Here is a 72,089-nt window from a genome sequence, read left to right on the forward strand (position 1 = left end):
CGCGGGCCTCTCACTGTTGTGGCCTCTCCTGTTGCGGAGCACAGGCTCCAGATGCGCAGGCCCAGCGGCCATGGCTCACGGGCCCAGCTGCTCCACGGCATGTGGGATCCTCCCGGACCAGGGCACAGATCCGTGTCCCCTGCACCGGCAGGCGGACTCTCAACCACTGCGCCACCAGGGAAGCCCCCTATCATTGCTTTTATTCAACATTGTAATGGAGGTCCAAGTCAATGCAACAGTGCAATAAAAGTAAGTAAGAAATACAAATATGAGAAAGGAAGAGAGAAAAATATATAACTGTTTACCTTGAAAAAGTCAAATAAATCAATGAAAGCTCACTAAAACTAAAAAAAAAAAAAAGTGTTTTTTTTCCTTTTTAATCCCTAGTGCCTTTTAGCACATTGTAGGCACTCAAGTAATATTTGTTAAGTGAATAAAGTCAACGAAGCAACCAATTAGAAAATGTCATAGGAAAACAAATCTCATTTGCAATAGGAAAAAAATGGAGTACTTAGGAAGAAGTCTATTAAAATATTCAAACCTGAATAAATCTAATAAGACATATCTAAAACCTATATATAGAAAATTCTAACACTATGAGATGAATCACTATTATAGAAATGTCATTTCTATTCAGATTGTTCTATAAATTAAATGCAATTACAATAAAATTCCATGTAGGAATATTTATAGAATTTGAAGCTGATTCTAAAACTCACCCAGAAAGGAAACTACACAAAAATAACCAAGACAATTTTGGAAAAGAAAACCAAAAAAAGAGGATTTATTATATCAGATATCAAAATATGTTAATAAAAACTACAGTTATTCAGATAGAGTAGTACTGATACAGGAATAATCAAAGAGATCAGTGTAGTATAACACAGGGTTCTAAACCAGATCTATGTAAATAAATGGAAATTCAGTTTATGATTAATAAGGAAGCAAATCACTGGGGAGAGGAGGAACTCTTTGATAAATGTTGTTAGGACACTTGGTGATTGGGAAAAAATATATGTAGACACAGATGCACAAAAAGAAAATGACATTAGAGATAGAGACAAAGACAGAAATTTCTACCTCACAATATAAACACAAATAAATTCCAGATGAATTAAAAAGCTATATAAAAAGACAACACTATTAATATATTAGAAGAAAATATAGTAGAAATAATTTAAAAAGACTTTTTAAGCAAGACTTAAAATCCAGAAATTATAAAGAAAAGAACTGGATAAATTTGACAGGGTCAAGAATTTTTAACTTCTGAATAATGATATTCACCATAAGCAAAGTTAAGAAATGAGATCGTAATCTACAATTACATAATTACAATATGATTATGATTTTAAAGTTATAAACATACACATTTACATGAATATAAAGTCATCCTCCACATCAATACCACCAAAAATGTAACTAATCCATTAGAATAAATGGGAAAGGGATATGAATGAGCAACTTACCAAAAAAAAAAAAAAAAAGGAAATTCAAATCCACAATAAGCATAGAAAAACTGTTCAAACTTACAAGTAACCAGATATGCCATTTTCACCCATAAGACTGGCGAATGAAATAGTGTTGATAAAGTTGCAATGAAACTGCTAGCATGTGTGTAACTCAGTTTCAGAGCAATTTGACAGTATTTAATAAAACTGAAATATTCAGACCCAGCAATTCCATGTCAGAGAATATACCCTAAGGAAACACTTGCACATCTGTACAAGGAGATGTCTAAGATTGTCCATTGTAGAATTGTAACTGTGATCATTTGTAAACAACCCATATATTCATTAGTGGGAAAATAGCTAAACAAATGATGGTATCTGCATACTATGTATCAGTTATAAAAAATGAGGTAGGTTTATATGTAATGACTTGAAAATATCCCCAAGACATGCTGTTGAATAAAAAAAAAAATCCAGTTGCAGAACAACACAGTTTGATAGTATTTATTTTAAAAATAACCCCCACAAAACTATGTACATATATCTATATGTCTATAGATACATAATAATCATCTGGAAGATTACACTACAAATATAATTTCTATCTTGGAAGAGATATGAAGTAGAAGGTTGAAGGGAGACTTTGGTATTGTTTAACATTTTTACAATGAGAAAAGATCTGCATATTACTAGTGAAATTTAAATAAACATTAAAAAAATAAATACACTTGCAAAAAAGTAGCAAAGAAGGCAGTCAGGAACTTTACTGCAACTCCCATATTTTATAAGTGAGAAAACTGAGCTTGAGAGAAACTGGGTGACTGTCTTCAGGTCACACAAGTAGTTAGTGGTAGAACTGGAATTGGAATCCAGGCCCCTGGTCTTCCAGGCCAGGGAGCATCACACAGGGAGTCATCTCCATTATTACCTAGAATCTCTCTTGTTCCATCCAACAATAGACGTCATTTTGTGAAGTTACCAGGATTGTCATTTTAGGATTATTAGACTAGTACCTTCTTTGTAAATGCTACATAGGCCAAACAGAACCTTTGGGCCCCTGTAGAATGGAACACAACAAAACATCATTATTTTTTCTTATCACCTATTAATCTGAAGACAGATTACCTTGGTAATCACAATACTGGATGTTTTCTCTGTGATGTGCAAAGGGAAAACAATTCACAATAGACTTTGTCTAATGCTTCGTGGTGCTGAATGATTACTTTTATTAAATATGTTTCTGTCCTGGCTTTAGTGTTTATCTATAAAGTCCTCTGTACAATTCTAAAAATATTTTCATTTATACTTTCTGAAAACTTCTTTAGCTCCTGAAACTTGGTCTTCAGTAATTGAAGTACTGGGCTTCCCTGGTGGCGCAGTGGTTGAGAGTCCGCCTGCCAATGCAGGGGACACGGGTTCGTGCCCCGGTCCGGGAAGATCCCACATGCCGTGGAGTGGCTAGGCCCGTGAGCCATGGCCGCTGAGCCTGCGCGTCCGGAGCCTGTGCTCCACAACGGGAGAGGCCACAACAGTGAGAGGCCCGCGTACCACAAAACAAACAAATAAATAAATAAATAATTGAAGTACTAGATAAAGGATAAAGGATACATTCTTTGGATCAACATTCTGGACCCTCCACAATGTAGCCCTAGACAACCATTGCAGGAATTCTTTTCACTACTACCCTGCAAGAATTCTTGCCTCTAAGTCACACTGGACTGGCATACTTTGTGCCCATGGGGCACATCTTGTCCATTATTACCCCCAGGACATAGTTCAAAGTTGTATCTCCTTCCAGTTTGGAATACTCAAACTTATCCATCTACTCACTCCAATGGAAAAGCAGTATTATATAGTGGTTTTAAAAGTACAGGCTCTGGGGGCTTCCCTGGTGGCGCAGTGGTTGAGAGTCCGCCTGCCGATGCGGGGGACGCGGGTTCGTGCCCCGGTCTGGGAGGATCCCACATGCCGCAGAGCGGCTGGGCTCGTGAGCCATGGCCGCTGGGCCTGTGCGTCCAGAGCCTGTGCTCCGCAACGGGAGAGGCCACAACAGTTAGAGGCCCGCGTACCGCAAAAAAAAAAAAAAAAAAAAAAAAAAAAAAAGTACAGGCTCTGGATCAAGACTGAATTTCAAATACTACCTCTTACACTTACTGTGTGATCTGAAGAAATTTATTTAACACATCTGAATTTCAGCTTCATCTTTAAAATGGCAATAATAATACCTACCTCATATGGAGGGTCTGAGGATATATAACTCCCTTAGCACAGTGTCTAAAGCATTTATAATCATTACCTGTCTTTCAGCAATTCCCCCACAACCCTTTTGTCTTCAAATATGTTCAAGAGTGTGTGTGGTCACATGCACATGTGAGCTGAGATATGAGCTTACCTATCCACAGAACTCATGTGTGAGGAAAGGCTGATTTTCAACCAAACAACCAACCAGAATCAGGTCAATTGTCCAATAGCACTGTAATAATATCTTCCCCATTCATACCTCAGAGATGATGGAAGCCTACCTTCAGTTCTCAGCTCCACTCTGCATGGACTAGAAGTATTCAATGGCTGACTGCAAAGAAATAGAGATGGGCTGAGCCAAAAGTACTTCCAGAAGTGAGGAGAAATTACAGATGTCACCCCAAGCAGCATTACAGAGTTAGGACTTGACAGGAGAAAGAAAGATCCACTTCTACCCCCAAATATTTCCCCTGGGTCAAATTTACTGGTGTCTGAAAATTTCCCATGAGAATTCTAAGTCTGAAAGATCTGGAATTTGGGAACTTGTGCATGAGTTTCTAAAAAATAAATTGATCGTGGGCATGAAAATTTAAAAGAAGGACTTATGTCTCCAAATTGAGTGATTGGTCTTCATTAAAATGCAAATACCTTATGAAAGGTACAGCATTAAGTTGTTTTCATCCATTTACCCCACAGTGTGAATTTCTATGTCACGTCTGTTCCAAGAGAAACAACAAGAGAAAGCAAGCTTTCAATGAGGTAGATTAGAGAGAAGAAAAGGTAACTGCTGTGCACATGTGCATCTACCCCTAGGGAGAAAGACACAGGAAGAGTGTTGTATGGAGGACAGCACTTAAAGATTATGTTCTAATGCAGGGACATTTATTTACAAAGCAGGTTAATAATAAAAATGCATCCCACTTACTTCTTTATGTACCCAGGCAATCTAAGCTCTCTAGATTGATCAGATATATTAGTACGGGACTATTTCTGTTAGAGGGGATCGCATTAGTCAGTTGTGGGCTAATTTCCTACTATAGTTCCCAGAATTTCAATGGGAAAGAGTATTTGGGCATTATATTTTTCTTTAAAGACACTGATTGATGGTTCATATGATGAACTACCTCCCCCAACCAAAAAAGAAAAATCCTATTTAGAAAATAAAGTAGTGACTTTGAGTATTTGCTACACATAGGAACCTGGGCAAAGAAGGGGGAGGTGGATATCTGGGAGCCAGAAAATGTTGATTCCTACAAAGATAAACCTTCACAACTGGCCTCATCCCCCCACTCAGGTCAAAGTTTCCATGCTGTAAATCAATCCATAGTGGTATCACTATTCTCCCCCTATCACATTGCCATTATCTACAGGTCTCTGAATACTCCAGAAAACCATAAGCTACAGAAAAGCAGAGACTATGGCTTCATCATCAATGGATCCTCAACTCCTCACTTAGTGTCTGGTACCTGAGATATACACAACAGAGTTGAACAAATGAATGAATGAGTGAAGGAATGAATGTGCAAGTGAAAGAATGAATGACTGAATGGAAATCAAGAAAGCAGAGTGGAGAGAACTCCTGACTCAGGTCATCCAAGGCCTATGGTGGGAACAGGATATTCTCCTGTGGGAGACTGAGAATGAATTACTTTCCATCACCGTGAGTGAAAACAGTTTAGAGGCCTCAAGTTCAAGAACTGCTGCAAAGCTCCTGGAGTTGTAACAGTCGAACAGAATAAGTCTTTAAAGATCTACCCCCCACACACACTCCAGCTGCCTTCAGGAGACTGCAATAACATCTTCTCCTGGGAACACATGGTCCTTGATCCCCCATACTCTCCTAAGGAGTAGGAAAAGAACCAGATTTGGAGCCAGAAGAGAAGGATGCAAATAGAAGACCCTGTATACTTTATTTATGAGAGGAGGGAAGAGGAAGGCAGCAGAAAGAGGTTGATATGGCAGAAGCGGTAGTTTAAAGTCCTTAGAATAAGAAAAGCAGTGCCACTTGGCTCTGATTTGTACCCTTATCCATGGTAGCTTCTATGAAACAGGACTTTAATCTACTAAAAGGGAATCAACAGGAAGCTGTCAGCCATACCCCTTCACAAAAGGAGGTGTGATATCCTGCCACACCTCCCTCAACACAAGGACTGCCACCCCAGAGATTCTCCCAATCCCATGCTGGGCTAGAATTGTTGGTTATGAGTTCAAGGAGGAGAGGGCAGATCTATGTGGAGAAAGGGAGGGTCTGGGCATGGTGGATTCACCTGACACCCACACCCACCATGACCCCAAGCAGGTTTGCAGTAATGTCCATAGATACCCTGTTTCCTTTCAGTTATGGCCCCCCTCAAAGGGGGCTGGAGTGAGAAGAGTAAGCAAATGGAGGAATGATCCTCACACATCAAGAAACTGGAACAGTATTCAAGGTCTTTCCCCAGCACGCACAGAACAACTCTAGAGGTACTTCCACATCACCTTAATTCCCTAAGCGCTCCAGCATGTTCCTAAAAGACAAAGGTCTACTATCTCTTCCCTCTAAAAATGCATATTCCTTCTCAAAGCTTCCCCTTCAGAGGCCTCCTTCGGGTCTCAGATAGCCACATGGTTGCCATGGGAACCTGCCCCTCATTTGCCTCTAATCACCTGTTCTAGAGGGATAAAACTTCGACTCTCATTTCTATTAGATGAGATCACATTAATCAGTTATACTAATTTCCTATAGTGTTTCTGAGAATTTCAGCTGGAAATAGCTTTTATGTTTTGTTAAAAGAAGCCAGTTGTTGATCCATGTATTGCACACTGCCACCACCCTTGCCTGCCCCTGTGAAAACCTCTCTGTTTCAGACACTTGAATCCAGTCAGATAGTGACTATAAAATTTCAGCCCCTCTACATTAGGTTTAATCCATCAAATTTCAAAGTTGAAACTTTTATATTGTCAAACCTCCAGTGGCCTTTAAAAATAGAAGCTAGAGAAATAAACACCTTCAATTAGGATTACAGGTGAACTATTAGTACACAAAGTTGTCAGAGAGTCCCATTCATGTGGAACTGGCCTCAGGTCCCTGTGTGTAACATCACACAGCATTGTGTCTGAGGAAAACTACATTTTCTGGATTCTCGGATTTGACCCGAAAGGAAGATGAGAAACCCACAACCTTTCTCTCTTGCCTTCCTCTTCTGCACTGTTCTCTTATTACTGGGAGCTGATGCCCTTATGACAGTAGAATTGTGAACAGTTTTTTATCCAGAGACTTGGGGTGAGATTGAAATCGCAGCTTCCTCACCCTGAGATGGCTTTCAATTCTCCAGCTCAATTCCCTCTGGCTTCATGATGGAGCCCATAGTACTTCTTCCTCCTTCTGTCCCCCACCTACCCCCTCTGCTCTTCTCACCCCTATCACAGGCCTGAATAGCATAAAGCACTCCAGCTGATGACCCATGACAGTTCAAAGGCCATTCTGCTTCCCCACCCCCACCTTCCTGTCCTGCCCCATACAGAGCATTGTGCTTAGCACAAAGTCTCTTGTAGAAGCTTAATACATACAGACAATAAAGCAGGCGCATTTGCATTTTCAGTTCGGGGAGAGATTGGGTTAAGGGAAACTTCAATGTCTGAATATTAGATGGGGAGTAGGAAAAGAGTAAAGGACAGGGTCTTCAGGGAAACACCAGAATCAGTGGCCCAAGGAGGCTGGACTCTGGAGACAGGGAGAAGCAAACAAGGAAGCCAGCACCAGGAGAGGGAACTATAAAAAGGGGGTGCAGCTTGCATTAAGCTGGCTGTTACTCCTGACTTACTTGTGATTCAGAAAGAGTCCAATGCCCCAGCACTAAAAGAGCTGTGCTGCCTCCCCATCTTACAAGGACACAAGATAGAGAAGAGTAGCAAACCCACAAGGGCAATGGAACACTTCGTGGGGAAGAAACTTAGAGCTACCCTCAGTGTGGTGAATTTTATTAGTGAGCATTATCTCTCTTGCTTTCAGAAAATAACAAATGGCCTTAATAGCTTAAGGCATCGTTACAAGCAAAATATATACTGCAACTTCTTTATAACATTTTTCACTGTAGAACAAAACAAGGCAGGTTCATCATGGACCCCATTAAAGGAGCTTTAGTTACCGAAGTATCAAAAGTGTCTTGCCACTAGGTGTTCCCAAGGCAAGAAACTTGAGGAAAGTGTTATTGTGATGCCATGGGTAATAAAAGCATCTAACAAAGTGAGATACTTTCTTTCCTTTGCAGCAATGACTCTACTAGCAGGACATCCACTGGCCCAGGCCCCCTCATGGTCAATGGCAACAAATCTGTAGAACAAAGGTGAGCATAGCTTGAGTCAAGGTCAATAGCCCTACCACATAAATCCAAGCAAGGGCATATGAAGAATTTGACAAGCCCACAAATAAAATATCATATATCTGTATGCTTATTTATTCCGTTTTTACTTTCAAAAATAATTGAAGTGGCTTACAATTGGTAAATTCTTGCTACAATTAGACTAAAATCTGTTAACAAAGAATAAAATAAGTGCAAAGGGAAGGAGATGGGAAAAAACAAAATGTAGTGACCCCCCCTTATTTTTAGTATACTAAAACAATCAAGCAAAATTTAGAACCAAGTTTCCTGGCAACCAAGGTGAAAATCAAAACATAATGTTAATACTGGATTATAATAGTACCATCCATGGATTTCTGCAAGATGTGACCCATTTGTCTCATAGTCAACTAAAAAGTTTAGCAGGAAAGTATAATTGAACTGGTCTAAGGACTTAGTGGGATTTAGAAAGTCAAGTATCTCCTAGACCCTTATCACAGCAGACTCAGGACATGCAGCTATCAGATCAGTAGATCTCCCTGGACTTCCCATGGCCAATTAGGCCGTTTTTTCTGCCTGAGTACTACCAGTTCCCAGAGCTTCTTGGTCCTTCACAAATCAGCGATACTTGAGAAGAAGACCCGTCTGAGGCCTGTTCCTAAATATTCCCAGCTCTTCCTAACCCTGGGGACCAGGCTCAGCTCATAAATTTTCTGCTAGAGAAGGTCCTAACATGGTTCATCTTAGAACTTGATGGTGTCATCATTGTTGCCTGGAAGTTCTCCCTATTAGGTCTTTGGTATATGGTTGGTCAGTCCTTCTCTTCAGAAGTTGAAGCTTGCCCTGCATCCTCAGTCTTGAGTGAGCTCTGTGAGCTGCCTGTGGCTTCTCCCTTACCTCTGACACTCCATCTCTCAGTAGACTCAAAACTCATTCAGATGGAGAATTTTTGTGAACCTTCTGGCTAGAGTGTGGAAGTGCGGGTACTTCTGTATGATGGGTTTCATTGATTTCATTGTCTGGCAGAAGAAAGCAGACAAGTTCACTAGGAGAAACAAACTTTCTCCTGGCTCCAACTTTGCAGAAGAATTTGTCATGAGGTTTTATGTAAGGAGGAGCATTGAGCAATATAATAGATGATGTCTTGGAACAAGAACAAAATATGGGAAGCCAGCTGCTAACTCCACAAAAAAACATCAGTGCACAACTGTGCATCTGGTGCTCATAAATCAAAACCTCACTGAGTTTATGATGCTGTTGCTGACACTCCAAGACCATGACAATTTAGTAAGGGGCCAGGCACACTCCCATGCTTCCATCCCAACCAGTATTTCCATGATTTTAAGAATCTGAGCCCCCAAAATTCTTATTCTCCACTCTCTTCACTGGGCTTTATCTCAGACCTGCCAGAAGTGAGTAAAGCTATTCCTTGTGATAAGCATCAGGCAGAGAACCTTGTGGTAAGATGTTTATGGGGGTCCCTAATTCCTAGATAGGTAGCAATATTCAGTGCCAAGGAAAAGAAGATAATTGTTATCAAGGAATGACCCTGTAACTCTTGGTCACTGCTTGGCAGCCATCCCCAATTCCTCACGTCCCTCAGACTGCTTGATGGAGAAGGCTTTTCTCTGTCCTGAAGTGAGCTGACATGGGGGATTCTCCTAAGGAAAGTGTCTCCTTTTCTCCACTCTCTATTTATTACCCTGAGCTTCACTTTATTGTAGCTTCACTTCCCAAAAAACAGGAGGTGCCTGCTTGGCAACAAGGATAGGGAAGAGGAGATTTAATATGGAGATGAAGAGGGAGAGAGGAGTTCACCCAGAGAGGGGTTCTAGCCACCTCCGTTTGTCTCTGGAGCCAAAGTCTCAGCCTTTCCTCAACTTTCCTCTGCCAGAGAAACCACCCAGGCAAGACAGAAGAACAGTAAGTTTGGAAAAGAGAAGGGGAGAAGTCTTCACCTCTAAGTCCTACCTTCCTTTATACCTCTCTCTGTCAGGGTAGTATGCAAGTAAAGAGACATTTCCTCAGAAAGCAGAAATCACCTGCTCCATACTTGACTTCATTTCAACAAAATTCAAGTTTACATAAGTCTTCTAACTTCATCCATGCTTATGCCTTCTACTCTAACTCTTGAGGTCCTGGTTCATCTACTCCAGAGATGAAGGACAACTAGTTCCTGCTATAAGGCTACAGTTGAGTGTCTTGTATGCTGTGGTCAGTTGAGTAATGGCCTCCAAAAATATCCAAGTCCTAATCCCTGGAAACTCCTAATGTTATGTTATATAACAAAAGAGATTTTTCAGATATGATTAAGTTAACAATCTTGAGATGAGGTTACCTTGGATAATTTGGGTGGACCGTAAATGTAATCACAAGGGTCCTTAAAAGAGGGAGGCAGAGGGAAATTTGGCTACAGAGGAGAAGACACTATGACAGAAACAAAGAGAGATTTGAAGATGATAACACTGCTGTCTTTGAAGATGGAAGGAGTGGCCATGAGCCAAGGAATACAAGGAATGCATCTTGAAGTTGGTGAAAACAAGGAAACATTCTCCTCTAGAGCCTCTGGAAGGAGCACAGCTCTACTGACACCTTGATTTTAGCTCAGTGAAACTGATTTCAGACTTCTGTCTTCCAGAACTGGAAGAGGATAAATCTGTATTGTTTTAAGCCACTAAATTTTGTGGTAATTTATTATAGCAATAGGAAACTAATACAGGAGTACTCTGTTCTGCTTATGTCAGGAAAATTATCCTATCCCACTCTCCTTCCCATCCCATGAGAGATACCCCATAGGATTGAAAAGTCAGGGATCTACCTGAGAATATGGGAAAAGTGGGGACTTAGCCAAAGAGAAATTGTGGAGAGCCTCAGAATGGTGGAAAGAGGTTATCGTAGAGGGAGAAAGGAGTCTATGAAGGAGAAGGTGATGTCTGAGGAGGGGCTACATTTGAAGGAGGGGGCCAATTTGTGGGGAAAGGCTGTGAGGGATTCATAGGCATGGGGACTGGGGAAAGATTTCTCTGCAGTTCTCACTTTCCTTCCGTAAATCAGTGTAATCCAATGAGGTGTGTTTTGAAAACTCAGATAAAGCCTGAGTTGAAATCACAGTTCTGCAATGTTAGGCAAGTCACTTTGCCTCTCTGTGTTTCCATTTCTCTCATCCCTACAGCATATCAGAATAATTATACTTATTTCATAACGTTGTATGAAGGAGTTAAATGAAATAAGGGACAGGACATCACTGTGGCTGGCAGATAGTAAGCTCTTAATTAAATTAGTAGTCCTGGCCTCCTTGTCCCAGAGAACTCCTTTTAAGCATTCTGCTTTCCTGTTACTCCATTTCCTCTTTCTTGTTTCTTTTGCCTTGGATGCAGGTGAGGGCCTCTGCACCACCTACACACAGATACTGTGTAACTTGGCATATGGTCCTGGGCTTAGATTTGGGAACATTAGAAGAGGTGAACTGAGAACAGATGTCCAGGGCCTAGAACTGGCTGAGAGAAGAGGCTATCAGGCACACTCATAGGTAACCATGGCAACTAATTCACATCTTCTGAGTCCGAGACACCTGACTCGGGAGAGGGAGGGTGAGAAAAGGACAGACAGAGCAATAGGGCTTGTGCTGCAAGGTTCTGGTTTGAGAGTAAGGGAAAACCTGGCAAAGGTCCGAGCCTCTACATTCAACTTGGTGTCCTCAAAACTTGTCTTGCCCTCTGTGGCTCAGTCTACCTTGGTTAGAATCTCTCCACCCAGAGTTGCTTCCACTTAAAGCAATGACTTGAGGTTGGGGAGGGGCCTCTTTGGGGAAAAGATATTAAAGGGGATTGAGGTCATATTAGGGGTGTTCTAATACTCTTAACATGGGGAAGAAGAGTCAGAGACACTTTTCACAAACCCCTGAACACCCCCTATAGGAAGGGAATTAGAACTGGAACCAGGTGAGTAGGGATAGTTCTTAATCTGTATCCCTGAACTGGATGGTTAAAGCCACTAAGTCACCTTCGGTATGAACACTTCTTTGAGTATTTAATAAGTCCTCTGCAATGAAAAGTTAGATTGTTAAGGAAATAGTTTTAGAGATCTGTGCATGCATGCGTGTGTGTGTACATGTGTGTGTGTGCATGTGTATGTGTGTGTATGTGTGTTAAATATGAGTTAGAGTGTTGTCTACAATAGCTGAGAGGATTGAAAAATGAGGTGAGTAGTTACTGCTAAAGCAATAGTTGTCCACTTCACCAGTACACCTAGAGCCATCCTTAGATCACAGGCTCTTACAATAAAGTGAGTAGGTCACAGATAGAAAGATGGGGAAGGACATTTCTTGGCTGTGGCTTTAATCTTTGCCTTTTGGGCAATGCAGACCAGGCTAGCAAGGATTCTTTCACTGAACCCTTCCTACAGTCCACTGTATTTCCTTTTTTTTGGGTATTTGTGTGTGTATGCGTACTTCCTTCTTAAAGCTTCTCAAAACTTGAGAAAATCCTCCACCCCTTGATGGAAGAGAAAGATCATGAATTTTGGAACCAGGGAAACCTGAGTTCACACTTTAGCTCTTGGGTGAGAAAAATATGTCCATCATTTGCTAGTTGTGTGAATTTGTGCAAGTAAATACTGACCCTCAGTTTATTAATCTGTAAAATGTAGGTAATATTACACATATTGCAAGATTGTGAGGATTACCAACAATACATGTAAAGTGTATCATATCACCCCCATATTTGCCAAAGCAAACATTCCACCTAGCTCTTAGACCTACCCTTTCTTACATTCATCAGGATCTCGTTCTAGTCACTATTAACCCTTGACACCAAATCTTTACATCTGCACTAGCAATTGTTAGTTAATAAACATTTTCCTTCAGCTAACAAATATGCTAGGATCATGCATACCCTAAGAAGCCCTTTCAGTAGTCCTAGCACCACTTAAGTATCTATTTTGCTCCTTTAATTTCACCACAAAAACTCTTCTGGGCATTTTCTACACCCACTGTGTCCAGTGTGTGACCCCTACTCTCTCTCTTCTTCATCCCCTTGAAATCTGGCTCTATTATGGAACTGTTGCTTGTCAATCACTAAAGATCTTCTAATCACTCAAATTAATAGTATTTTCCCATCTTTCTTTTTCTCTGACTCCTCTACCATATTGACAATGTCAATCACTTAACCTTCTCAAGATCCCTTTCTCACCATTCCCTGTTTCTCTCCCCTCCCCAGTGACATCCCTCATCTACCTCCATTATAACTGTCCCTCCTTGCCACATCAACTCAATGGTGGCATTCTCCTAAGCTTTTACCTTTGGCTATTGTCTCTCACCAAGTTCATCTCATTCATTTCCATAGTTACAAAAATCACTTTTTAGAAATTTCTCCCTGTTTCAGTCTCAAGTCCAAACTTCTCTCCAGGGTAGCTGTCCAACAACTCTGTGACTGGCATCACCATTCTTCTAGTTAGAAAGCTTCTAAACCTCAGTGTCCCTTATTTATTTTCTACCCCTCCCTCTTCCTCAACACCCACATCCAGTTAGTCATGAACTGCTTTTTCTTTTCCCTTCACAATGTCTCTCCTCTGTCCATTGCCCTCTTTGGCTCTCTTAGTTCAAGTGCTTAATACACAACCTTACTCCCGGACTATTGTATTGAAATAGCCTCTTAACTGCCTCCAGTTTCTCTCATTTCCCATCCATCCTCTGCACTGCTGACAGATTAATCTTCTTAAAGCACCACTTTCACTGTCACTTCACTACTTTAAAATTTCCCATGGTTTCCCATTGTTTACAGAATCCAGACCCCGCATCTTATGCTGCCAATAAGATGCTCCACAGTTTGGCTGCAGCTGTCATTCCTCCTTTCCATATGCTCTGTGCTCAAGCCACACTATGCTGTCATGCCTTTCCATGACCTGACTTGCGAATAGTCTATTGGTTAGTTGCATGCATGGGCTCTGGACTCAGATAGGTTCAGGTTCGAAATGTGGCTCTGCCACTTCATATTTGTGTAACATTGGACAATTTATATAGCCTCTCTGGTCTCAGTTTCCTCATCTATAGAATAGGGATAATAGTGGAATCCTGCCTCATAAGCTTATTATAAGGGTTAAATGAGGTAATGCATCTAGACTGCTTAGCGTAGTGCCTGGTGCATAGGAAACAGCAAAAAGTGGGGGCAAGAGTTTGCTATCATTTTATCCATATTAGACCCTCCTCCTCGGTCTCTTGGCTCAATCCATTTCTTCTGCATTGTATGCCCTCTCCTAATCTCACATACTGAAGTCCTTTGCACCCTTTAAGGAACACCTCAAATGCTACATCTTTTAGGAAGTCTTCTCCACTTCCTCTAATTCGAGCACTTTGCTTGAATCTCTCTCTTGGCATTTTTCATTCCACCTTGGAAAAAAGTTGTCAGCCTTCTGTGCCAGACTGAAAGCTCTTTTCTACACTAACTGTGTTCTAATCCTGTCTGCATCGCCCACTGCACCTAGCACAGTAGGTGGCACAGAACAGGGACTTAATAAACCTCTCTTACCTGACTGTGGCTGGAAATCACATGATTAAATGGAGAGGGCTCAGAGACTGGTAACCCATGACTATGGAGTGATTAAAGTTGCTAGTGGTGGCATTAGCACCGTCTTTCTTTTCCTTCTTTCTTCCCCTATCTCTTACTCCCAGTTATTTTCTTTCCCATCTTGTTCATCTCCTGTCTGTAGTCTTGCTAATGTGCACCATGGCCATTATTTAATCCTACTGATGGCCCTTGAGGGGAAAGAGGTTCCTATGACAACCTCAGATCTTGTCCCTTTGTCCTTACCACTTCAGCTTTGATGAAAACCATCCTCCTATCTACTACAAATTCTTACAAGAGGGGTTCATTAAACTTATGATCCAATTCTCCATCTGGAACCTCTGATAAAAATACAGAGCAGGAAATTAGACTCCTTTATGTAATGGCACTTACTAGCCTGCCCAGACACCAATCACCACTCTATATCAATAACATTCTTCAGCTCTTGAAGATTGACTAGCGGAAACTTTGTTTTTAGTCTATAACTAAACTTTGAGAACTAGTCATCCAATTTTCAAACTTTCTTTTCCTGGCATCTCCGATGTAAGTCCTTTTAAGTACAAAATTGTGTCTATGTTGAATCACCTGTAAGCTTGATTGGTGCCCTCTGAATTTTTAACCGTTCACGAAGCCATGTAATTACAGAGAGAAATAAGATATGGTCAGGTCTTTGCCCCCAAGAGATGTACAGTCTTCTAAATAAAGCTTTTATGAACTTTAAATTTTACACGCCACTTGGTGAGAAATATTGGTTCTCCCAGCTCCTGACTCCCAATCACAGCATCAGCATCACTATGGCATTTGGGCTGCTTTTCTCTGCAGTAATGAAGCTGCTCATCTTTTTCTCTCTCTCTCTCTCTCTTTTTTTCACCAAAGAAACAAAAGGGGAGAGGACAGAAGGAAGTAATATTTGCTGAACACTTATTTTAGCAGAAGTTTTTCATAAAAGGCATTTGCATTTAAAACACACAAAAACCTAATGAGGTTGTTGTCCCCATTTTACAGATGAGGTAGCTGAAGTGCACTGAACTTAAACAATTGTCCAAGGTCACCCAACTAGCAAGAGGCCACGTTGGGATTTGATGGGTTATTTCTGTCTTCAAAGCACATACTCCCTCTACTTTACTACACTACTACCCCTGCGTAAATCAATACCTGTACTCCACAGTAAATCCCCCTTTTTTTTTTGGCACTTGCACAGTGGATATGGGTCTTTTTCTATAGGCTCTGGTATCACATTTCCTCGCTGCCACCACCTTTCTGTGATCCTCCACTACCAATGGAAGTCAGAATGCTTTCTCCAACCTCCTTGTCTACTCTGCAAGTGAGTCCTCTGTGTGGACTTCATCTCTGAGAACCTGACAAATCTATCTTCTCTATAATGTGATCACCCCCCAAAATGAGTCCCCTCATTTTTACCCTAAGAAGCAAAGGCCCTAAAAATGCATCTAGAGAATTTCCCAAGGTTGCAGTCTAGAAAAAATGAGGCCATCTTTTGCTCCTAATGGGCTTCTTTAGAGAAAGAGGTAACACTGTTCTGGAAAAAAAAGATGGAGGAGAAGAAGAGGAAGAGGAAGAGGAAGAGGAAGAAGAAGAAGAAGAAGAAGAAGGAGGAGGAGGAGGAGGAGGAGGAGGGGGGAGGGGGAGGAGAAGAGGAAGACTTCTTGAATTTGTCTTACCAAAGAATTTTTAGGGATGTAGTGGTAGATGTTTCCCTGCTGCTATCTGAAACCCAGAGAAATCTAGGGTCGCATGCTAACAGATGATAATAATTGGGAATAAAGGCCACTTTAAATTACAGGAATAACTCTATTTAAGAAAATCTACTGCTTAAAATTCTATACTTATAAAACAGAGATATAACAATCAGACAAATAGTCATATTACAAAATATTGCTCACTCTTCCAAAATTTGCCACAGGACTTCTTTTCTTAGAAAGCCCCCTAAATGAATTTGAAATTACAATAGTTTTCAAAAAGTTAAAAGATATATACTTTTTAAAGGAGCACACTTACTATATAATTCAAGATATACCCATAGTGGGACTATGCATAGCAGGTATTCAGTAAATGTTTTCTGACTGAGTAATAGAATGGAAATCTAAAATGCAACTATTTTCCTCTTGAATATATTCAATAACTTGAATTAACAGCTTTAAATGTTGTCAAATGTCCGAGGCATTTGCTATAATATATAGACACAAATTATCTGTAATCAGCAATATTGATTTATACTATGTGTGCTTGATTCTCCTGAGGAGGTTCAGCACGACCCCTGAAACTTTGTTTACAATATTAATTTTCTCAATAAATTTTTCCTTCATAGCTAGTGCAGTAGTGAGGTTCTATACCTCATTATTCAGAGGATTCCAAATTCATAATGAATTCAAGAAATTTAACCACAAATCAAGGCCTGAAAAGAAGGACTGATATTTTGAAGGGGGTCTCCTAGTAGTATTGAACCAAAAGGAAGGCTGGAAGTTTGAAAACACTTTTTATTAGTTGTTGATTCATTACCGAAAATACTCAAGAGGAAATAGTTGTATTTTGGGATCTTTATTTTATTAACTCAGCAAATAATTTGTGCCTACTATGTGCAAAGATTTCCATCACAGATCTATATTCAGTTTTATATTAAATAAGGGCCTCAAAAATAAAACCCAAAGATAAACCCACGCAAACATGGTCACCTTATCTTTGATAAAGGAGGCAAGAATATACAGTGGAGAAAAGACAGCCTCTTCAATAAGTGGTGCTGGGAAAACTGGACAGGTACATGTAAAAGTATGAAATTAGAACACTCCCTAACACCATACACAAAAATAAACTCAAAATGGATTAAAGACCTAAACGTAAGGCCAGAAATTATCAAACTCTTAGAGGAAAACATAACCAGAACACTCTATGACATAAATCACAGCAAGATCCTTTTTGACCCACCTCCTAGAGAAATGGAAATAAAAACAAAAATAAACAAATGGGACCTAATAAAACTTCAAAGCTTTTGCACAGCAAAGGAAACCATAAACAAGACCAAAAGACAACCCTCAGAATGGGAGAAAATATTTGCAAATGAAGCAACTGACAAAGGATTAATTTCCAAACTTTACAAGCAGCTCATGCAGCTCAATATCAAAAAGCAAACAACCCAATCCAAAAATGGACAGAAGACCTAAATAGACATTTCTCCAGAGAAGATATACAGATTGCCAACAAACACATGAAAGGATGCTCAACATCACTAATCATTAGAGAAATGCAAATCAATGAGGTATCACTTGACACTGGCCAGAATGGCCATCATCAAAAAATCTACAAACAATAAAAGCTGGAGGGCTTCCCTGGTGGCGCAGTGGTTGGGAGGCCGCCTGCCGATGCAGGGGACACGGGTTCGTGCCCTGGTCCGGGAGGATCCCACATGCCGCGGAGCGGCTGGGCCCGTGAGCCATGGCCGCTGGGCCTGCATGTCCGGAGCCTGCGCTCCGCAACGGGAGAGGCCACAGCAGTGAGAGGCCTGCGTACCGCAAAAAGCAAAAAACAAAAATAAATAAATAAATAAATGCTGGAGAGGGCGTGGAGAAAAGGGAACCCTCTTGCACTGCTGGTGGGAATGTAAATTGATACAGCCACTATGGAGAACAGTATGGAGGTTCCTTACAAAACTAAAAATAGAACTACCATACAACTCAGCAATCCCACTACTGGGCATATACCCTGAGAAAACCATAATTCAAAGAGTCATGTACCACAATATTCATTGCAGCTCTATTTACAATAGCCAGGACATGGGAGCAACCTAAGTGTCCATCAACAGATGAATGGATAAAGAAGATGTGACACATATATACAGTGGAATCTTACTCAACCATAAAAAGAAACGAAATTGAGTTATTTGTAGTGAGGTGGATGGACCTAGAGTCTGTCATATAGAGTGAAGTAAATCAGAAAGAGAAAAACAAATACCATATGCTAACACATATATATGGAATCTAAGAAAAAAAAAGGATCATGAAGAACCTAGGGGCAAAATGGGAATAAAGACACAGACCTACTAGAGAATCGACTTGAGGATATGGGGAGGGGGAACGGTAAGCTGTGACAAAGTGAGAGAGTGGCATGGACATATATACACTACAAAACGTAAAATAGATAGCTAGTGGGAAGCAGCCACATAGCACAGGGAGATCAGCTCGGTGCTATGTGACCATCTAGAGGGGTGGGCTAGGGAGGGTGGGAGGGAGGAAGATGCAAGAGGGAAGAGATATGGGAACATATGTATATGTATAACTGATTCACTTTGTTATAAAGCAGAAACTAACACACCATTGTAAAGCAATTATACTCCAATAAAGATGTTTAAAAAAAATAGATGTGCTTCACTCTGTGTGACAGTCTCTAGGTCTATCCACCTGTCTGCAAATTGCACAATTTTGTTACTTTTTATTCCTGAGTATTATTCCATTGTATATATGTACCTCATCTTCTTTATCCATTCTTCTGTTGATGGACATTTAGGTTGCTCCCATGTAAGTCAGAAAGAGAGAAACAAATACTGTATAATATCGCTTATATGTGGAATCTGGAAAAACGATAGAAGTGAACTTATTTGCAGAGCAGAAATAGAGACACAGAAGTAGAGAACTGACGTATGGATACTGGGGGGAATGGGGGGTGGGATGAATTGAGAGAGTGGGATTGACACTACTATGTATAAAATAGATAACTAATGAGAACCTACTGTATAGCACAGGGAACTGTACTCAGTGCTCTGTGGTGACCTAAATGGGAAGGAAATCCATAAAAGAGGGGATATATGTATAGGTATGGCTGATTCACTTTGCTGTACAGCAGAAACTAACACAACATTGTAAAACAACTATACTCCAATAAAAATTAATTTAAAAAATAGATGTGCATTTACTACAAATTAAAGAGAAAATATTTTGAAAGGAACTCTTAGAAGTACTGAACTAGAGGTGGAGAGAAAGGAAAAGGTTCAGAGACAATATGAAACTGGGATGGAATGTGCTAGAGAAAGAAAGAGGAAATGTAGCTTCAGATCAACCTTTCCCAATATCCCAGTGTTGCTGAGGGTTGGCCCTGTTCATCACAACAGGGAAGTCTGACTTCAGAGTAGTAATTGGCTCCTTTGAACCCACAAACTTCACAGTTCAGGATTTGGTAAGAATTTTGTTGGCACAAGATATTCTGGATACTCTTTGTATACTCCACAATTTTAACTTTTCCAGTGGAAGGAGAAAACATTATCCTTGGGAAACAGGCTTAAAGGAAATTGATTTTCATGAGAACAACGTATTGAGCAAACAGGCAGGACCTGACTCCCTAATGGAAGGAAGTTAAGGCAGGATATTAAGTTAGGCAGTTAGAGAAGCAGCTAGACTGAGAATGCTCTTGATGGAGGATTCTGATTCTCTGTCAAAGTGAGTGAAGCAACCAGATCATGGGGTCATGGGCAAGCCCCTCTGTAGAGGAAAAGGACAGTGAGAAGTAAGAAAAATCTCTCTGGACTTCTGTCAAGAATGACCATATTAAAGCTTGCAGATTTGGGCTGGGATGGGAAAAAAGTTATACCAATAAATATTTATTAAGATCCTACTGGGGGCTCATTTCTTACGTTAGATATGTGAAGGAGATCAGAGGAGAACAGTAGAAAAACTACAAGATTGCACCTACTTTTGAGGCACTTACAACTTTGTGAGGGAGGCAACACATAAAACATCTGAAGAGTAATTGTACACACAGGTACACATTGTCAAATGAAAATGAGATTGAGCACTTACAGAGTGCTGAGCACCTCACCAATACTTCATATAGATTTTCTCATTCAACTCTAATGAAAACACTGTGAGGTAGTTTTATTATTATAATTATTCTCTATTTTGCAGCTGAGAAAATTGAAGCACCAAGAGGTTAAGTTACTTGCCCAGAGTCACACAGAGAGTATGTGGTGGAGCCAGAACACAGACTCAGGTCTATCTGACACAAAAGACCATGCTTTTAACTACTACAATATACTACTTCCCTGTGACATGATAAAGCCTTTGGTACAGACCAAAGATACCTCGTCACTGTGACTATTGCAGCTTCCTAACCACTGTAAATCTGTCATGATCAGTGAAGAAGAGGAGTCTAGGAGCAGAAAGCTTCAAAAAGAAAAAGAAAATGTGAGTGGTGACAGATAGTGCTCTTGAATGCTACAAAATGGGGATTAGAAAGCAGTGAGTAGGAGGGGTACTGAGGTTTTCTCCGTTGTTCGAGTCAAACACCAGGACTGTGAGTGAAAGATGCAAGAAAAGAAATGTTACCACTATTCAAATGCATAACACCATGAGCATATGAGCAGGTAAGTATTAGAATGATGGATCTAGATGTTTCAGTTCTTCTGGATATAAGGAAATGGAGCAGGCATAGAAAGTCTAGCAAATGCTATTTCTTGACTCAGAGGACAAGATGAACATGAGAAGTCAATTAAAAATATATAACAGGGGGGCTTCCCTGGTGGCGCAGTGGTTGAGTGTCCGCCTGCCGATGCAGAGGACGCAGGTTTGTGCCCCGGTCCGGGAAGATCCCACATGCCGCAGAGCGGCTAGGCCCGTGAGCCATGGCCGCTGAGCCTGCGCATCCAGAGCCTGTGCTCCGCAACGGGAGAGGCCAAAACAGTGAGAGGCCCGCGTACCACAAAAAAAAAAAAAAAAAAAAAAAAAATATATATATATATATATATATATATATATATATATATCAGGTTAAAAAGTAAAGTCCTCATTCAAACTGGGTATTTGGCATTGTGGAGATCAATTTTTTTTCTAGAATGGTTTATTGACAGAATGTTTTCTGAATTCCACCAATTTCGGATTTTTGCTATAAAGTAACAACCATAATGAGAGTCTATGTTGAGGTAAAGGGAAACTTAGGTGTTTATACAGATTATTTAGATTCTCTCAAATTTTTATATGAAATATCTTGACAGTTTGGGACCAAAAATATGAGCCTGTTATTCTTTGCACAACTTACTAGGATAATTGTTGCCATTCTTCACATTTAGGCTAGGTATGTCACACAATGACACATCACATATCACTTGGCCCAAGATATTTCCTGGCCCATTTCATTGTCTGTCGTGTTGACAAATGGAACAGAACAGGGGGAGAGTATTTGGCGCCAAAGAGTATAGTTGAATTAGAAATATCTATCACCAGGTCTCAATAATTCCTATCTCCCAGTCTGTTTCTGGGTCTCAGTAATGTTTGTTTCAGGCATCTCAGCAATGCCTGTCTCCTGGTTTCAATAACGCCTATGTCTAGGTCTCAAGGTGCAAGAACCCAAATAACAAAATCATTCCCCTGGACACCAAGGGGTTTCTTGCATTAATGTACAATTTCTTTAAAAAGTGATCTGTCTATAATGTTCCACAAGTTGGGCCCAAAGGAAAATAAACTTATAATCAAATTTTCCTGCTGCATGGCACAAATTTGAATTATTCAAGAAAGGCACTACTTATACAGAGGGTTGATCCAAAAAAAACCCCAACTTCATCTATTGGTAGAAGAGCTAGTATAGTACTAGTTAAGGATTTCTTCTCTGCTCTGCTTTTTCAAAGACTGTCTCCGGGTAGTTTTCCTGCTCACCAGCCTAGTATCTCTCAGATACCACTTTCAGCAACAGGTTTATATGTACTTAGACAAAAGGATGACCTAAAGAGTGAGGACTAGGCTACCAAGATGATCTTCTGTACCTACCAATTATCCCTGACATCATTAAACAACTGCCCCTGATATCAGTATAACTTTGGGGGGAATAAAGAGCTAGGGGCACATTTGCATGTCATGTGTTTGTTGCTTACTTTTAGAAAAATGGATAGAGTTGGGGGTCTGAATTAAGGGAGAGCACCGGGTTTCTAACTGTTTTAGAATGTACGACATGATGAGTTAATATATGTATACATTATGAAATGATTACCACAATCAAGATAGTTAACACATCCATCACCTCATGTAGTTACCTTCTTTTTTTGTGATGAGAGCACCTAAAATCTACGCTCTTAGAGAATTCAAGTATACAATGCAGTATTATTAACTCTAGTCACCATGCTGTACATTATTCATCTTACAACTGAAAGTTTGTACCCTTTGACCAACATCTTCCCATTTTCCCCACCCCACACACCCAGCCCCTGGTAACCACGTCTCCAGTCTCTGGTCTATCAGCTCATCTTTTTTAGATTCCACATGTAAGTGAGATCATACAGCATCTATCTTTCTCTGTCTGACTTATTTCACTTAGCATAATGTCCTCTAGGTTCACCTATGTTGTTGCAAATGACAGGAGTTTCCTTCTTTTATAAGGCTGAAAAATATTCCATTGTATGTATATACCCCATTTTATTTATTTGTTTATCCACCAATGGACATTTAGGTTGTTTCTATATCTTGGCTGTAATGAACATTGCTGCAATTAACATGGGGATGCAGATATCTCTTTGAGATATTAGTTTAATTTCCTTTAGATATATACTCAGCAGTGGGATTGCTGGATCAGATGGTATATGATAGTTATAGCCAGATCATTGCTCTCCTTATCAAGCTGTATATTTCTCCCTTCCAGCAGTTAATCTTCAGCCATTCTTTGGATTCCTCCTCACCACCCTCTTTTCCAAGAGGTTTTCCTGGATTGACTCTAGAAGAGGTAATGAGTTTGAGCTCATTCCCTAGTCTCTCATTCCCTAGTTATGTTGCTACACTTTCAATTTTATTATTGTACTTTTGCAACTATTAGCATCTTGGAGATGGTGGGGGGAGGTAAATTTGGGGGATTTTATTTTACACCGGGCACCAATTTTTCATGTTAATGAATACTTTTTGGTAATTATAAGGATATAGAAGAATTAATGCCAAGACAAATCCTGATTAAGGGAACGTCAAGGGAAAGGGGGAAAGGGTATATGTTTAATTAGATTTTCTGGGTAACTGAAGGGTAAGAACAAAGCTGTTTTCCACTTTATTTGCTAAAAACAATATGCCACTAAGATATCTGAGTCCACTGTCGCGACTTAGTAAATCAAGTATAAGGATATACTTGAATCACTCTTTACTGATTGAGGATCTTTCAGAGCCTCTAGCCATTATTCTGAGCATTAATTCTCATTGGCCAGAACTACAAATGAAATGAAGAGAGAAAGAGTAGAACTGAATGTATTCCAACCCCGGGACATCTGAAAATTGTTTTCTTGACTAAGCTTGTTTCATTACCTGTCTCTTTCACGCAAAGGCAAAATGAGACAAAAGAATTTTTTTTTTTAATCTCAGATAATTGAAAGCTCTGGGTAGATGGGTTGCCATTAGTGAAGGTTTCTTGGAGACCCACACTGAAGCGAGTCTAACAGTCCTCCATGGAATTGTGCTTCCCTGTGCTTCGTATGCACAGGATGCTCCCGATATGCAGTTGCTAACCCTGTGCTTTGAGCAATTTCTACAGAGTGAGTAAAGGTTATACAGACACTTTCACTCTCTTCCCTGGTCCCTTTTGAGACCAAGGACAAGAGTTTGTCAGACTTTTACTTAAGCTTGTTGTGTGGCCACAGTGAGAGCCCTGTCTCTCAGGGCTGGGGCTCGGTCTGTTACCAGATAACTGACCCATATGAGGATTGAAACTGTCATCCTAGCAATGGATCATAACCCACTAGATCTAACAAAAAGGAAGGAAGGAAGGAAGGAAGGAAGGGAGGAAAACAAAAGAAAATTCCCCTCACACTAAATTACCTACTTGGTCCTCCCATCTCAGGAAAAGAGATGATCATCTATGCAGTTGCTTAAACCAAAAGCCTGGGATTCATCCTTAATTCCTTCCTGTTCTTCATGCCCTCTTCTAATGCAATTCATCTGCAATCTATGTCATTTCATTAAAGTAAACTTTTATTAAAGTATAATATGCATACAGAAAAGTACGAAAATATATATCAAGTCTACTATGTAAAAAGCCTTAAAATTAATCCACCTTATCCATTCCAACTTGATCCTACCATTTCTTACCTGTATTAATATATTAGCTTCCTCACCAGTTTTCTCACCTTCCCTTTTAGCCCTTTACCATCCATTCTCCACATAGAAGCTTGAGGGATCTTTTCAAATTGTAAATCAGATATGCATTCTACGAATTCACCTCTTATCACTCTTTCCTCACCTGCCTTACCTGTTGCCCTCCAGCCACAGTTGTTTTTTGTTGTTTGCTTGTATATTTTATTCTTCCAGTATTCAAGTGTTTATCTCACTCAGGGCCTTTGCACACGTTGCCTCTCTACCTGTAATACCTCCCCTCTGACTGTTCTCATAGCTGGCTACTCCATATTTATCAGATCTCAGCTTAAATATGACTTCTTCTTCAGAGAGATCTTCCCTGACCATTTTGCCAAAACAAGGTCACCTCTCCCCATATTGTTTTTTATATTAAGACCCTGTATTTTATATTAATACCCACATAGAATTGATCACAATACCAGTTTTACAGTTATTTTTGAGACCACTTCCACTAGTAGAATGTAAGCTCTGGAAACATTGAGACCATGACTTTCCTGTTCATAATTTTATCTTCAATGCCTACCTAGCCCAATATATGACACATAGTAGGTGTCCAAAACTATGTGGTGAGTGAATAGATGACTGAATGAAAGAATGAGTAGAATTCTGAGCTGAAACCTCTCTTCTGCGATATCATTACTCTGTCTTCACTGCAAGAAAAGAGAGCATGGGCAAAGATTTAGGGAAGCTGGTGTGCCTTTGAATTTGGAGGCACCAAGGAGCACACCTGTAAACCAAAAAGGGAAAATCAAGTTTATTCATTGTTAATTAATGAGACTTGGGACTGAATGATAAAAATCTGATGATGTTAATTTTGGTTCTGAGTGCTGGCTGCCGTCTCTGAAGACAAGGTAAAATGGTAAGTAATAGGACACTGTAGCTTAATCCCACAATTAGGAAGCAGCTATCACCCCCAGGGACAACTCTAGTTACTGACTGATTTTCCTTACACACTGTAATTACATTCAGTACCACCTTAGGCTCCCTAAATGTCCTAGATACCCCCATTATAGGTGGGCCTTCCTTTACACAAGCCCTGTGTATTAACAATCCATATCGGTACAAAGGATAAATTATGGAGAAATTCTTTCATGTCACAGAAGCATTCTTAACAAGAGTCCTTTGAATAGCCAGTTCTCCGAGTGGATTTAAAATAGGACTTCATTTACAAAACTATGACTTAACTGTAATCTTTTAGGGACACATTGTCATTACCCCAAGCAAAGCAGCAAAGATGGCTTTTATTCCCTGGCCTCAGATTGAGCCTTCAGCCTAGAATGCCAACTGAACCAAGCCGCTAACTGTGGCCTCACACTTACCCCTAATTTAGGCCACGGCACAGATTGATTGTTAATCCTATCACACAGCTCAGGCGCTAAAACCAGACAACCATGTCACAGATCTGGGTCTTTGAGCTGGGGGGTGGGGTGTGCTTGCGGGGATGGAGGAACTGCATCCATGACTCACTGCTAACCCATCCCTGCTGCTGGAAAAAATGATAACTCTAAATGCACATCCTACTGCTTGTGAGTCAGGAATGTCATTTTCATTTATGAAGGATGGAACATAATTTTCCTCTAACATTTCAAGTGAATAACTTTACATACATTTCCCCCCAATTTCCATAGGAATTTGATGCCATGGAAGCAATCAGCTCCATGTCCCCAGAGCCTGGCAGAAACTCTTATTTTTCTTACAGATACTTTAAGATCAGTAGTTCTGAATTCCCCTCCTCCCTCCAATTACGTTCCTGGGGAAACCCACCCTGACTTAGGGGTTTGGGGGGAGATAGGGTTGTGTGAATTCTAATGCTATTTTATCATTTTGGACTCACATTTCCATTGAGTCTTAAAAGCTGAGTTTCAGAAGTTCAGAGAAGCTTCCGCGCCATGTCCCCATTAAGAGGTGCTTGCCTCCCACTGTGAGCGGGCTTCCCTGGTGGTGCAGTGGTTGAGAGTCCGCCTGCAGATGCGGGGGACGCGGGTTCGTGCCCCGGTCTGGGAAGATCCCACGTGCCACGGAGCGTCTGGGCCCGTGAGCCATGGCCACTGAGCCTGTGCGTCCGGAGCCTGTGCTCCGCAATGGGAGAGGCCACAACAGTGAGAGGCCCGCGTACCGCAAAAAAAAAAAAAAAAAAAAGAGGTGTTTGCCTCCCACTGTGAGAATCCCAAAGGTAGATTCATCACAGGTTATGTCAAAAAAAAGAGTGGAAAACAGCAAAGGAGACACCCTCTCTGTTAACTCTCCAAGGCATAGCTTCTGATTTCACTATAACTATTAGGTAAATACACCTAGTAGAACAAAACAGAAAATTTATTCCAGAGGAGAAAAGACAGGGTCTTTGAGTTTTATAATATATGGCATATCTGGTACTGTTGCCCCCCTCCAGTAGCATGGATCTTTTTCTAACTGGCTATATTTCTCTCCTTTCCTCAGGTCTAATGCATGAATGTCACAGATATGGGTAATCTGACCATTCTCAATGAATTTCTCCTCCTGGGATTTGGGAGTCTCCATGGGTTACAGTTTTTTCTTTTGGGGATATTTCTGGGAATCTATGTAGTGACCTTGCTGGGGAACATTCTTATCCTTATAGTCATTTCCCTTGACTTCAGTATCCAAACCCCCATGTACTTCTTTCTGTCCAATTTCTCCTTTGAGATCTGGTACACTACCTCCATTGCCCCTAAGATGCTGCAGACCCTTCTCTCAGGTTCCCAGGTGATTTCTTTTGTAGGATGTGTGGTCCAGTTTTACTTCTTCGGTTCCATGGCAGTAGTTGAGCACTTTCTTCTGGCAGCCATGTCTTATGACTGCTACTTTGCTATCTGCAGCCCCCTCCAGTACCCATCCCTCATGAACCTCCACACATGTACCCTGCTTGCAGGTGGATCTTGGCTGGGTGAGTTCCTAATCCCTGTGGTCACTGTTACCATGACTTTCCAGCTGCCCTGCTGTCCAACCGATAAGTTTGACCATTTCTTCTGTGACCTGACCCCTGTGCTGTAGCTGGTCTGTTCTGATACTGAGACAGTGGAGGAAACCACTTTCCTACTGGCCTCCTTTGTCACTATGGTGCCCTTCCCGCTCACTGTAGCCTCCTATAACCACATTGTTGCTGCTGTCCTCAGGATTCCATCAGCTGCAGGAAAGCAATGGGCCTTCTCCACCTGCTCTTCCCACCTCACAGTGGTCACTCTGTACTATGGAACACTGGGAACAGTGTATGCCATTCCCACAGCCACCCAGGCTGTTGCCCTGAACAAGACCTTCTCCCCGTTCTATATGGTGGTCACTCCCATGGTCAACCCCATCGTGTATAGCTTGAGAAACAAGGATGTTAAAAAGGCAGTGAGGAGGCTTATGAGTCAGTGTATGTATGCTAAAAGGACCTAATGACCCTCGCCATCCATAGGGAGTCTTTTTTCTCAGAGCAGCCTGGGCTTCTGTGAACGAAGCCAGGCACTAGGCTTTGTACTTGGGGGCTCAGACCACTGCTGCTCCTTCCTTCCAGAGAAATAGCCAACAGAGCAGGGACCATCCCTGGGGTCCTATAGCCTAAAGCCCTTGAGAATACCAGGTGAATCCTTGCATGGTAAAATTAAGTTTGGCAGACAAGTGACTCCCTCGGGCTATTCTACCAGGCCTTTTAGGGGAAAATTCAAAAGACCCAAATTTGTTTGACACAAAAGTCTATCTCTCTGTCTTTGTCTCTTTCTCTGTCTCTCTCTTTCTGTATGTGTGTTATAGAAATACCTGTTGGTGTTAAGGTTTTTGGTTTCATTATGTGCACGTGCCCAATGTGCCCATGTGTACACACACACACACACACACCTACATACACACGTAGTCACCATACCCTTCCCATACAAACTTAGCAGCCCTTCCCTGTGCCTCTCCTCAGGGTTCATGCACATTCACCTCACCTTCTGTGGTTTCTTAGATCATCTGCCCCTCCACTGATCAGAACAATCTCTAAAATCCTAGAGAAGCTATTGACTGTTCTACTCACTTGAAAAGGTAGTTAATCAAGACCCTTGAAGACTGGAATAACATCATCCTTATTACTCTTTTTTTTTTTTTTTTTTTTGCGGTATACGGGCCTCTCACTGTTGTGGCCTCTCCCGTTGTGGAGCACAGGCTCCGGACGCGCAGGCTCAGCGGCCCTGGCTCACGGGCCCAGCCGCTCCGCGGCACGTGGGATCTTCCCGGACCGGGTCACGAACCCGTGTCCCCTGCATCGGCAGGCGGACTCTCAACCACTGCGCCACTAGGGAAGCCCCATCCTTATTACTCTTAATGTCCCCTAGCATGGTGCTCTGCACAGATGCAAAATAATTATTTGTTGATTGAATGAACCAATGACTTACCAAAGCAATGGAGGTTTGGTGGATGAAGAGAGTAAAATAAGTCACTTTTTTTCTGCCTACACTGGCCTCTCCTCCCAAGTTTCCTCCTCGTGGTCATAGACACCCCCATCTCCCTCCACAGGCAACTCTCACTGAGCGCCACAACCTTGCTCCTTGCCATGTCCCCTCATCCACCCTCCCCACAGTGGCAGATGTATCTTCCTGAAACCCAAAACTGACCCTACTATTTCCCTGTTTATCACTCTCCGTGGTTCTCCAGTGCCCCTGGGATGGAATCAGAGATCCTCAGCCTGACTTGTGGCCACCTCTTGACCTCACCCCTCACCAATCTCCTTCTCCCCCTTTGTGCTCTAGCCACACCAAACTTCTCAAATAGAGTTGGAAACTCCTTAAAGGGAAGATCATATGCTCACCATGTCTCTTCCACAGTATCTAGAGCCAGAGTGGGACAAAAAGTAGTTGCTCAAATAAGACGTCTTCAATCGAACTGTAATGGGACTCTCACCTTCCTTTCCTCTTTGTTTCCATTTATTGGCTTCTGGCCTATGAAGCAGCTTTGGCTTGAGGAAAAGGTAATCTTGAGTGACTGTCAGTGATGTGTGTGTGTGTGTGTGTGTGTGTGTGTGTGTTTTACCTCATTTCACCTGCCTACCCTCCAGCTGGGCACCACCAGGAGCACAGATAGACTCCCTCCCCCCAAGAAACCTCCTCCTACAATATGAGTCAAAGAATGCCAAGCAGTTTGGGAAACACTTTCCCAGCTGGTTCCTCCTACTCCCTTCCTGATCACCCACAGAGTTCCCTCTTGTATAGGGTCTAATTGTCTCTAATCTAGCTTTAACTTCTTGTAATTACCCTCAATTAGGAAATAGAGCCTGCAGAACACACTCCGTGTGGTTAAGACATGAATCCAGTGCAGAAGTGTAATTACTTTTCTGTCTCTCAGGGGTTCTGCGTAGCCTTCTGTGCAGGTGCACAGAGTAGAAATGCTTCATCTGCTCTATCCATACATGTTTTTCTCTTTTTCTTGAACCCAGGTTTTTGATATAGGTTGAGGGTTTTGTTTAGTGCATTGGCCATTGGGAATTTTTTTTAAATTTACTGGTGATAGGTCAACTGAGCTTAGAAACCTTCAACTACTTCCCATTGCCCTTAATAAAGTCCAAATGCCCCATGGAAGTAACCAACATTACCTGTCAAGATCAAAGGACACCTGTAGCCCATCTAGAGCCTGTTCATGGCCAAAAAATGATATACCACTTGTTTCAATCTCCAGTTTCATCTTTTGTTGCTTGTTTGCTCTCTGAACTCCTTTCCTTCCTGGATGTCTCTAAGTTCTTCAAACCTGTTTGCCTCCTCATAACTTTCACACGTGCTGTTCTTTCTCCCCTTGCTTACTTCACTTTTCACCTGGCTCACTCTTTGGGTTCCATCCAGTCTCTTTATCATATGCTCTTAGAGCACCCTAGCTTTTTCACTTTTTCATTATAAATTTCTCACAACTGCATTTGAATATTCTGCATGATATAATATAGGTACAGATATATATCCTCTACCTGGATTATAAACTTCACAAAGGCAGGATCTGTGTCTGTCTTGTTTGAACACTACATCCCTAGTACCCACAAAGCTTAACAAGGAATAATTGTTCAATAAATACTTGTTAATAAAAGAATACAAAAGAGCCATCTAAAGTTATTTCATTTATTTGATAAAGCATTATGTTGCTTTCACTCAATATACAGTTATTTAATCTTTTTGTGGCCCAGTTAGTTTCACTCTGTTCCCAAGACCACAATGTACCTCCCTATTCCCTGCCAGTCATCACACAAATGTGTATAATTCCCCCGAGGGAACTGGAGGAGAGTGTATGGCTCAGGACAGCTCATCCTTACTGGTGAGAAATATGTCAAAGTGCATGTCCTGCTCTCAGTGGTAGTATAGCTTCCCTACTGAACACAAAAGGCAACATTTTTTTTTTATTATGGTGCTTTGGTTGATACACTGCTTCCGCAGTGTGAATAGTCTTTCTCTATTCAGTGAAACATTATGTTAATGATTGGACAGAGTAATTAATAGCAGATCAGATTACATTTTCATGTCTCTGTACAAACCAAAGAGAAATTATCCTCATTAACCTGATCGGTACAAACTGTCATACTAGATTAGAAGAGATCCAGCTTCAGTTTATACCTTAACCCTCACTGTTTTGGCCAGATGGCTTGCTGGTACCTCAGTGGCTGCTCAGGAAAGAGGGAGAAGGAATCTGGAATGGGCAAGTCAGGGGCAAGAAGAAACAATATGGGCTTCAGTCTTGCCCTAAAGGAAGCTTGCCAACAGCACCTGCCTCAACACTAGGAACCCATCCACATTAGCTTTTCTATACAAGGGGGTTAGGCTAGGATGTGGGGAAGGCTGCATGACTCTCATGGCAATGGCACTAATTGCAAAAGGTTATAATTGTGTTCCAGAGCATTATATTTGGAAGTAGAACTCCAGAGAAAGGACCTAGAGGTGGATTTCAGTACCTTAAGAGTAGAGGACTGCCAAGAGATAGACAAGTATCAAGAACCCAGGCAAATGAACTGGGGTTCAGAGTGGGATTGAAAGTTTGAGAATAGAGGCAAACAATATTTAGGGCATTCCACTGTTTCTAAACTTTAACCCATTATCTGTTTCTTCAGTTTCTCAAGCTCTATAGATTCTTCAAGTTTAACTTCTATGTCCAACTTCATCTGTAGTGCAAGATCATTCGCAGCATAAACATGAATGAAGACACAAGCGAAATGTGGGGACATGATGTCTGGTATCACTACTCTTCTAGTTGGTCAAGATTAGGGTTTAATAGAAAATAAGAACAGACCAATCACAAGTAATGAAGTTGAAACTGTGATTAAAAATCTTCCAACAAACAAAAGTCCAGGACCAGATGGCTTCACAGACAAATTCTATCAAACGTTTAGAGAAGAGCTAACTCCTATCCTTCTCAAACTCTTCCAAAAAATTACAGAGGGAGGAACACTTCCAAACTCATTCTACAAGGCCACCATCACTCTGATACAAAAACCAGACAAAGATATCACACACAAAAAAGAAAATTACAGGCCAATATCACTGATGAACATAGATGCAAAAATCCTCAACAAAATACTAGTAAATTGAATCCAACAACACATGAAAAGGATCATACACCATGGCCAAGTAGGATTTATCCCAGGGATGCAAGGATTCTTCAATATATGCAAATCAATCAATGTGACACACCATATTAACAAATTGAAGAATAAAAACACCATATGATCATCTCAATAGATAAGTTGAATTCTTTAACTATTATTCTTAAAGTTATGAGCCATTAAATGTTGTCCAGGCTCATGGGTCAAATCAGAGATGGCCAGGACCTAAAGATCAGATAGGCCATCAGGGATTACATTAGCTCTAAAAATGGCCTAAGTATTATGAAACAAATTTAAGGAGGTGACCAAAATGTCAGGGAGACCTGGAAGTGGCAATAGTAGAGGTCAACACAAGAAATACGCAGAAGGGGGCTTCCCTGATGGCGCAGTGGTTGAGAGTCCGCCTGCCGATGCAGGGGACACGGGTTCGTGCCCCGGTCTGGGAAGATCCCACGTGCCGCAGAGCGGCTGGGCCCGTGAGCCATGGCTGCTGAGCCTGTGCTTCGCAATGGGAGAGGCCACAACAATGAGAGGCCCACATACCGCAAAAAAAAAAAAAAAAAAGAAAAGAAAAAAGAAATATGCAGAAGGAATCCAGGAGTCCCAAGAGCAGATAGAAGTGTAGTATTAAAGTAAGAATTAGAGGGCCTCCCTGGTGGCGCAGTGGTTGAGAGTCCGCCTGCCGATGCAGGGGATACGGGTTCGTGCCCCGGTCTGGGAGGATCCCATATGCCGCGGAGCGGCTGGGCCCGTGAGCCATGGCCGCTGGGCCTGCGCATCCGGAGCCTGTGCTCCGCAACGGGAGAGGCCACAAGAGTGAGAGGCCCGCATACCGCAAAAAGAAAAAAAAAAAAAAAACAATAAAGTAAGAATTAGAAAGGCCTGAAGAGAGGCAAATCAGTACCCTACTCTTAGGGGAAATGTATTATCAATTGGGGAACCAAATAAGAGATTTGGATTCTAGAGGAAGTTATAGGAAATTAAGCAAGACCCCAATAAATTTATAGGGTGAAAAAGTCAGAGTAAGACTGAATTTCTAATATTTCCCCTGTGCAAAACTAAAATTGTCCCAAGAGCCTAGGACAGAGCTAAACTCACAGGGATTTTCAAATGCTCTTAGGCACAACCAAAATTGTAAAACTTGTCAACCACAGCACTGTTGTGGTGAAGAAGCCAGTCACATAATTCTAGTAGTACTTTAGAATGACTATCCTATTAGCCTGACTGCCTGCCTTTGAGAATTGAATTCTACATGGACAGTATAATCATTCTGAGCAGAATAGCATCATCGTTGGCAGAATAGTTATCCTCATGTTTAGTTGGATCCTGTACCCTTTTGGGGTCTCTGGCATGCTGAATTTGCCTCTGAGGTTTCTAGCACTTTTACTCCTTGGATATACTAGAAAAGCCATCCTCCACCCCCGTTACTATTCTGCTTGAGAACACCTTGCTTTGTCCAACTTCCCTTGAAAGTTCAAAACAAATGTCAAGTCCTTCCTGTTTTCATTCATCACTCAAAATGCACTGATATCTTTTCAGAAACTTCCTTGTGTTTAGTGTTTCTTCCAGAACAAGTTAGCTTCTTCATCCAAATTGGATTCCCAGCCATCATTCTTATAATTGCAAGGCATTAAGACATTTAACAAAGCAAATCTTTGACCTTTTCAATATTTCCATTGGGGTCATTTCGATGACTAGATGATCAATTCGTACATCAGCATGGACATCTTTCCTGAACCAATTCTTGCTCTTGATTCTATTCATCCCTCATAAGTATCTCTTAACACATAAAGTATCTTACTTGCAAATTCATTTCACACAGTATCAATATTGATCCTTTGCTCTACACAATAGCCACTCATTTTTTTCAGTGACATGAAAATAGCATGCATTTCACCACCAGTGCTAGCTAGTGCAAGACTGATTGGCTGATGTTGACAACATTGAGTAACAACTTCCCGTTGGATTGTATAGAGGTAGACTCAAGGATGATTATTTTAGAAATTAGGACACTTATGTTGTCCTTTCTCTTTCATATATTTTGTAATCATCATCCCAGCCAGAACTAGCTGAAGGTCATTGCTCCATGGACTTGAAGGTAGGTAAGTAGGGCTTACTAGGGTCCCTGAGTTTCAGCTTAGTTACTGACATGTACCTTTTATAGCACCCTAGAATATTGGTCTTATCCTATCTCTTGAGGAACTACAGTATATGGTAGTGGTTAAGATAGCAGGCCGTGGAGTTAGAACTGGGTTTGAAACCTAATTTCACCATTCTCTACCTTGGTTAAGTGAATCCCTTTCAACGAATTGCAGTTTCCTCATTTATACAATGAAAATAATGTCTACCTGCAAAGTTCACAAGGCTTAAATGAAATAATATATGTAAAACACTTAGCTTGATACCTAGCACATACTGAGCTCTCTTGGTGGGAAGACCAGTCTGACCTAGTGAAAAGTCAGAATATCTTTCAAGGCTATAAAGCAATGCCTCCACTAATATTGACTCTTCTTGTTCAGAAACTTGCTTCACAGAGTAATGTCAGAAACATATTCCATTCCAGCCATGCTCCAAGGGGAGGCTGTGACTCTCTCAGGCTTGTGGGATATATTTCTGTTGCCTTGGGACATGACCCCTCACCAGTTATTCTTGAGCTAAAGACACTGCAGACCTTTAACTTCCCCACTAAAATGGTCTTGGCTCTCTCTTTTCTTCATCTGCCACTACCACTAGCTAAGGACTGAGAGCTTCCATTAATTCTCTCTGTCTCTGTATACCAGGCTGACTTTATTCAAATGAACTTCCTTCTCAATGGATTGATTAACTGAGGTCTTGTTGTTTGTTATTGTTACTTCCAAATATACACAGTGAATTGTATTACCAAGTAGATGGCTTAATGGGATCCATATTAATAAATAGATAAATATAGTCAGGTTTCATGTGAAAGTGAAACTTGCATTACCCATGTGGTTCTGTTTAAGGTATTAATTTACCACCAACCCTCTCCTTTCTTTTTGTAGCTGGTGAAATAGTAAACTCCGAACCTAGTTTGTAAATAAGACAGTCCCATATTATGAATTAGTGACATCCAAATTAATGAGATTTACTTTATCTATATTAACCCTAACTACAATGATATATCACTTATCTGAAGGTTCCCTTCCTAGAAACCATAATTGTCTAGTACTCTCAGAGCTAAAGTCTAAAAATTAACCTTTAAAAACTTTAGAGCAGCCAAAAGAGATAATATAAAATCTATACATCAAAAGTCATGCAGAGGGCCTCCCTGGTGGCGCAGTGGTTGAGAGTCCGCCTGCCGATGCAGGGGATACAGGTTCGTGCCCCGGTCTGGGAGGATCCCATATGCCGCGGAGCGGCTGGGCCCGTGAGCCATGGCCGCTGGGCCTGCGCATCCGGAGCCTGTGCTCCGCAACGGGAGAGGCCACAAGAGTGAGAGGCCCGCATACCGCAAAAAGAAAAAAAAAAAAAAAAAAAAAAAAAGTCATGCAGAAAAAAAAGTCATGCAAAGTACTTAAAGAAAAACTCATAAGGCTTTCAGTCTTACTTTATACACACTTATAACTCAGCATGGTTTCTGAGCCTAGGATAGAACAGAAGATGTCAAAGGGCTACTGGAGGCATAAACAATTTAATCAGCAAGCAAAAACTTTAGAAAGAAGACAGGATGCTTCTTAAAAAATAGACAGCCTGGGGCCATTTATTGGATGATTAAACAGTCTGACACACTAAGGACACACCTTACATCCCAGCCCAACTCAATGATTAGTGTCCATAAAATGACCTGGAATCAACCTGAAAAGGGCAAATTGTGTCAGGTTCACTTGGCATGAAAAAACAAGGATGGGCAAAATAGGTGAAGGGGATTAAGAGATACAAACTTCAGCTTTAAAATAAACATGTCTTGGGGATGTAATGTACACGTAGAGAAGAGTCAGTAATATATATATATATATATATATATATTTTTTTTTTTTTTTTTTTTTTTGCGGTACGCGGGCCTCTCACTGCTGTGGCCTCTCCCGTTGCGGAGCACAGGCTCCGGACGCGCAGGCTCAGCGGCCATGACTCACGGGCCCAACCGCTCCGCGGCATGTGGGATCTTCCCGGACCGGGGCACGAACCTGCATCCCCTGCTTCGGCAGGCAGACTCTCAACCACTGCACCACCAGGGAAGCTCAAGAGTCAGTAATATTATAACAACTTTGTATGGTGATGGATGGTAACTGGTCTCATTGAGGTGATCATTTCATAATGTATAAAAATATCAAATCACTATGCTGTACAGCTGAAACTAATATAATATTATATGTTAATTGTAAATCAATTTTAAAATAGAGACATCCATTTGAAACAATTATAATGAAAAGGACATGGCCACTGCAAGTACACTTCTATTATGTGAGACATGCACTTGCAAACATTTCCTTGCCAACCAATGCCAAATAGATCAGGTGTTAAGGTATCTGCCAACCAAGGCATGTCACGCTAGGTTCTGCCAGCCTGGCTTCAATGAACAGATAAGCATTTGTAATAAGCCCATTATTTATATGTAAATAAAGCAGATGCTGGTGAAATGTTCATGAAACCTTTTCTCTCCCCTCCCTAAGGTGTCACACATGTGAATATTACCAGAGTAGGTGGTGTCTCAGTTATTTACAACTTTGAGTTAATGAGGTGGCTGTTTTGCTGCATCTGTGTGTGGTGGCGGTGGGGGGTGGGGATTCTCCAGGGATAAGTCCTGGAGCTCCAGAGAGTTTATTAGACAAGAAGGATACTTGGGGCTGGCCATTTTGCCATACCACCTTCCAGAAGAAATATGTTCCAGCAAGAAAGGAAGATATTGGTAAGGAAAAGTTATTTTTCCAGGTTTCTAATGAAATCAGGGAATTTCCTCTCACCTTGTTACCAATAATAAGCATGCTTTCTTGGGGGAGAGAAGTGCAAAATAATGGCCTCCCAAGGAGCTGTTACGCACTTGCTTCTAATAACTCCCTGTGAGCCCATCTCCCAGTGAAGTTCTTTGTAGTTAAAATGCCTTTTTTAACTGAGTCATGTGCGACCAATTAAAACCACCAACTCTGCAGTGAATGCTGTACTAACTCCTTAATCCTAAAAATTAGTGTGCAAATGAAGGAAGGAAAATGACGAAAGAAGCAGGCTATTGGCTATAAGAAACGGAGCCACTTACAAACCTAGCTACAGGGAGTGCATATGTTGCTTATAAGTAAATGCACTGTGTGTGTATCTACACAGTATGATTTATGTGCATCTTGTATGGAGACACATATGAAAGATAGTGTGTGTGTATATATTCATACCCATATATATCTGTGCACATGTATGGGTGATATGAGTGTCTATGTAAACAGAATGTTTACACTGGGGCTGTTTAGTGGAGGGAAAAAGAGTTCAACACACTTTAACATAGCTCCTAACAACACCCTATGTTTTAGCCCAGCCCCCAATAACGAGTACCCATAAAGATGGCTTGGGATCATCCAGAAAATGTTGTATCAGGTTCATTTTGGTATAATAAGACAGAAAGCTATCTGTTTGAGACAAATTAAAAAGACTTTGTGGGCTTCCCTGGTGGTGCAGTGGTTGAGAGTCCACCTGCCGATTCAGGGGACACGGGTTCGTGCCCCGGTCCGGGAAGATCCCACGTGCCGCGGAGCGTCTGGGCCCGTGAGCCAAGGCTGCTGGGCCTGCGCGTTCGGAGCCTGTGCTCCGCAACAGGAGAGGCCACAACAGTGAGAGGCCCGCGTACCGCAAAAAAAAAAAAAAAAAAAAAAGACTTTGTTATTTCAAGTTATGCTTCTATTATTTGGGACCTGCATGTATAAAGAGCTTCCTTCCCAGCCAGTTGCAGACAGATCAGCTGTTACAGTATATGCCAACCAAAGCAGGTCACACTAGGTTCTGTCACTGGGGGTATGGGTCTGTGTGTCAACATTTTGTGTCTGTGGTGTGTGCATGTGTGTGTGTGTGCACTTGCTCAAGTTGGGGTGTGTTTATGCATGGAGAAATGGGCAGATGTGAGGGGATGTACATTTTTAAAATGAATTCAATCTGATGCGAACACTCGGTTTCTGCTCAGCATCTTGCCTTGACTATCATTGTTCCTAGTTTCCCTTTCTGGTACCCTATTTTGCCTTTTTCAATAGAGATCCCATGGATCAAATTTGGCTCAGTTAGAGACTGCTCGGATTATCTGACCCTGCCCAGCAACCCCATTGCCCCATCCTGTAGCCTCAACTGCATCTTCTTGCCAAAGCTGCACCTGTTCTTTGGTCCATTCTGGCCAGAGCTACTTCCTTGAAACTGACCTAATGACCCAGCTTAGGCTAAGTTAAGCACCAGTCCTGGCAGAACTAGGGGCAGAGTAAGGTGACAAGGTTGGACTGCAGGGCTCTGCGTGGTGTGAACCAGGCTCCCTTGGGGACAGTAGGAACCTGGATGCATGAGACGCTGTCTGATGTGGGGAGTACTGATTTGGGGTGGGGGAAGCACACCAGAAGCTCTCAGGATCCTTGATCCAAAGAGAAAACCAAGTGGAGAAGGGAAATGAGAACCAAGTGTGGAGGGTTGATGGAGGCTCATCAGTAAGAGGAAGGAAGAGGAGAGAAGAGTAAAAGAAAATATGGAGTGTCCTGGACTACCATTCCAAAGAGAGCCAAGAAGTCCCAATGCTGTCCCTAGGGACACAACAGACAACCCTTTATTGAGAGATTACTATATGTCAAGCACTTGCCAGGCACTGGGTGTACCTCAGTAAATAAGACATAGTCCCTTCCTTCAAGGAGCTTGCTGCATATGTGAGGAGATCAAGAAGCAAGTTGTTTTTCATATTTCTGTGTGAGAAGTTCCACAATAGATGTAAGAAAAGACTTCCTGTAAAAATGGAGTTAGGCAGGTGAAGAGTGGGGAGGGGAATGAACATTTAAAGGCCACGTTTTGACTTCAGGATAAAGTCCAAATTCCTTGGCTTGGAATAGAAGGCCCTTCATGAATTGGCTCCAGCTTCTCAGTTCTCAGTTGTCACCACCATTGCCCACACACTCTAGATCCCGTCATGTTGGATTTCCTGCAGTAGTTTGGACAGGCACACTGTCTTTCACTTCCAAACCATTGCAGATGATGATCACTTTACATGGAATGGCTTCCCCAGGCCCCACCCATGCAATCTACTTATTTGATTCAACTCAGATAACACCTCTGCTGGGAAGTCTTCCCTTAACCTAGCCAACCTCCTGCCTCGGATTGGTTTGCATGCCTGTATTAGTTTACTGGGGCTGCCATAACAAAGTACCATAAATTGAGTGTACTAAACAACCGAAACTTTTTCTCACAGTTCTGGAAGCCAGAAATTCAAGATCAAGGCAACATTGATTCCTTCTGAGGGCAGTGAGGAAGAATCTGTCCCATGTCTCTCTCCTAGCTTCTGGTTGTCTGGTGGCAATCTTTGGTGCTTCTTGGCTTATGGAAATATCATTCCCATCTCTGCCTTCATCTTCATGTGGTGTTCTCCCTGTGTGTGTGTCTTTCTGTCTAACTTTCCCCTTTTTATAAGACACCAGTCCTATTGGATTAGGGCCCACCTGAATGACCTCATTTTAACTTGATTACCTCTGTAAAGACCCTATCTCCAAATAAGGTCACATTCTGAGATACTGGGCATTAGGATTCCAACATATCTTTCTTTGGGGGACAAAATTCAACCCATAACAATGACTCTCCCTCCCCAGCACTGACATAAGACCCTACACTTATCATAGCATTAATCAACCTAATTATAATTTTCTGTTTACTTGTCTCTCACCAAACTGTGAGCTGCATGAGAGCAGGGAGCATGCTTCATTCATTGTTGTAACCCTAGTATTTCAATACTTAAAACAAAACCAAGCACATAGTAAGTATTCAGTACATATTTGTCACAGTATAAGTGTCACTCCTTTGATCAGAGGCCAATCCCTTCACATATGCACTGGACCTTGGACCTTCCAGCCTTTTCAGGGACCATAAAATACTATATCCCTCTGGTCTCCTGCATCTTCAACTTCTCCCTTCCTAATAAATTCTTCTTCCTAGTAGTATTAAAATATTTTCTATTACTTCACATTGTAAAAACAAACATCTCCCTTTAAGCTCCTTGTTCCAGCTCTCACCAAATCAATTTCCTTTCAGAACCAGGTTTCTCCAAAGCATTATCTACACGTGGTGTCTTCTTTCCTTCACCTTTTATTTATTTCTTTCTCTCACTCCAGTATGACTTCTGCACTCATAACTCTACCAAAAGTTATTTTAGTGAGGTCATCAATGTCCTCCATGTTATCAGATACAATGGACTCTTCTCTGTCCTCATATTACACCTCCTCTCAGCAGCCTTCAGTATAGTTTACCAGGCTTTCTTCCTTAAAACACTCTCTTCTCTCTACCTGAATGAGCCTACACACTTATGGTTTTCCTGCTACCTCTCTATCCCTTCCTCATCCTTATTCTTCCTCTATGTGATCTCTAAATGATGGAATTCACAGGGCCCCATTCTGGGCTCTTTTCTCTTCTCTCTCTAAACTGTTTCTCTACATGATTTCCCCCATTTCCATGATTTTAAATGCCATCTACATGCTGATGGCTTCTAAATTCTTATTTCTAGCCCAGATATCTCTTCTGAGTTCCAAACCAGTATATTTAACTACCAACTTAACATCCACTGCTATATCAGTATACTCTTATACAAGATTAATCTCATCATTTCTCTTCTCCCCCAAACCTTGTCCTATTCCAGGGTTCTTTCATCTCAGCTGGTGGCACAAGCACATATTCAATTCAAAACCAGTAACCTAAAAGTTATTTTTGATTCCTCCCTCTATAACCCATTACCAAACTCTATAATTCCTACCTCTGACTATATTGAGTTCAATTCATTTCTCCCCATCTCTGCCACTACTCTTCTAGTCCTTACCACCATTGTCTCTCACTGGTAACATTGTAACAGTGTACTAATTGGTTTCTCAATGTCTATTAGCTCTCCAGTCCCATTAAAAGTCATTTTCCACATAGAAGCCAGATGATCTTAAAACGTAAAATGGATCCTGTCACTCTACTAAAAATCATTCAAAGAGTTCTAATCTCACAGCGAAATGCAGTGAGGCATGGTATTATCTGGTTCCTGCCCACTTTTCTAGACACTTCTGTGATGTTCTCCCCTTTGATCAGTACATTGAACCACATTAGCACTTTCTCTGTTCCCCAAACATTCTAAGGTCTTTACTACTGCAGGACCCTGCTGTTATCTAGTCCCTCTGTTGAAATCCTGCCCTACCTTATCAGAGACGTCTTCTCTGATATTTCCAGCCCAATCCAAATTATGTACCTGTTGTGGTCTGAAAGTGGGTTGGAAAAGAATTTCCAGACACAAGGCAGAATGTGAAGAAGATGGAATTTATTAAATGGAATGGTCACTGCCAGAACAGCGTGCTGACTTCCTAGTAGTCTGACAGAGCCAACCCCGAACATGTGCTATTAGTCAGTTTTTATAGCCAGAGAACAAAAGAATGGTCCGAGGTGAAAATTTCGTTTTCTGATTGGTCGAAGCACATGTAACATCCTTCTGTAGGATGGGAGTAGGACAGAGCAGATGCCTTTCCTTATTTGGGACAAGAGAGAAACATGTCCCATTGCCCAGGTGGGCTTAGGAATTTCATAACCATCGCAACATGGCGGGGAGGACAACAAGAGTCTGATAGGGTGTGTATCGCTGAAACGTTTTCAGGCAGGATTGTCCTCTGTCCTTGAAGCACCATTGTCCTTGGAGCACCACAGTACCCTTGTTATATGCCTTCCTAGCAGCCTGTGCTTTTCCTTTATAACGTTTATCACAGTATTAAATTATGGAGCATCATCAGTATATAGGTAGTACTTGAAGTCAAGGAAATAATAGTAATCTAGTAAGGGAGGAAGACATATAACCATTCAGCTATTCACTCAACAAGTAGTCGTTGACTCTCTCCTATGCCAAGCACTAAAACTTCAGTGGTAAAACACCAGATAATGTGATTACTGCTTAAACCTAGGTCCACAATGAATCCCATGGAGATACGGGAGAGTATCACTTTACTCAATGTGTTGGATGGGAGAAAACAATCAGGTAAGATTTCCTGGTAAAGATGATGATGAATCCAAGTGTTAAAATATGATGGGGCATTAACCAGGTGAAAAACAAATATAGGCAGGAATTTTCAGGCAAAGGACATGAGTAAGGATGAACATGTATGATATGGTAAATTGTGAGATGGAGCTTGGTGGGAGATGAGGTTGCAAAAGGAAGCAGGAGCAGGGTCATGGAAGACTTTGAATCCCATGCTGAGGAGCTTGGATTTGATTATGTGAAGACAAGTATCAAATGTTGACTGTGTGCAGTGTACTATGCTGGGCATTTGGGGGTACAGCTAGAAATGACTTTCTATCTCTGTCCCGGGAGGGTTTACAATCTCACTGGAAAGATAGGACATGCACACAAAATGTGAAGAGCAGTGCATGCTTACTTGTCAAATAAAGGGGAATAGAGTACTTCTAAGGGGAATAAATTACATGAGGAAGGCAGCAGGGAGAGTTCTGAGAGAACATAGTACTTGAGTTGGGTCTTAAAGGAAAAAAGGGTGTGTATTTAGCTAAGCAAGGGACATTCTGAGCTTCTGTGTTTGTTCATATGTTCTACTAAAAGCTTTGTTAGGTCTTTTACATTATGTTGTTTCATATTAATTGTAAAATTATTCTTAAAATTAAGGTAAATAAAAATATTGGGATTTTATGTGCAGAGATTCTCTTTATAGACAGTGCTTTCAAGAACTACATAGTCTAAAAACAGTGTAAAAATATATAATCTGAGCAATTTGAATACCAAGGCCACCAGACTGTAATATCTTTGAGGTCAGATGCTGTATCTACACAGTTCACTATTCTATTCCTAGCACCTAGCATGATGCCTGGATAATATTAGTTTCAATGCATATTTTTGATTGTCTCCCTTAGCAGAGTCTTTTTGCTTCCCTTCTCTCTTGAAATGTAGCTTGAATATATCCATTGATAATGTTAGGTAGCTGGTAGCAGATACAAAAATAAAACAAAAACACAAGTGAGGCCATCAAGGCTAACTCAGGTACATAGCAGAAGGAGGATCTGGGAGGGGAGCAGGGGAGCATAAAGAAAGAAATGAAAACACAGTGAGTAGTTATGAATGCTAGAGAAAATTCAACTCAGAAAAGAGCGCCTTGAGGCAATCTACATGTCTAACAAATTGCTGTAAGTGCTTAATGCACATTTCTCCAAAACTAGTCTTCTAGTGAGCTTCTGTATATTTTATTAGATTCCACTTTTATCTTTCTTAGTCCTAGGCCAAATGCAGGTGCAGTATTATTTGTCATTTAACACAGTCAGCCTCACTACCAGAACACTTGCCTGAGTGCTAAGCAAATAAATATGGTCCCTTCATTTAGGGAGCTCTCTTATTCTTATTGGGGTAGCACAGTTATTGCTCCTCCTCCAACCCCAAGATCTCCCAGTCTAATTTATAACACACTCACGCACATGCACACACACACACACAGAAGAAACTGAACACAACTAAAGCACACCTGTCAATCCTCACCTCCAGGACTGAGCTTTAGAAGGGATTATATGTTGCATTATTTATTGTCTATCCCAGAGTGGCTCCCCTCCCACCAACTAGGAAATACTCCTCCCCTCCCACAGTATAAATATGCTCAAGGAGAACTAAGTCACTTCAAGGAGACAGAGACACATCTACTAACCTTTCCCCCAAATCAGCTAAATAGATGATTTGGAGATTAACCAATATTTCAGGTTATAAAGATTATAATCTATCCTAAGTTTTGCTAATCAGACTGGGAGTTCCCTGAGGACAGGGAGAGTGTCTTGACCTTCAGACTGTCATCATTTTGGTTGATTGAATGAAGCTTATCATTATAGGCACAAACCCTCAGCTTCCTCAGTGCTTCCTCGACATCTTTGTTTTTGAGGCTGTAGATAAGGCGGTTGCACGTGGGAGTGACAACAGTATAGAGCAAGGAGAAGGTTTTGTTGAGAATTGGCACCTGGCCAGCCAAGGGCAGAGCATAGACTAACATCAAGGTCCCATAAAACAGAGTCACAACCACTAGATGAGAGGAACAAGTGGAGAATGCCTTCTGCCTACCAGTCATGAAAGGTATATGCAAGACTGTGAAAAGAATCTTCCACTAGGAGGCTAGGATTAGTCCAAAGCAGGCCAGAGTCACCAGTGCTGTTAGACTCATGCAGACCAGGTTGACTAGCTGGGGATCTGAGCAGGAGAGCTTCTGCAGAGGCTTCAAGTCACAGAAGAAGTGGTCAATCTCATTGCCGCCACAGAAGGTCAAGCTGGATAGCACCCTGGAATGCAGCTGCCACTGTGAAACCACTAACCCATGAGCCAATCACTAGCCCCAAACATATGGTTCCATGCATTAGTGTTGGATAGTGTAAAGGCCGGCAGACAGGTATTGGTCATATGACATCACTGACAGAAGATAACATTCAGTGCTACCCAGGGCCCCAAAGAGGTAGAGCTGAATAATACAACATACCATGGAGATCACTCTATTCTCTCTCAGCAAGCCCATGAGCAACCTGGGCATGATATTCGATGTATAACAGACCTCCAGATATGAGAGGTTTGCCAGAAAGAAGTACATTGGTGCCTGGAGTCCCTGCTGAGTGCTCACCAGGATCACAAGGAGGAGATTCCCAAAAATGGTGGCCAGGTAGACAGTGCTAAACACCAAGAAGAGCAAGGGACCCAATTCCTTGAGGTCTCCAAACCCCAGTATTATAAACTCAGTCACCATTATAGTGGTATTTCCTGGTCTCACAGAAGTCAGAAGTTCCTGGAGGTGTGTCAGTTTCTTCATACTGTTATGTCAGATTACCACTTAGATTTCCTACACAGTACAATTCTAATCAGTGGTTGGAGCTCTGCACTGATTAGGGCATTTTGGGGGGATTGGCTCTCATTGTAGCCAGTTAAATTTGCCCTCAGAAAAACTTTTATGGAAATTAGCTGAACTTGTCATCTAGTCAGGGTGTGGAATAAGGATGAGGAGACTAAATGGTGGAAGGAATGGTTCAGTGAAAATCTGTCCCCATCCCTAAGGAAACAATTCAGAGTACAACAATATAAGACCCCCAGATTCACATCCAAAGGGGACATGTTTAGCCCATGCTTGGCATCCTTTGTGCCTTTTTGGGTAGAAGAAATCCCCAAGGAAAACTCTTACTAAATCCTGACCATTCAAAGAAATGGCAGGCCAGATAGTAAATCATAATCACGATCTTCTTTATCAGAGCATGAAATGGAAGGTGAAATGCCAGGACTGAAGCAGAGAATCACTCCACTGATGTTACTGGGCCATCCATGCTTGTTTGCTGGTGACATGTCTGAGACAGTAGAACAGTAGTTGCTGCAGAGACAGTATACTGATTCTGGAAAACCAGGTGTACATACTAAATATGTATGAATACAGATTTCTTACTTTTAAATCCTTCCCCATAAGAGGCTGTATTTTAGGCTTCTGGGTAGAAAGCCTAGCAGCTGACATCTGAAACTGCTGGTTAGACTCATGTGCACACATCTGAACACACACACACACACAGAGACACACACACATCTGGATCTACACAGTCAGGTATAGATAGTCACATGTGCTATCATCTTTGCCATCAGTTCTTTTGGTTTTCTAGGTTTTTTAATATTTCTATCTATCTATCTATCTATCTATCTATTTATTTATTTATTTATTTTTGCTGCGTTGGGTCTTCGTTTCTGTGCGAGGGCTTTCCACCACACAAACTGACTCACTGCCTGTTATTATCTACATGTATGTGTATAAGCAAAGAGTTTTCAGAAAGCTGTCTAAAAGAATTAAAGGCAGACTTACAATCTTATACCTTTTAGCCAGCCTTCTTCCTACACATCTACTTTGCACCAGGTATCCACCACACGCAAGTCATGGGCACCCACACTGTTCTCCAGTTCCTTCCCAGCTTCTGACCTTGGTTGTGCCTCCTTTGAGAAGGAATAAGGGATTTTTATTGGATATTCTCATCTCAGACTTCCGCCTCTTCCTTAAGAGCTATGTCCCAGATTCATTCTCCCTGGTTTCCCCAATATTAAGACCGTCCTTAACCAGGTCTTTGGGCCTCAGGCTATAGTGCCAACCCCTGTTGTTGGATACATAGCTGCCTAGCGAAAATCCACATTTTTTTTGCAGTTGGGTCAGGCCAAATGGGTGTGAATTGAATGATGTGTATAACTTTTAGTTCGTGCCCTTAAAAGAAAAGTACATATCCTCACCCTTCCCTTTTTTACTCTTCCCATTGGCTGGAATACAGAGCTGAGAGCAAAATCAGCAGCTGCCATCTGGGACTGAGATAGAAGTTGGATATTGAAAATAACATAGCAACAGCACAGTACCAGCCTGAACCCTCAGCTAGAGAAACACTAAACAGCCTACCTGGCTCTTTTGTGGAGATAAGCACATTTCTGTTTTGTCTAAGTCACTGAAGCTTTTAGTCGTTTTGTTACAACAGCTTAACCTGTACCCTAACTAACAAATGATTATAACTATGTCCTGGGTTATTGTGATTATTCAACAAGATAATCCATATAAAATACTTAGCACAGTGGTTGGCAAATAGTAAATGGCAGCTATCATGATTTCTGTTGTTAATGACTTCATTCCTCATCTCCATTCTTCCCCTTCTCTGGCATCTTTTTTTTAAAGATAATTCTACAGCATTTCTATTGATTGATTGATTGATTGATTGTCTGTGTTGGGTCTTCATTTCTGTGTGAGGGCTTTCTCTAGTTGCGGCGAGCAGGGGCCACTCTTCAAAACGGTGCATGGACCTCTCACCGCCGCGGCCTTTCTTGTTGCGGAGCACAGGCTCCAGACGCGCAGGCTCAGCAGTTGTGGCTCATGGGCCCAGTTGCTCCGCGGCATGTGGTATCTTCCCAGACCAGGGCTCGAACCCGTGTCCCCTGCACTGGCAGGCAGGCTCTCAACCACTGCGCCACCAGGGAAGCCCTCTGGCATCTTTAAATACCTTATCCTAACCTAATTTTGGTTCCCTCAAGACCCAATGCCTGGTCAGGCCCAACAACCTTTGATATGCATTTAACAATTTCCTACTCCTATGGGCTCAAAACCTCCCCACTCATTCAGGAAGGGAATTTAAACACAAACAACCAGATTTTGCCCTTTTCCTAAACAAACCACAAATAACACATTTGACTGATTTGGGACTGGTTCATATTCCTAACAAGCTAGATAATCAGTCTTCAAACTGGGGTATGCAGAACCCAAGATCAATGGTGTTCAAATGGGGGAGATTTTGCACACATCCCCCCCCCATGTATTTGGCAATATCTTCAGACATCTCTGGTTGTCACAACTGGAGAGGGGCATCTAGCAGATAGAGGGCAGGGATGCTCCTAATCACCTTACAGTGCACAGGACAGCCCTTTACAAAAGAGAATTATCTGACCCCAAATGTTAATGGTGCTGCTGTTGAGGAACCCTGTCCTAGAGGTACACAATGACTTCCCAAAGAGGTAGGCAGACAGAGAGTGTTTTAAAAAAATTAACTTCTACTTTATATATGAACTGTTCTCTAAAACTGATCTACTGAGAATGTGCCTGTGGTTGAAGAATCATTCCGGTCCTCTTTTCTCACCTCCCTTTTCACAATTACTCTTCTCCCACTTTTCAAGAGAAAGGTCTACTCATTAGGCATCTTGAAACTTACCATTGTTCCAGTCACTTTCTTCTGTGAGAGTACAGCAGAGTGGAGTGGATAAGATCTTGAAGTTAGAGCATAGTCTCAGGTTCTAATTAATTCTCTGTCACTTACTAACTCTGTGACTTATTTGCTTGTTTAACACTTTGCAGACTTCTGGTAACAGGGTCTTTTTCTTTAGTTTAAAATTTCATGGTACATATATATTTGTTGAATGTATAATAGGATGATCAAGAGAAGACTTTCAAATATAAAAATATGTATGACATTAGGATAAAATTCTGTGGGGAAAGTGACTGGAAGTGTGAGTTCAAGAAGAAAAGGTAATGATGTTAAGTGTCTGACTGTTAGAGAACTTGTCTATTCATATTTTCCTGCGTGATAGTGGACATCAAAATGCTACAGTATTTAGAATTCATTGAAAAATTTAAAAGAATGATACAAGAGTTTAATTTTAAACTGTCAGTATCTACAGGGTGACAGAAATTATACAGTGTTTTCATCTATTTGAACTTACAATGAAAAATTTCTAGATGTCAATTTGCAAATGTGTAAGGGGCCAGAGTACAGTACAAAGTTTAAAGAGCTACATTCCTGCTGAATCCCCTCTGTGTACTTTCTTGCTTGATGAAAAAACAGAAAGAGGAAAAAAACAGTCACATAGAGATGTGATTAAAATGCAGCAGCAAATCCTACTGCACAAGACCAGTTTTCTCCGGTCCCCACTCACCCTGCCAGCTAGCTTCCAAGTGTTTTTCTTCTCCTGTTCAAGAAGTTCTTCATGCTCACCCAGCCTTCCTTTCAAACTAATATCTATTTTTTTCCTTTTTTATGAAATAATTACTCTCTTAGTCATCACTGCAGGTCTCTGGACTCTTACAACCTGCCTATGACTCAACATGCTTTTAGCAAGTGGGCCTCCAGATACAATCCACAATTATCAGACAGAACTTTGAAAAACATATTCAAAGAAAAGGAAAAGTTTTAAACAGTGGTATAAGGTGGTCCTCAAACACACACTCACACACACATACAGGCTGCACTCACAGAAAAGTTTTCTTCCCCATGCCAAAACCACTGGGAAAATGGACAAGTAAATCAAATGAATTAACTCAGTTGTTTGTTTTTATGCAGGAAATGGCAAAACCTGGTTCTTTTTTGGATTGCAACCTTTATTGTTTCAGGCAAGTTATGAAACCGGTGTGTGTTCACAGACTCAGGAAAGTAATTTCATATGCACACACAAGCATACATCTATACACACTGGGGGCGGTGTGATTGTAGCTGCGGTGAGCAAGAAAGGGTGTATTTTTTGCCATCCAACAGCCCAGACCTACATTTTCACATTGAAATCAGAGAACACAACCTTAAAATAGAAATGGCAATAAACAAAATAGCTCATTTTCATCTGGATTGGTTTGCAGAGCATAGTTCTCTACTGGACTCTGGCCTGGTAAAAGTCTCTTGCTTCCCTGGAAGTCTGAGCTGCCATTTGATTCTTCCCTGTCTGAAGACAGCTTCTTTACATTCTAAAAGAAGCCAAGGAAAAAAGGTCTTCTTCATACACTCCTTTAAGACCAATCAACAGGTGTGGATTTGATTTCCAGCTTATCCTATCTTAGCTGTGTGACCTTGAGTAATACTCTTAACATCTCTAAGCCTCAGTTTCTTCATCTTCAAAACAGGGATAATGCTATACACCTTGACTGAAACACACAATGTGTGCTGAGGAGTAAATGAGACATACTGTTTTTAACGATTATTTAAAGTACTATATATAAAATACATTAAATAACAATTATAAATATTATAATAATTAATTGTTATTAGTAGCTCCCAAGACCACATAGTCCACAGTTGATAAGCTTTAGCTATTAGAAATAAATCAGAATCAGAATCCTTTTAAATTCATCCCTGGTCTGCTCACTGATTCCATATAACATAGACCTAACATTTTCTAATGTAATAGATAGTATCTTGATCTATATCTTGATCTTCAGATAATTGAAGAGAGATATTGTGGTCCCATTCTACTCCCACACCTAGATTTTCTTTGCTCTGGGCTAAGAGAAAACTAATCGATTGAGAAGATTTTAAAGAAAAGAAAAAGTACAATATCAGTGGACTCACACTTCTGTTCTCAACATTATTGTTTACTTGACTGATGGCTACTGTCCCCTTTGGAGGTTGTTAACACATGGAAATGATGTTTTCTGAGTCTGGAAAAGTAAAAGAAGATGTTTCAGTTTGCTCTTTTATTCCCAGTACTAGTTAGCGCTTAATACCCTTTTGATGTACTCATGAATAAGTGGATGAAAATCTGTCGTCGATTTTATTTTTCCTAAGCAGGATGGCCTGGAGCTCCCAAGTCCTGCTGCACAGCTCCAGCATGATGAACTCCAGGATCCTGAGCCTTGATTCCAACCCACATTCACAGAACACCTGGCTTTGCCCCTCTATTCTTCCAAGAGGGTATTTCACAAACTTTTGGAAGGCTGATGGCACCCTGAGGCCATCTGATGCTGGTGTCAGTAACTGATGCCAAGATAAACCATTTTTTTGTTTTGTAAGGGGGAGATGGGGACCCAGCAACCTGGTCCTAAGTTCTCTTATAGATAAAGCAAGTGGGTGTACTATATTCTTTGCTTATTAGGTATTAATGATGCAGCCTCAACTTCAGATCAGATGACTTAAAAAAAATAGACTGAGCCCTTCACAGCCAAAGAAAGAAAACTACAGTGGGACCAACTGGAAAGAAGAGCTTTCTATGTTTATTTATTTTCTTTATGGTTTTTGTTTGTTTGGTTTGGTTTGGTATTTGCTTGCTTATTTTTTTTTATTATGCACACTTCACCTCCTCTCTAGATTTCCTGAGCGAAGTTATGAGGCTACATCAGAGGTAAAAAGTCAGCACCTCCCATCCCACCCTAGTCCTAGTTCTCTGCCACCTCAACCTGTTCAGCTCCATAGATGAAGGGGGTTAAGAGGTACAAACCTTCAGTAATGTAATAAATAAGGTGGACAGAAGATTACTAGACTTATCCTCATGATCATTTTTAATGTATACAAAAGTCAAATCATTATGTAGTACATCTCTAACTAACATAATATTGTTCATCTACTATATTTCAATAAAAAGCATAAAAAAGAAAAATCATCTTTTTGTTCAAGATCTTAAGTAGTACAAGTTAAAGGAAAGAGAGAAAAATCACATATTAGGAATTTTATATAACACAAGGCCCAAACACGACTGAGGAGCTATTTTTCTCCAATCATCAGGTCGAGTGCATCCCAGAACATTATAATTTGTCAGTTCCGTGAGTAGGAGCAGAGTCTGTCTTGCTTATGCTGTACCCCAATCTCTAGCACTGTGCCTAGACTTTTAGAATGCACTCAGTAAATAGTTAAGGAAGGAAGAATATAAGGAATGTAAGGAAAAGAAGGATAGAAGGAAGTTTCTAAGCAAATATCTAAAGAAGGAATGGTTCTGGAATAAGGCATTCTCTAACTCTAAGGCCCTGGAGGTAGAAGGGACCATGAGGGACCACTGGTGTCCAGCCTTTCACACTCACACAGGAGGCTATCTGAATTATTTATCATTCTATTTGAAGAATTCATAGGACAAAATCTCCATGGCTCTCTTTGCCTCCCATTTTTATTGCCAGTAAAGTCATGCTCACACTCTGGTCTGTAACTTAATGAAAATTTCCAGGCTACACATCCAGATTCACTATTCCCACTTGAGCTATCAATGTGCCACTTAGGAAATTTACCTGTATTAATTTAGTCTCCAGAGCAGCCAAACAACTGGCCAATTTTCAAAAGAAAAAGAATTCAATCAACCTAGTTGTATCCCCTTTTCCCTACTTCCTTGAATATGCATGGCACCTAGATAAGTCTCTCTATATAATAAGCTCTCTGGTTTATTTAGAGACAGGGAAAAGGTTCTTGTAAAATTATAATTAGTTGAGACTCATCAAAACTAAGAAAGTTTAATATACTTTGCTTTTAGGGGAGAAAGAAAAATTAAAATAGAAGCCATCACAATTAAAATTACAAAAATTTTCAAGGGCTCTCCTGCATTCAAATCACATTCAGCCCAGTTTCCTATACCTTCTATAGCTGAGGCTTTGGACAATGGTAACAAAGAGTATGAATGATCCTCCTATGGCCCTGAAAGAGTTTCAGTGTATCAGGATTCACTGATCATCTCAGATGTTTCATAGTAATTCAAGCAATGTGGACACAGCACCTTGGAAAGATTTCAAAAATGGGGTTTGAAATTAAGAAAGTTCTTTAGGTGCTAAGAAAAGCATGACATGACTCTTCAGAGATCTAGAATAGTTTATGGACAGAACACCCAATTCTTTAACCATTCTGCAATGGTTTTGTCATATCATCGTTGTACTGGTAGAAGTGGTGGTGACAGTGGTCATCGCAGTGGCAGCTGTTAACATTTATTGACCCTTCACTACATGGTGAACTCTATGCTAAAGCTTTCAGGTGGATTAACTTATTTATTCATAAATTATCTTTCTTAATCCCCAAAAGAAACATATCAGGTAAATACTAATATTATCTTTACTTTGCAGATGATGAAACAAAGGATAAAAGATGTTAAGCAACTCGTCCATGGTTACTAACAGGGCAATTCAGATTTTATTTTGGCATAAGGCTCTCTGTCCCAACCACAAATATACCCCACTCTTTGGCCCTCTTCAAGTCATACTCTAACATACAAATTAGTAGAGATTAGATGGTAGGTTTAAAACCAGGTAAGAAACCAGGTTAAAGTCAGAGGAGCTCAACCCCAACCAATCCCCATTTCTGTATACATAGATAAAAACTTTCTCCTCATGTTGAGTAAAGACCAGCATTTTCAGATGCTAAGGAAAATATGACATTAATATGTAAAACTATAATTTATATGAAAATGGTTTTCTAATGGTTGTTACATTTAGAAATATAAAATTAATCTATTCATAACTCACTATAATAAGGAAGAATTAGGCAAGCACTTTATATCTATCAACTCTGTGATCTTTTGTCATCTTATTAAAATCAACATAATTCTGATTATAGGCCAGGTGTCCAGACTGCCTTCTAAATTGATAGCAATATAGGATTAGCACCTCATTCTTTAAAATATTCACATAGTTTATGCAAAAGCATGATTGTTAGCAGGATAATAATTGGCTTAATTAGGGAAAAGGAGGGGAAGGAAACAAGCATTTATTGACCACCTGCATCATATTGTACTAGGTGTCTCCACATACATTATCTTGTTATGACGATAATACATATCTCACATGGTTGTTCTGAAGAGTAAATGAGTCCATGTACATGAAAGTGCCCAGGGGAGGCAGAGAAAGGGACCTGACAATATAGATCGCATCTCATGTTCCAGTCCTGTGATGTGTGCTATCACATACACTATTTCCTTTAATCTTCACAACAGCCCTGCATACTTGGCCTTGCTATCCAGATTTTATGCATAGGGATATTAAGCCTCAGACAAATTTTTAACTACTAAAATCACACAGATAGTAGATGGTTGAGTTAAGAGTGCAGACCCTGAATTGACTGAATTATACATCCATGATATTGCCACTATAGCAAACTATAGCAAAAGCCTGTTTAACAGCACTTTGTCATAGGGAGGGAGGAAAGAAAGGTATCAATATCCATTCATTCATTCAATAAATATGCTTTCAGCATATACTCTGTACAAGGCACTGAGCTAAATTATCCCAGTAAATCTTCACAATACACCTAGGAGACAGGTACCAGGATTACCCTAATTTCAGGAAAATGGGGTTCAAGGAAGTTAAGTTGACTTGCTCAGCATCATAGAGCTAGGACATGGGAGAATCTGGATCCAAAATTAGTTTGTCTTCAAAGCCTTTACTCTTTCCAGAATATTGTGCTACTTTTAGAAGGCAATTATGTGCGCCCACCCTGTATGCAAGGTATTTTAAATTATCTCAGATACGATTAGGAAGCTCAGATTGCTGGTCCCCAGTCCTAGGGCTCTATTACATGACCTGACCTCTGTAGCCTAGGAGAGAGTGACACAGAGGCAGAAAAAAAAGACAGAAACAGAGAGAGAGAGAGAGAGAAATACTCAATCATGCTGGTCACCCTGGAGATGGAAAGGACCACAAGAAACCATCAGGTCTAGCCATCTGCTTTGTAAAACAGCATTCTGAACTACCTGCCTATTCTCATACTAAAGATTTAATGATGCCATCCAAAACCCAGGATTTTTCTGTGTACACGGTGGGTACTAGACCAGAGTGTGACATGCACCATGCAAACCCACCTCCACCACCAGACATAGAATGTCATGGCCCTTTCTACTAAATAAAGAGCGACACAGGAAAGGCTGCTACAGAATGAATGGACTTGATGGATCTCATAAGAAGACTGGGGTTGTTTTGTTTCATTTTGTTTTGTTTTGTTTTGTTTTTAACATCTTTATTGGAGTACAATTACTTTACAGTGGTGCATTAGTTTCTGCTTTATAACAAAGTGAATCAGTTATACATATACATATATCCCCATATCTCTTCCCTCTTGCGTCTCCCTCCCTCCCACCCTCTCTATCCCACTCCTCTAGGTGGACACAGAGCACCGAGCTGATCTCCCTGTGCCATGTGGCTGCTTCCCACTAGCTATCTATTTTACATTTGGTAGTGTATACATGTCCATGCCACTCTCTCACTTCGTCCCAGCTTACCCTTCCCCCTCACCGTGTCCTCAAGTCCATTCTCTACGAAGAAGACTGTTTTTAAGTCATAAAGTTGCCTCCAAAACCAGTCTTCTGTCATTCACCTCAGCAACATCCCTTTTAACCCTACTAATATATGGGCCGATGACCATACTTCTGGGTAGGCAAGCCTCAGCCTACCTTCTTCTTCCCCTAAGGTCAGTGGTCATTCTCATCTTTGGTTGTGGCTACTCCCGTAACCTCCACTCTTGCAACAGTTCTCAATATTCTGCCAGCAAGGATATGATTTTCTGAAATAAATCTTAAGCAAACGAACTTATCTTTCCAATTATTTAAAGATGGCTCCCTTGGCTATTCCCCACAAGGCTATCTTCCCATACCTGCATCATGGGAACAGAACTGGAATTCAGAGGCTCCAGGAAACCCTTGCCAGGTGACCCAAAGACTGCCCTAGGGTATGGTTGGCCCAGAATGAGATTCTGGTGTTAATGAGGCCTAGATGGAGGGTTCAAGCTCTGTGGAACCAGTTAAAATCCTACACAGGGAAATCTGTGCTGCACCTGCAACCTCTGCACTGCCACCACCCAAATTCAGGCCCTGGATCACAATGAGGAACGGGGCCAGAGAGTAGGAGGCCTCCAAGCAAACTCTTCAAACTTCACGTGGTAATGGAGCATTTCCACAGGGGAAATAACTGCGGACTTCACACTCCAGAGGCAGTGTAATGTAACAGGATACACAAGGCCTTTGGACCTAGAAATCTGGGTGACTTGGGGCAGTTACTTAATCTCTCTGTGTTTCTGTTTCTTCCTTTTAAATGGTCATGAGCTCGGTAGAGAGGGGCTGGAGTATGAGGCATGGCATCACATTTATTGAGTGCATACTTTATCCAGGCATTGTACTCAGTACTTCACAGATAAACTCACTTAATGGGCCCCAAATTTCTTCAAGTTATGAATTATTATTGAAATAATAATGTACCATATAAGAGAGTGCCTGGCTCATAGTACACTTAATAAATGTCAAATCCGTTCCTTTTCAAATCTATAGGGAAATGACAAGAATTCCAGTTCTCAGAAAATACATCTATTCAGTGTTCTCCCTGGTGCTTTTGAAGTCTGCAGTTTGCAGTTTGAAGAGGCTTTGAAGAAATCGTTTTTAGAAGTAATCACAGAATGTCAGACTGGAAGAGACTTTAGAGAGTGTTGATGTCTGACTCCTCAATAAATAGAACAGGGAGATATTTACTTGTTACTGGTTCTGCAGCAAGGACTACACCAGAACCAAGGTGCCCTCCCTCCCAAGTGTGTGTGGTCCTATGACTCTTAAGGGCTGGCTCAGAAAAAGCCACTCCTAACCTTACATAAGCAAAAGTCATTCAGACTAAGGTTGGCTGCAGGACATAGAAGCTGCTTGGGGTTCAAGAGCTGCTGCTCCACAAGAGTTTCAGGAATGGCTTTGGGAGAAGGGAGGGAGGGGAGAGAAGCTAGAATCCACAGGATTTACCATCTTGTGGCAGCTAATTTAGAAACAAAGGCAGAAACAAAAGCAGAATCTTGATCTCTTGATAGCCCCATCTTTGGAGATTAGGGAACTGCACAGGGTTCTACTTTCCCTGTGGGATCTTGAAGTCCACTGCCCTCTCCCATGAACTAGTTTGCAACTCCCACCATGAGTCACTCTCAGCTATTACCTCCCAAAGACCTTTGTCAAAAGGAATATGCTGGCAAGAATTATTTTCCTAAAGCTGGAGCTATGCATAGAAAGTACTCCAGAAATATCTACTGAATGAATCAATCAATGAATCAAGGCCTGTTTAGAGAGATCCTTCTGCTGTCTCACTGGAACACGGGGTAGGGCTGAGTTTCTAAAGCAGCCCATAGGCATTTTTGGTTAGTTTAGATTCTCACCTCCTAGCCTAGAGCTGGAGAATTGGCCTTCTCTGGAGGAGGGAAAGCCATTCTCCAAAGGCAAAAAGGTCCAGTCCCTGTGACTCAGCCTGAAATTTTCCAGAAAGAATGGTAAGCAGACCTCCAGGCAGGCAAACATAAAAGAACTGAGGCCAGAACTACAAATCCTCAATGGTCTAAGGGGAGTAGATATGGGAAACAAAGCCCCATTCCCTGGTGATACCTTACTTGCCACTCACTTAAAGGAAAGGCGTGAAATAATTCCAACCATTATTCATCAGTCATTCTTCACCTACCCCTTGTAGAGAAATGGCCTGAGTGCGAGTAGGAATGGGAGCAGTCGGAGGGCTACATGGGTTGTGTGTGGGGGGATGGAGAAGATACATTGATCAAGGGAACTGTCTTGAAGTATTAGAGAAAATTTCAGTCTAGTCTATAACGTTCTCCAAATGAACAACTAATTCTTTTTGCTCACAAGCTTAAACTAAAGAGTCCATAGTTTAACAAAGCTTTAAAAGAATCCTAGAACCCTGGATGTGTACATATACACATACATAAACTCAAATGATCACAGGATACACAAGCAGATTCAAACACATACAAAATGTAACAAAAAAACCAAGCCAACACATACTATCACACAGATACAAATACTTAAATATGCACACATACAAATGATACCACACACACACACATGTGTGCACACACACATACACACACTTTCAGACAGACTAGAAACATCTTCTGGGCTAACTGGACAAACGGAATGCTCCCCGAATGGTAGCTTGCTACTACTCTCAACTCTTCCTTTACCTGCTCCAGCTTTTAAAGTTTTTCCTAACTTGTTCGATTTTTTAAAAGTTGTAACAACTCCCAACACAATTTACCACGTATCCTTGGCAGCTGGTATTTGAGGACTTCTAGAGTGTTTACTTGAAAGACACTTTTCTCTTGAATAAAGTAAAACTCAGAGGTGGAAATAGGAAAATACTTCCACAAACCGGATTTTTCTCCTTCATTATATTATTAAATGGCAAATCTTCCTCCCTAAACCATACCTCCCTGTCCACATGATATCTTGGCCAATTCAAAATTTTCTGAACCATGTTTCACTTTTGAATAGACATTTTCCAAATTATTGTCCCAGTCCTGCTCCTACTGAGGCAACTTCACATCCAGGTTCCCTTAAGCAGCACTATATTTGAGACAGATATTAAGGAAAGAACAGAGAACTGAGATCCTAAATCATATGTCTGTGATCACTGTCCCAAGTCCCTTTGGGGGCATGAATTGAGTTGGTAGCAACTTGACTAATTATGATTTTGCCAAGAGTAGGAAGGCAGCGAACTTGTTTTCTTCACCCTCTGGATCACTATAATTACAAACCCCACAACTTTCTGTGGAGCTCTGTACAGTTTACTATGTGCTGTTGTTCCTTTGTTGTTCTTTTATTCCTTTGTTCCTATTGTTATTTTGTTAGTCTTTGAGACACCTCTCTGAAGTTATTGAAGCAAATTTAAGTACAGTATCCATTTTACTGATGAAGAAACTGAAGTCCAAGAGGGTGTGGTGACAGGCCTAAGATTCACAAAGCTAAGTAGTGTCAAACCTACATCTTGATACTAGATTTTTATGACTCTGATGCCAATACTTTAAAAACTGCATTCCCCGTGACACTCCCCCCCACAACACAGACACACATAGTAAGGCTCTATTCTAGTTTCACACTTTCAAGGCAACACCCTGATCTTTTGCCCTCTCTTGCTCCCAGCAAACAACCTATTTTACATCTTTTCACGCTGGACCATCTTCTCTATGCCTAAGTAGATAATATTAATTCACTTAATCTTTAGGAAGGGTTAAGTAACTTACCAAAAGTCACACAGTCAATAAATTGTGGAGCCAAGATTGCAATTCAGAGCCATTGGGCTTCAATGCTTATGTTTTTTTCTATAACATTACACTGACTTTAAGAGCTAATTTGTTAAACTAATCTGCTAATGGGTTAATACTGTACAAACACCAATCAAAAGGAAATTGGAACAATTGTATTTCTTTTATTATTGCAGTCAATGTGACACAAGAGCAGTTTAATACATTTTTTCTAACTAAACTCTATCATCAGGACATTGAACACCTACTGTATGCCTGGCTAGACTCTGTGACACAGTTAGGGAACAATACAAAACAGTGTACTAAAACACTGAATGGTACACGTTTAAATGTCCACTTGTAAATTGGAAGCAATAATAAATTAAAATAAGTTATAAGGGTGATCAACAAAGAAGCAATTAAAGGTGGCTGGAATTATCAAGAAGGAAATAAAAGGTTTGCTTGGCTAGGAAAGATTTGAGAAATTATAGAAAAGACAGCTTTCCATACAAGGGAAACAGCATAAGCAAACACATAAAGGCAAGTTTGAATATACCATGTACATGAACAATGAATAGACTGGCTTCATTTCCATATAAGATACAGTTTGGGGAGGAGTTTAAAATAGTGTGTTATGCAAAAATAAACTCAAAATGGATTAAAGACCTAAATGTAAGGCTAGACACTATAAAACTCTTAGAGGAAAACATAGGCAGAACACTCTATGACATAAATCACAGCAAGATTCTTTTGGACCCACCTCCTAGAGAAATGGAAATAAAAACAAAAATAAACTAATGGCACCTAATGAAACTTAAAAGCTTTTGCACAGCAAAAGAAACCATAAACAAGACCAAAAGACAACCATCAGAATGGGAGAAAATATTTGCAAACGAAGCAACTGACAAAGGATTAATCTCCAAAATTTACAAGCAGCTCATGCAGCTCAATGTCAAACAAACAAACAACCCAATCCAAAAATGGGCAGAAGACTTAAATAGACATTTCTCCAAAGAGGATATACAGATCGCCAACAAACATATGAAAGGATGCTCAACATCACTAAACATTAGAGAAATGCAAATCAAAACTACAATGAGGTATCACCTCACATCGGTCAGAATGGCCATCATCAAAAAATCTACAAACAATAAATGCTGGAAAGAGTGTGGAGAAAAGGGAACACTCTTGCACTGTTGGTGGGAATGTAAATTGATACAGCCACTATGGAGAACAGTATGGAGTTTCCTTAAAAAACTAAAAATAGAACTGCCATACGACCCAGCAATCCCACTACTGGGCATATACCATGAGAAAACCATAATTCAAAAAGAGTCATGTACCACAGTGTTCATTGCAGCTCTATTTACAGTAGCCAGGACATGGAAGCAACCTAAGTGTCCATCAACAGATGAATGGATAAAGAAGATGTGGCACATATATACAATGGAATATTACTCAGCCATAAAAAGAAACGAAATTGGGTTATTTGTAGTGAGGTGGATGGACCTAGAGTCTGTCATACAGAGTGAAGTAAGTCAGAAAGAGGAAAACAAATACCATATGCTAACACATATATATGGAATCTGAAAAGAAAAAAGGGGCTTCCCTGGTGGCGCAGTGGTTGGGAGTCTGCCTGCTAATGCAGGGGACGTGGGTTCGAGCCCTGGTCTGGGAGATCCCACGTGCCACGGAGCAGCTGGGCCCGTGAGCCACAACTACTGAGCCTGCGCGTCTGGAGCCTGTGCTCTGCAACAAGAGGCCGCGATAGTGAGAGGCCCGTGCACCGCGATGAAGAGTGGCCCCTGCTTGCCACAACTAGAGAAAGCCCTTGCACAGAAACGAAGACGCAACACAGCAAAAATAAATTAATTAATTAATAAAAACTCCTACCCCCAACATCTTCTTAAAGAAAAAAAAGAAAAAGAAAAAAAAATGGTCAGGAAGAACCTATGGGCAAGACAGGAATAAAGATGCAGACCTACTAGAGAATGGACTTGAGGATATGGGGAGGGGGAAGGGTAAGCTGGGACAAAGTGAGAGAGTGGCATGTGGACATATATACACTACCAAATGTAAAATAGCTAGCTAGTGGGAAGCAGCCACACAGCACAGGGAGATCAGCTTGGTGCTTTGTGACCACCTAGAGGGGTGGGATAGGGAGGGTGGGAGGGAGATGCAAGAGGACGGAGATACGGGGATATATGTATATGTATAGCTGATTCACTCTGTTATGAAGCAGAAACTAACACACCATTTTAAAGCAATTATACTCCAATAAAGATGATTAAAAAAAATAATATCTTGTGTGGAATAGCTGGTTGTCCCCAACACGAGAGAAATTTGCATTCACACACATGCTATTTTTCATACTCTTTCATTAGGTATTTGTGAAAAAGACTTCCGTGTAAGCTTCCTCAGACTCTACTCTCCTATGAAGCAAAAGCCTTAAGATGCTAAGGGTAGGGCAGAAAATTCTTTCACTTCCATGGCACAGGCAAAGATCTATTGCTTTGAGTGAAGCAGGGGAATCGAAGCAAACCTGTCTGTTGCTGAGGAAATGATAAAGAATCTTTTACCCAGAACTCAGGAAAAATACTTTGCCCCTTGCGGAAGAATATAAGCAAATCCATCTACCTCTGGAACAGGGGAAGGAAATTTTCTTGGGCCTGGATCTTACAAACATACCAAGCATAGAGCTGCTACTACTGGGAGAGGGACAGGAAACTCTTGCCCAAGACCAAAGACAGATACAAAGCAGAGTTTCACTGCCACTGTAAGGATGGCCAAGAATACTAGGAACCTTCATTCCTAAAGCCCAGGTGTACAGGGCCTGCCTGAGACTGATACTGGACCAAGTCAACAGAGAACATGCCATACCCCCATGAGGATCCCAGAGCAAAATAACAAGTAACAGCATTTTTCTACTGAAGGAGTGGCAGGAACATAGACAGAACTCCCCTCTGTGGCCCAGGCATGCAAGGGCAACGGAAAGCTGAGGGGGAAGAAGAGAAACTGAGAAAAACCCTCTGGCAACAAAATTCACACTCTGAGGACGTGATATTAGCAGTTTACCACTACAGGAATTTAAAGCCAGTAGTGCACTGATGATAATGATAGCACAAGTCACAAAACCTGCTCAACTACTGAGTGAACTGACTCAGTTTCACTATTAAATGGCCTTATACAAGAAGAGGAAGGGTCATATCCAGGAGTAACTATTTACCATAGTTCTTACTATTCTTCTAAACACAATGTCTGGCATTAAATAAAGTGGATACATATATATGTATAACTGATTCACTTTGCTGTACACCTGAAAGTAATACAACATTGTAAATCAACTATACTCCAATAAACATTTAAAAATTAAGCTATAATACAGGGGAAAAATTGAGAGAAATGCAAAAGCAAGAAAAAATAATCTATTTTCAAGAAATTAAGTAACAAACTAAACCTGATTCAGAGATGTTGCAGCTATTGGAATGATTAGAAAGAGACTTTAAAATAACTATAATTAATATGACAAATGACCTAGTAAAAAAGATGGATGTATATGTATGAACAGGTGGGGAATTTTGGCACAGTAATGGAAACTATATGAATGAATAAAATGGAAATACTATAAATTGTTTTTAAAAACACAGTAACAAAATAATACAGTAATGAGTTTACACAGCTGAAGAATGCCTTTGATGGGCTCATTAACAGATGAATACAGCCAAAGAAAGGATTAGTGAACTTGAGGATAGGTCAGCATATGTTATCCAAACTATAAGGCAAAGAGAGAAAAAAGTGAAAAAGAAATGGGACTTTCCTGGCAGTCCAGTGGTTGAGACTTCGCCTTCCAATGCATGGGGTGTGGGTTCGATCCCTGGTTGGAGAGCTGAGATCCCACATGCCTCACAGCCAAAAAGCCAAAACATAAAACAGAAACAATATTGCGGCAAGTTCGATGAAGACTTTAAAAATGGTCCACATCAAAAAAATCTTTTTAAAAAAATGAAAAAAATAAGTTGTGGGTCAACATGTAATTGACTAACATACAAGTAAAGTGAGCTTCAGAAAAGAAGGCAGAAAAAAATGGTAGAGAAGAATCATTTGAAAACATAATGACTGAGAATTTTCCAAAAATAATGAAAGACTATAAACCACATATCCAAGAAACTCAGATGTGGAGGAATATAAGTATACACTTCAATATAGATCACAGTCAAACTTCTGAAAACCAATTACAAAACAAAAATATTGATGGTAAAAAGATGTAGTACATTCAGAGGAACAAATAAAATCATGGTAGACTTCTCATAAGAAACTATGCAGGCCAGAAGATAATTGGGTGACATATTCAAAGTATTGACAGAAATATATGTCAAACTAGAAGTCTATACTTATTGAAATTATTTTTCAATAATGAAGAGAAAATTAAAGACTTTCTCGGACAAACAAAAGATGAGAGGATTTACTTCTAGTAAACATGTGCTACAGGAAATGTTAAGGGAAATTATTTAGGCAGAAAGAATAAGACACCAGATAGAAACTTGGATCTATACAAAGAAATGAAGAGTGACAGGAATGATAAAAATAAAAGCAAATATAAAAGGCATTCTGTGAGTATTTTAGTTTCTTTAAAAGTAAATAGGCAATTTCAAGAAAAAAATAGTAACATATTTTTGAGTTTATAACATATGTATAAGTAAAATGCACGGCAACAGTAGCACAATAGATATGACAGAGTAATGGGTAACATTTGGTAAAAGGTTCTTATATTACATGTGAGTTGTATTATATTACTTGAAGTTGGACTCTAATTAAAGATGTATATTATAAACCATAGTGAAATCAATAATAAAATTTTGAAAAGATCGTAGATAAGTCAAGAGAGGAGATAAAATGGCATCAAAATATTACTCAACCTATTCAAACAAAACAAGAGGAAAAATTCATAAAAAAGAGACGAGATGAACAAAAAACTAGCAAGATACAGATGTAAATGTAACCATATCAACAATTCCATTAAATGTAAATGGTCTGAACACCCACAGAAATGGTAGATATTATCATATTGGCTACAAAAGCAAGACCCAATTATATGCTTCTTACAAGAAGCTCACTAGAATTATAAAACAATTTGTAGATGAAAAGGAAAATAAGATATAGCATGAAAGCCTTAACCAAAAGAAAGCTGGAATGGTTATATAAATGAATATCAGACCAAGAATTCTTCAGGACAAGTAATATTTCTACCAAAGATAAAGGGGGACATTACATAATGATAAGGAATTCAGTTCATCAAGACAACAACATAACCCTAAATGTGTGCATACTTAAAAATGGAATTTCAAAATACATGAAGCAAAAATTGTCAGAACTGAAAGGAGAAAAAGATAAATACACTATTACGGTTGGATACTTCAACACTTCTCTCTCATTTAACAATAGAACAAGTAGGCAGTAAATAAATAAGTATATAGAAGGTCTTTATAATATTATCAACAAACTTGACCTGACTGTTATAGAGCACTCCACTCAACAACAGAAGAATATGCATTGGTTTCAGGTGCACATGATGCATTCACAAAAATGCCTTATTTTCTGGTGCATAAAAGAAACACAACAATTAAAATAATTGGTTATATAAAGTAGTTTCTGACCAACATAATTAAACTAGAAATCAATATTCTGGAAAATATCGAATTATTTTGAAATTGAACAACACCATAGTAAAAACTCCATAGGTCAAAGAAGAAGTCCAGAGGAAATCATGAAATATTTTGAATTTAATGAAAATGAAAATACAGCATATCAAAATATGTAAGACAGAAATAAAACATGCTTAGAGGGAATTTTTTTTAACATCTTTATTGGAGTGTAATTGCCTTACAATGGTGTGTTACTTCCTGCTTTATAACAAAGTGAATCAGATATACATATACATATATCCGCATATCTCTTCCCCTTAGAGGGCAATTTAGAGCAGTAAAGGGTTATATCAGCATAGACAAAAGCTTTTGAAACAATAATCTAAACTTCCAAACTAAGAAACTAGGAAAAAGAACAAATTAATCCCAAAGCCAAAAGGAGAAGGAAATATAGAGAACACAAGTCAATGTCAAAGTAAACAGCAGAAAAGCAACAAAAATCAGTGAAACCAAAGCCTGGCTCTGAGACAAGAACAATAAAATTTATAAACCTCAACACAGATGGATCAAGAAGAAGAAAAAAAGACATAAATTACCAATGTTATAAAGGAAGGAGGGACATTACTACTGATCTTACAGAACTTAAAAGCATAATAAAGCACTATTCTGAACAATTTTTTGCCAATAAATATGATCAGTTAGATGAAATGGGCAAATTCTTTGAAAGATACTACCATTGTTCACTCAAGAAACATAAACAATGTAAACAGTCCTATATCTACTATAGAAATTCAATTCATAGAATCATCAAACAAGCAGAAACAACAACATAAACTATAAACAAACTCTTCCAGAAAATACAAGTATAAGAAACACTGTCTAACACGTATTATTACACCATCATTACTCTGATATCAAAGCTGAACAAAGGCATCACAAGTAAAGAAAAGTACAGACAAATATCCCTCAGGTACATAGATGCAGAAAGTCTTAGCAAAATATCAGTAAATTAAATCCAGCACTATATACAAAGGAAAGTGCATCGTGATTGCAGGCAGAATAATGGCCCTCAAAAAATGTCCATGTCCTAAGCCTTAGAACCTGTGAATATATTATGTTCACAGGAGAACTGAAGTTTCAGATGGAGTTTAAGTTCCTAATCAGGTGACCTTAAAATAGGGAGATTATTCTGTATTAACCAGTAGGCCCAAATGGAAACACAAGGATCCTTAAAAATAGAAGAAGGAAGCAGAAGAGTCAGTGTCAGAATGATTCGACAGGAGAAAGACACAACTGGCCATTGTTATCTTTGAAGATGGAAAGGACTCATAATCCAAGTAATGTGGGCAGCCTCTAAAAGCTGAAAAAGGCAAGAAAACAAATTCCAGGGACTTCCCTGGTGGTCCAGTGGTTAAGACTCCATGCTTCCACTGCAGGGGGCACGGGTTCGATCAGTGGTCAGGGAACTAAAATCCCACATGCTGTGCAGTGCGGCCAAAACAAAAATCAAAAATAACAAATCCCACACCCTTGAGCCTCCAGAAAGTAAAATAAGCCTGCCAACACCTTCATTTCATCCCAGAGAGACCTGAGTCAAATTTCTGACCTACAGAGCTATAACATAATAAAGTTGGGCTGTTTTACTTGTTTGTTTGTTTACTTATATTTAATTGAAGTATAGTTGATTTACAATATTATATTAGTTTCAGGTGTGCAACACAGTGATTCAATATTTTTATAGATTATACTCCATTTAAAGTTATTATAAAATAATGACTCTATTCCCTGTGCAATACAATAGAACATTTTTACTTATTTATTTTATACATAATAGTTTGTACCTCTTAATCCCATACCCTATCTTGCTCCTCTCCCCTTCCCCTTCCCCACTGGTACCCACTAGTTTGTTCTCTATATCTATGACTCTGTTTCTGCTTTGTTAAATTCACTAATTTGCTTTATCTTTTTTGATTTATCATTTTAATAATTTTTTAAGATGTTGGGGGTAGGAGTTTATTAATTTATTTATATTTATTTTTGCTGTGTTGGGTCTTCGTTTCTGTGCGAGGGCTTTCTCTAGTTGTGGCAAGCGGGGGCCACTCTTCATCGCGGTGCGCGGGCCTCTCACTTTCGCGGCCTCTCTTGTTGCGGAGCACAGGCTCCAGACGCACAGGCTCAGTAGTTGCGGCTCACGGGCCTAGTTGCTCCACGGCATGTGGGATCCTCCCAGACCAGGGCTCGAACCCGTGTCCCCTGCATTAGCAGGCAGATTCTCAACCACTACACCACCAGGGAAGCCCTATTTTAATAATTTTTAAGTGTACAGTTCACTGGTGTTAAGTACATTCACATTATTGTGCAACCAACTCCAGAACTCTTTTCATTTTTAAAAACTGAAACTATATACCCATTAAACAACCACTCTTCATTCCCTTCTTCCCTCAACCCCTGCAACCGTCATTCCATTGTCTATCTCTATGAATTTGACTACTCTGGGTACCTCACGTAAGTGAAATCGTACAAATTTGTCTTTTTATGACTAGCTTATTTCACTTAGCATAATGTCCTCAAGTTTCATTCATGTTATAGAATGGGAAATGTAGGATTTCCTTCTTTTTCAAGGCTGAATAATATTCCATTGTATGTATATACCATATTTTGTTTATCTATTCATTTGTTGATGGACATTTGTGTTGCTTCTACCTTTAGGATATTGTGCATAATGCTGCTATGAGCATGGGTGTACAAACGTGGGTGTATCTCTTAGAGACACTGATTTGAATACTTTTGGGTATCTACTCAGAAGTGAGATTGCTGGATTATATGATAATTCTCTTTTAAATTTTTTGAGGGACCTCCATACTGTTTTCCACAGCAGCTGCACCATCTTACATTCTCACCAACAGTGCACAAGGGTTCTAATTTCTCCACATCCTCACCGATGCTTGTTATTTTCTGTTTTGTTTTTTTTTTTTATGGTAGCCATCCTGACAGGTATGAGGTGATATCTCACTGTGGTTTTGATTTACTTTTTCTTGATGATTAGTGATGTCACACATCCTTTTATGTGCTTATTGGTCATTTGTATATCTTCCTTGGAGAAATGTCTATTCAAGACCTTTGCCCATTTTTAACAGAGTTGTTAGCTGTAAGAATTGTTTATATATTCTAGATAGTGACCCCTTATCAGATACACAATTTGCAAATATTTTCTTCCATTCCGTGGGTTACATTTCACTCTGTTGATTGTGTCCTTTGACGCAACAGTGGCTTTTTGAATTCAAAATAGCTTACATTTATCCCAACTAAACTTCATGACTTTGCCAGTTTTCATCCTTGCCTCAAATGCCCCCTACCTTTCTCTGTTTGGATAACTTTTATGCATCCTCTAAGACTCAGCCCAGCTGTCACTTCCTCCACTTCTGTCTGAGTTGGAAGTCTTAGTCCTATATTCCTAGAGTATTCTCTGCAGGTGCCTCTATTCTGACTTTAGTCTACTGCGTTATAATCCTCTGATTACCTTGGAGGCAGAGACCATCTTGTTAGTCCTCATTTTCCCAGAGCCTAGTGCAGTGTTTGGTTCATAAGTGCCTATTGAACTAACAAATGTTATATTTAGCTGAACATTCTACACTAGAGAGATCAGAGGAAGTCAACAAAGATAGAGGAGAGTGATGATGATGATTACAAAGCAAGTGTATAATGTTTTATAATCATCAAATAATGTAGGCATAAATTAATTCATTTCCCCACAGGTTTATTGACGTTTGATTGACAAATAAAAATTGTATGCATTTAGATTGAACAACATGATTTTTTAAAAGATGTACAATGTTATGATTTAATATAAACATACATTGTGAAATTATTACCACAATCAAGTTAGTTAACACATCCATCACCTCACAGTTTTTTCTGTTGTTATTTTTTTTGTTTTTGTTTTTGTTTTGTGGCCAGAACATCTAAGTTCACTCTCTTGGCAAGTTACAAATTTACAATACAATGTTAATAACTATGCTGTACATTAGTTCCCCAGAACTTATTAATCATATAACTGAAAGTTTGTAACTTTTGACTGACATCTCCCCATTTCCCCCACCTCCCGGTGCCTGACAACCACCATCCTACTCTCTGATTCTATAAGTTATACGTTTTAGATTCCACATATAAGTGAGATCATGCAATATTTGTCTTTCTTGTTTATTTCACTTAGAATAACGTTCTTTAGGTTCATCCATGTTGTTGCAAATGGCACAATTTCTCTTTTTTATGGCTAAATGATGTTCCATTGTATGTGTGTGCGTGTGTGTGTGCATGTGTGTGTGTATCACATTTTCTTTATTCATTTATCCATCAGTGGATACTTAGGTTGTTTCCATATCTTGGCTATCGTGAATAATGTCACAACAAACATGAGAGTGCAGATATATCTTCATTATATTGATTCTGTTTCCTTTGGATGTATACCTGGAAGTGGGATTGCTGGATCATATGATTGTTCTATTTTTAATTTCTTGAGAAACCTCAGCACTTTTTTCTGTAATGATTGTACCAATTCACATTCCCATCAACAGTGTAAAAGCATCCCCTTTTCTCCACACCCTTACCAGCACTTATCTCCTGTCTTTCTGAAATTCGCCATCCTAAAAGGTATGAAGTGATATTTCATGGTGGTTTTGATTTGTGTTTTCCCTGATGATTAATTAGCAATGTTGAGCAACTTTTCATGTACCTGATGGTCATTTGTTTGTCTTCTTTGAAAAAAGGTCTATTCAGGTCCTTTGTCCATTTTTAAAAGTTATTTATTAAACTTTTTTTTAATTGAAGTACAGTTGTACAATACAAGTTTCAAGTGTACAGCATAGTGATTCACAAGTTTTAAAGGTTATACTCCATTTATAGTTGTGAAATAGTGGCTACATTTCCCTATACTGTACAATATATCCTTGTTGTTTATTTACTTTATACATAGTAGTTCTTACCTCTTAATTGCCTAGACTTATTTTTCCCTCCCCCTTCCCTCTCCCTGTTGGCAACCACTAATTTGTTCTCTATATCTGTGAGCCTGTTTCTGTTTTGTTATATTTGTTTTATTTTTTAAGATTCCACATGTTAATGATAACATAGAGTATTTGCCTCTCTCTGTATGACATATTGCACTAAGCATAATACCCTCTAGGGCCATCAACCATGTTGTTGCAAATGGCAGAATTTCATTCTTTTCTATGGCTGAGTAATATTCCAGTATGTATGTGTGTGTGTGTGTGTGTGTGTGTGTGTATACATACCACATCTTCTTTATCAATTCTCCTGTTGGTGGACACTTAGGTTGCTTTCATATCTTGGCTTTTGTAAATAATGTTGCTATGAATATTGAGGTGCATGTATTTTTTTTAACATCTTTATTGGAGTAAAGACGCAGATGTAGAAAATGCACTTGAGTGCATGTATTTTTTTAATTAGTGTTTTAATTTTCTTCAGGTATACAACTAGGAGTGGAATTGCTGGATCATATGGTAGTTCTATTTTTAGTTTTTTGAGGAACCTCCATAATGTTATCCATAATGGCTTCACCAATTTACATTCCTACCAACAGTGTACTAGGGTCCCCTTTCTCCACATCCTTGCCAACGTTTGTTCTTTGTACACTTTTTGATGATAGCCATTCTGACAGATGTAAGGAGATATCTCATTGTGGTTTTGATTTGTATTTTTCTGATGATTAGCGATGTTGAGCATCTTTTCATGTGCCTGTTTGCCATCATATTTCCAAAGCCGTGTTGTTTTAAGCCACTAAGTTTGTGGTAATTTGTTACAGCAGCAATATGAAAGTAATACAGGGGCCTTAATGGGTGGCCCCTGTATTTAAGGTTGAGGTAATCCATCAAGAAATACTGCTCACTCTGTCCAAATTAAGAACACGCCAAATTTGGCTGCTAAATGGAAAAGCAGTGGGAATAATCACCCTTGCTCTAAATAGGTCTTGTATAATGAGTTTTAATCCTTAAGGGTCCTATTTTATGTTGGGCCAAATTGACTAGAGTAGCCAAAACTATTTCAGAAAAGAACAGCATTGAAAGACTTACACTAGTTGCTTTCTTTTTTTTATAATGGAAAGTTTAATCACATACCAAAGTGGAGAGAATGTGCCTCCATCTACACATCACCTAGCTTCAACAATGACCAACTCAGCTGTTTTGTTTCCTCTACATCTCTATCCAATTGTCTCACCAGCTATCTTGAAGCAGATCACAGCCATCATATATTTTATAATATTTCATAAAAGACAAGGGCCCCTTTTTTAAGTATAACCATATACACTACTTGCTTTCAAAACTTACTGTGAAGCCACAGTAATCAAGAAAGTGTGGTATTGGCAAAAGGGTAAACATATAGATCAATGGAACAAATTAGAAAAGAGCATAGAAAAAGACCCAAAATACTTATGATCAATTGATTTTCAACAAAGGTGACAAGGTATTCAATGGAGAAATGATAGTATTTTCAACAAATAATGCTGAAACAATTGGATCACCATAGGCATAAAAATGAACTTTAACCCATATTTTAAAATTAACTCCAAATGTATCACTATTCTAAATGTAAAACCAAAACACTTCTAGAGAAATTCAAATTGACCTGGGTTAGGCAAAGATTTCTTACACAGGCCTTATAAAGCACAGACGCAGATGTAGAGAATGGACTTGAGGACATGGGGAGAGGGAAGGGTAAGCTGGTACGAAGTGAGAGAGTGGTATGGACATACATACACTACCAAACATAAAATAGATAGCTAGTGGGAAGCAGCCGCATAGCATAGAGAGATCAGCTCAGTGCTTTGTGACCACCTAGGGGGGTGGGATAGGGAGGGCGGGAGGGAGATGCAAGAGGGAGGAGATATGGGGATATATGTATATGTATAGCTGTCCACTTTGTTATAAAGCAGAAACTAACACACCATTGTAAAGCAATTATACTCCAATAAAGATGTTAAAAAAAAAGACTGTATGGTACTGGCACAAAAACAGACACATAGATCAATGGTACAGAGTAGAGAGCCTAGAAGTAAACCCATGCACATATGGTCAATTAATCTATGACAAAGGAAGCAAGAATATACAATGGGGCAAAGTCTCTTCAATACGTGGTGTTAGGAAAACTGGATAACTACATGTAAAATAATGAAACTAGAACATTTTCTCACATAATATAGAAAAATATATTCAAAATGGATTAAAGACAAATGTAAGACCCGAAACCATCAAATTTCTGGAAGAAAACATAGGCAGTACGTTCCCTGACATCAGTCTTGGCAATTTTCTTTTGGATCTGTCTTCTCAGGCAAGGGGCAACAAAAGCAAAAATAAACAAATGGGACCTAAACTAAAAAGCTTTTGCACACTGAAGGAAACCATCAACAAAATAAAAAAGCAACCTACTGAATGGGAGAAGATATTTGCAAATTATATGTTCGATAAGGGGTTAATACCCCAAATATACAAAGAACTCATGTAACTCAATATCAAAAAAAAAATCCTATTAAAAATGGACAGAGAACCTGAATAGGCATTTTTCCAAAGAAGACATACAACACAAGATACTAACAACACAAGATGCTCAACATCACTAATAGGTAAATGCAAATCGAAACCACAGTGAGATATTACCTCACACCTATCAGAATGGCTATGGTTAAAAAGGCAAGAAATAAGAAGTAGTGGCGAGGATGTGGAGAAAAGGAAACTCTAGAACACTGTTGGTGGGAATGTAAATTATTACAGTCACTATTGGGAATGTAAGTTAGTACAGTCACTATGGAAAAGAGTGTGGAAGTTCCTCCAAAAAACTAAAAATAGGGAGTTCCCTGATGGT

The 72,089-nt window shown here is 40.1% G+C and overlaps 1 protein-coding gene and 1 pseudogene across 2 annotated transcripts; one reads left to right on the forward strand and one right to left on the reverse strand.

Annotated features, from left to right (window-relative positions):
- The first annotated feature begins 27,122 nt into the window (after positions 1-27,122).
- On the forward strand, positions 27,123-28,058 carry LOC308609297 (olfactory receptor 10A2-like; annotated as a pseudogene). The gene has a single exon. The product of its transcript is annotated as an olfactory receptor 10A2-like (transcript).
- Positions 28,059-44,123: 16,065 nt separating this feature from the next.
- On the reverse strand, positions 44,124-45,176 carry LOC308609298 (olfactory receptor 11A1-like; the record flags this gene model as incomplete). Its single annotated transcript, XM_081222993.1, is given in 4 exon segments — positions 44,124-44,486; positions 44,490-44,658; positions 44,660-44,762; positions 44,765-45,176. Coding segments are annotated over 4 exon segments (1,047 nt in total).
- Positions 45,177-72,089: the final 26,913 nt, after the last annotated feature.

The sequence above is a fragment of the Mesoplodon bidens genome (assembly GCF_964165515.1).
Source record: "Mesoplodon bidens genome assembly, chromosome: X".
In the NCBI taxonomy this organism is placed as follows: Eukaryota; Metazoa; Chordata; class Mammalia; order Artiodactyla; family Ziphiidae; genus Mesoplodon; species Mesoplodon bidens.